General features: G+C 48.5%; 1 protein-coding gene and 1 long non-coding RNA gene across 3 annotated transcripts; both read right to left on the bottom strand.

Annotated features, from left to right (window-relative positions):
- Positions 1 to 11,357: 11,357 nt before the first annotated feature.
- On the bottom strand, positions 11,358 to 36,654 carry LOC141470475 (uncharacterized). Its single transcript, XR_012463485.1, has 4 exons — positions 36,378 to 36,654; positions 16,016 to 16,357; positions 14,015 to 14,342; positions 11,358 to 12,724 (listed from the first exon to the last, which is right to left on the bottom strand). It is a non-coding gene; the product is annotated as an uncharacterized lncRNA (long non-coding RNA).
- Positions 36,655 to 40,567: 3,913 nt separating this feature from the next.
- On the bottom strand, positions 40,568 to 69,785 carry LOC141469797 (organic cation/carnitine transporter 2-like). Of its 2 annotated transcripts, none has more exons than XM_074155514.1 (10): positions 69,181 to 69,785; positions 59,207 to 59,310; positions 56,420 to 56,574; positions 54,916 to 55,087; positions 53,867 to 53,993; positions 49,600 to 49,700; positions 46,093 to 46,307; positions 44,686 to 44,868; positions 44,084 to 44,219; positions 40,568 to 43,330 (listed from the first exon to the last, which is right to left on the bottom strand). In XM_074155514.1, the coding sequence occupies exons 1-10, from the start codon at positions 69,571 to 69,573 to the stop codon at positions 43,243 to 43,245; spliced, it is 1,674 nt and encodes a 557-aa protein (XP_074011615.1). In that variant the 5' UTR covers positions 69,574 to 69,785; the 3' UTR covers positions 40,568 to 43,242. The 2 variants fall into 2 exon arrangements, with proteins under 2 accessions (XP_074011615.1, XP_074011614.1); XM_074155513.1 differs by having other exon boundaries at positions 59,207 to 59,365; positions 69,164 to 69,573.
- Positions 69,786 to 71,230: the final 1,445 nt, after the last annotated feature.

Raw genomic sequence — 71,230 nt, 5'->3', positions numbered from 1 at the left:
ACCACTGCCCTGGGCAGCCTCTTCCAAGGCTTGACAACCCTTTCAGCCTCTTCATCTTCAGGACGATCCACCCTATTCATTTCACTCACGATTCATATAGAAACTTATCATAGAACGGTTTGGGTTGGAAAGGACCTTAAAGCCCATCCAGTGCCACCCCTTGCCCTGGGCAGGGACACCTCCCACCAGACCAGGTTGCTCCAAGCCCCGTCCTAACCTGGCCTTGAACCCCTCCAGGGATGGGGCAGCCACAGCTTCTCTGGGCAACTTCACTCTGAAGCCTTTGAAGAGCCTGACTGTTGGTACCCAGCCAGCATGGGCACGGCTCAGAGCCACCAGTGAGGGACACCAGGCAGGGTTAGGGGCAAGATGCTGTCACAGCCACGCAGCACATCCCTGCCTCTCGCAGCTCCCCGCTGCCGAAAGGCTGCAGGGAGGAGAAGGCTGACCCAGTGGCACGGCAGATTGCTGGTGGCCCATCAGGTTGCCGGTGGCTCTATCCTGGGAAGCGGCACCCAGCTCCTGGGCCAGAAGGACAGCACCAAGCGTTACTTCTACAACACGAGCATCCTGAACGACGGCGGTGCCTGTGCAGAGGATGCTCGGCCGCCACAGACAACCTCATGACCTATTTCGGTAGAGGAAATTTCACACTTCAAATAAGCCCCATTGTGCATTGTTCCCCATCGCACTGACATGCTACGCTGCAGGCACGTGGCCACAGCACCAAAGCCCAGAAGCCCCGGGGCGAGCTGAGCTCCCCCAGCTTCTGGGGATCTTCCAGGGGAATTCAACCTCTCCAGCTCCACACGATCGTCCCAGCAGAAACGGCTGCCTCGCCAGCCACCAGGAGAGGGAAGGACTTTGTTTTCTGTGTTTACATGGAGCAGTGGTTAGAAATACAGAAGGGAGGGAGTGGTTAAAAGGCCAGTTTCACCGGGAGGAGCAGGGGGTAATGGTCTGGGGAGCTCTGGGCAACCGGAAAGTAAAGGGAGGTTTTGCTCCTTTCAAAGCGTGTGGTGTTTTAGCAGCGATGGCACGGAGAGTGAAGGACAGAAAACAGCATCAGGATGCTGGCCCTAATTCAAAATGGATCCAGCAGAAGCATTACGCATATTAGCTGTTTGCAAGCAGGGCTATTAAATAACGAGACGCAGCCTAACCACGGGCATAAACACCGAACGTGCCCGGTTCTAATGTCTGCGCTGCGAGAATACATTTCACTGAGTTTGTGCTGTCACGAGCTAAATACCATAAGGTTTTCACCAGCAGTCTCCAGGCAGAAAAAAAATTTTCATTGAGAAGCCAAGTCCAGACAGGTCCAACTTTGTTTTCACCAACTTTACTGCTGAGGAAAGCAGAGGGAGCAGAGTGGAGCATGGACTGCGCTGGCCTCTTCCCAGCCTCATGGCTGGTAAACTGGATTTTTAGGATATTTTTAAAAAACTGTGGAGGGAGATGACATAGATTACCAGTGGCATTATTTAAAATCAGCCAGTGAACCATGTTAGCACATACACATTTCACACGGAAATACTAATTCAGTAGGATATCCAGCAGCTGCCAGGGCGATCCTTTGCCACCAGCTTTGGAAGATCCTCTCCGGGGTGTCTCCTGCTCCCCATGCTTCTGGAAGCCTGGGGACAGACGTTCCCGGGGGTGTAGCCAGGCAACCTGACTCGGTGTGAGTGACTCACTCCACCATTTGCTCTGCCCCACAGCTCCACGTACCTCCCACCTTCACCCCACGATCCCAGCTCACCCAGTAAGGGCTGGGGCCATGGCAAAGCCGTGCTTCCTTTGCCCAGTGCTCATGTGATGGCTCCATCATCTCTGACCGTGTGCCAAAATCCCAGCACAAGCCGCATCACATCAAGGAATTTCACGTAGTTTGTGTCCACTCATGGGTAACACCCACCAAGCTCACACCAACACCCAACAACCACATCTGAGCCATAGCAAAAGCATCTTAGATGTTGCCTACAAAATATTATCTGAACCACGAGGGCTGCAGAAGTTTTACAACCACCAGCTGCAATCAGAAACATGCTGCTTCCCAGCCGCTCTGCGAAATGCCACCAGGCTGGGCAGGAGGAATGGTCCAAACCAGCACAGCTCTCTGGTGGGACGCAGGCAGCTTCCATGCAGCCTGTCTCATCACGTGGCTTTTTCTCCACGAGGCAGGGAGAGGAAAGCAACCCTTAAGAAGAGGAAGAGGATGTAAAAAAAAAACCCACAGCAATTAATGGGGATGTTCTTGGACCTATTTTTAATTTACATCTTGTGACTGACCAGATTTCGGATTGGTGGTGTCTTTGTCTTCAATTAAGGCACTGTTACTGAAACTGCCCTTTCTTGGCCAATTTAATGTCATCTTCCTGTAGAGCTGAAGACAACAGAAGTTTTTTCCATTGATTTTAAAAGGCTTGGGCCCACCTTGATTATAGCCATGCCCAGCTGTTTGCAGAGCTGACTAATTTTTAGGCCTTAATTCCCGGATTCTGTTTGTTGCTGGGTTCATCCCAACAGTTCAGAACCCGATGTCCCTGTGGCTGAACATCTTCCACGGCTCTGCTCCGAGATGGGACGCACGAAAGCCAAGGTGAAGCTTGAATATATGAACACCAATAACTTACACCCTGAGCCATTTTTAAAGGTGGTGGGGCTCATGCTGCCGCAGAGGCTCCACTGTTAGCACCCAGCAGCTTTTCACTGCCTGGATTCTGCATCCCTGGCCATTCCAGGGTGGCTGGAGGCCACATGTGGAGAACCCCAGCTCAATTCCACCAGGGTTATCAGCGCTTGCCAAACCCACACCAAGCACTTCACAAATCAGAAGGTCTTTTCAACTGCAGAAAAGGTGGGAGCAGCTGTGCCGGGGAGCTGTGCTCCAACCTCCCTGGGGGCCTTGGCTGGAAGGAGCCGCTCCATCATTTCCGTGACCTTCTCACATGGCCCTTGTAAAGGTGAAGAGGAAGACACTGGTCTTCCAGCTTGTTTCTTTTTGCTTTCAGTGCAGGACCTGGTGAGCTGCGAGGTGTTGTCCCTACCATGGCTCTCTCCTGGATGGAGAGGATGGTGCAGGAAACCCACTGCTGCCCTCCCACCCCATGGATGGACACAGCATCCACCTAGCCCTGCGCTTACTCCCTGACTTCTTGGTAAGGGCCTAACTTCACCCCACTTTACAGAATAACAAACAACCCAGGGGTGGCTGCAGCCACCTCGGTGGCACAGTTTCACAATGATCTCGCTGCGGTTCAGCAAACCTCAGGCACCTTGCATCTGAGGAACAGGAACCTCGGCGACCGAGGTCTGCAGGACGCGAGCCCAGCCCTGCAGGAAAACGAACTTGCTATGGTGTCAAAAACCCAACAAAAACACTCGAGAGCTTGGCATTTGGGACGTGTCTCCTGCTGTGGGCACCCCGAGCCTGGATGTGCCACCTGGGGTACACCACCGCCCTCTGTTCAGGGCTCAGTACAGGTTTCTGCCCTGGAAAACAACTCAAAATCAAGAAAACTAAGAAAAAGGCTAATGTTATACTCGATAACAACTTGCTGCCTCCTGCACCTCTGCTGAGCAAACCACGATTTCCTGAATTGAGGTGTCAGGCATGAAATATTTCACATGCTGGAGCAACCGTCACCATCTGCTAAGTGACAAACAGAACTTGAGCCTTTCCCGGTATTTAATGCATAAATCAGGGTGCGTCCTGTGTGGCTGTTTGCGATTCTGTAATTGAAAACTCCCCGACTTGCTTGGGGAGGTGGCAGTATGACTGCTTGTACAGCCAGTGTAGATGGAAACTAACCCACTTTCTATCAAAGCGTTTCCATAGCATGCCCAACTGGGGTGTGGGGTCTGATGCTCCTGCAGCAGGAGGGTCACAGTCCCTGTGGGCATCAGGTAAGGCCATACCTGAAGAACCAAGAACTTTCTTCCTTGGATACTCTCTTTTCCCCACAGCTAATATGGTTTTATCCTTTCCTTCCACTCCACATCTCACCAACCAGGTGAGAAGTGACTTGACCATTACTCGTGGTCTCGAGGGGTCTGGTAGGCTGACCACAAGCATTTAATTTTGCTCTTATCACTCCAGACCCTCGTGGATTACTCTACCAAGCCCATACCCAAGAAGCAGACACTATTGCCTGGGGCCACCAGTCCACGTGCAGTCAAGATCATAGAATCACAGAATGGTTAGAGTTGGAAGGGACTTTAAAAGATCATCCAGTTCCACACCCCTGCCCCGGGCAGGGACACCTCCCACTAGACCAGGTTGCCCAAAGCTCCATCCAGCCCGGTCTTGAACACCTCCAGAGACGGGGCAGCCACAGCTTCTCTGGGCAATCATGATGAGAAGACAGATCTCCATGCTTGGAAAGCATCAGCTTTGCATGGTAACTCCCTACCCACAGGAAGGAGTGGGAGGGGGTTCTCCTCCCAGGAGACCTCCTGGGAGGTCTCTTGTGCTAAAGCCACATTTTATATATTGCCACTTAAAAATACGCTTCACCAACATTATTCACAACGCTTGCAAGTGGCACAGAGGAGAGGCTGATGGCTGGTGTCAATCATCTGCACAGCAGGGTTCGTGCCATGGGGACATGGGGCAGCTCGGGCCCAATCTCCTGTGGTCAGAAGAACACTGAATTCAGCGTGTCTGAGATTCATGCCCCAGTTTAGCACTTCCCCCGCTCTGGTCCCCACCTCCGAGCACCAGGTCACCTCCTGCGCACGCCTCCAGCTCACACGGGCTCCACATCAATATACACCAACAGAAGGTTACCCAGCAGATGGGAGGACGAGATTGTCCCCTCCAGCCAGCACTCAGCAGATCACACCTAGAATCCTGCATCCACTTTTAAGTCCCACCCCAGTTACAAGAAAGACGTTGACAAACTGGAGCAATAAGCCCAAAAAGCTTGAGGCCACCAGCCCAGCCATGGGCACTGAGCCCCGGCTGTGAGAGGAGGAGGTAATGGGGGGCTTGTCCTGCTGGAGGGGAGGTTCTGGGGGGCTCATAGCACCCTCCTGCTGGGGGCTTATTTAGAAAGTGGAAACAGGCTCTTCTGAGGGTGCATGGAAGAACAAGAGACAAGGGGGAAAAGCAGAAATGAGAGGTTCAGGCTGGATATCAGGGGATGTTCTTACCTGCAAGGACAGTCCAGCAGTGGGACAGGTCACCTGGGGGGTTTCCGTCCTTGGAGGTTTCCAGAAATCAAAACAGCCCAGAGCAACTTGGTCTGACCTTGTGACTGATCCTGCCTGAGCAGAAGGTTGGACTAGAGTCCTCCTGAGGTCCCTTCTTGTGTGAATTATCCCTCAAGACTACTCTGCTCTGTTCTTCTAGCAGCGAGCAGACCATCACAGGTGGTGCAGCTCTTTGCTTTCTCCTCCTGCTTAGTGCACTGATTTACCACCTGTTTATCAGCGTTATTCAATCAGCAGCTGGCTTCCAGACCACACTCTCAGAAGAGCTCCTTTCTTGTTAAGTTTCCATTATGTTTCAGATAAGTTCTGGTAGTAAATCTCCTGTTCTTGCAGCCATAGAAATACAGCTATCGTTCCCTCCCTCGTATGATGCTTCCCAGCTGCACAGAAGTCCAGAAGCATAAAGCTCCCAGGTGAAACCACCTGTATCAGCTTCAACAGCAGAGCCAAACGCACTTTACATGGCATTTCCAGCCAAGTCTTTCACACTAGCAACGACACTCTACGCACCGGGTGCTGCCTTAATATTTGCTTTATCAAACTCAAAAAAAAAAAAAAAAAAAAGGACTCTAAACTTACTGGGCGCTGCACACAAGTGCTTTAAATTTCTCAGGAAGCCTCTCAAAATAATCCCGATGCAGAAAATTAAAGCATGAGAAGTACATTGCCCGCTTTACGCTGTGGGAAGCTCCTCTGAAGGCTCTTTTAATGCACATTATTACTAGAATCAGCTACAGGACACAATTCCTCATTTGTTACTGAAGTATATAGGAACAGAGGGCAATGGGCACATTGCCCCCTGTTAGGTTAGGAAGAGGCATTCGGAGCCTTGGAAGTTCTTTCCTTGTTTGCATGAGCTTCCAGCTCACACAGGGGCAGACATGACCTTCCCCCTGGCCCCCATCCAGAGAAGGGTAGGACAGGAGAAATACCCACAGGAGAAATGTCCTGTACAGTGGAAACAAAGGAAAGAAGAGGTGCAGTGAAAGAGAAGAAAACCCAGAAATATTGAGAAAAAAATAGAAAAGGAAAGCCTAGAGCCAGTAGAGTGTGGCTTCTGCCTATGAATGAAAAAAAAAAAAAAAAAGGAATAAACTGTTCCATGGGCAGGGACACCTCCCACCAGACCAGGTTGCTCCAAGCCCCCTCCAACCTGGCCTTGAACCCCTCCAGGGATGGGGCAGCCACAGCTTCTCTGGGCAACCTGGGCCAGGCTCTCACCACCCTCACACCAAAGAACTTCTTCCCCACATCTCAGCTCCATCTCCCCTCTTTCAGTGTCAAACCCTTCCCCCTCCTCCTATGGCTCCCCTCCCTCATCAAGAGTCCCTCCCCATCTTTCCTGGAGGCCCTTGAGGGACTGGAAGGGGCTCGAAGGTCTCCCCGGAGCCTTCTCTTCTCCAGGCTGAACCCCCCAACTCTCTCAGCCTGTCCTCCCAGCAGAGGGGCTCCAGCCCTCCCAGCATCTCCGTGGCCTCCTCTGGCCCTGCTCCAACAGCTCCATGTCCTTCCTGTGCTGAGGACTCCAAAGCTGGACACAGCACTCCAGCTCCAGTGAAGAGCTCCAGCTGCCGATTACAACATCCAAATACCAACGGACACAAAAGCCACTCGCAAGGTAAACAGCAACACGCTGGAGCGTACCAGAACCCAGCAGCAGTACCCAAAAAAAAAGCATTACAGCAGCTCTACTTCCTATTTCCTTTTCCTTACAGGTCTGAAAAGAATATCTGCAAAGGTCAGGGGTTTTGGGGACAGTTGCTGCTGCGGGACCATCTGAGCACCCTCGGGAGCCAGGTCCCAAACCCCCAGCCTCATCTTTCCTACTGATTTCCCACCTAGTTTACCATCGGGGTGACAAGCAGCGTGGTGCAGGAGCTGGTTTATGAGAGGAGCTTTGGTGACGGTGCCCCATCCCTGGTGGTGGGGAGCCGGGATGCCCAGCGTGGATAGGGACCAGCTCGGGGACGCAGCCTTGGGCTCTCGGGGCTGAATCTGCTCCTTTCTGGTAGTCCCTGATGAAAGGCTCTCTTGGAAACAAGCAAATTCTTACTGAATTTTACGTTGAAGCAATACCAAGGCTCCCGGCCAAAATAAACATTGACTTGTGTTATTTCTGTGCAGCTACGAGGAGTGTTCGGTCTGACAGCCTGGGGGAGGGAAAGCACAAGCACCACGGGCGCAAGAATTAACACCCAGAGCCTGGGTGTGCGTTGCACCATCAGAAGAACCGCTTTCCTCCCCGTCCTCACCATCGTGCACCATGAGCCCCAAGTGGCAGCACCGTCCCTGGTGGAAAATGAGGCCCCTGGGCACAACGGTGGAACCAGCACTAATTAAACACACAAAAACTCACCAACTTGCAGCAAAATATCGATGAGATGATGGGAGTGTGACCGCAGGTATCGCTGGGCCAACTCCAGCCTGAGTCACTGCAAGCGTCCGAGCGATTCTCTAATGGTCTGAGACTCACAACTTTTACAGGGTATTTAGGATAGAAGTTGGTGTCTGTTTTGCTTTAATATTAAAGGCCAGGGAAGTGGCACAAGGTTTGATAGAAGAAAAGAGCTGGCAGAAGGGTCTAGCTAAAAGGAAGAGTGGGGAAAAGTTGGGTGTAGGCAAGAGGAGAGGAGGACATGGATTATTTCCATGGCCAGAGGACAGCATGGTATAAATATCTCACTCCAGCTTGTATTGCTTGTAGTCATAAAAGAGGGAAACATTTTATAGCGATGGTGATAAATACCCATTTGAGAAAAAATGCAATAGGACTATCAAAGATTTCATTTAAAATAGCTAAAGTATGTCTTGGTCCGAGGCTCAGAAATCCTTGACAAGCAACTGGTGAAAAGGGCCTGAAGCCGCTGAACGAGGCAGTGTCAGGAAATGGGAACTGAAGCAATATCTACTGATGGGAAAAGAGAAGTGGCTGGGATATTTCTCAGCTGGTTTCACATCCAGGCACCTCCTTTCACGCACAATCACTCCTGCTTTATCATGGAGTGGGGACTGATTCGCAGGGCACCTCTTATTTAAGATACAGTTTTCCTTCTTGTGCAAAAACGGCAATAGGGCAAGTAACCTCTTGGTTGTGAAGCGTGGTTCAGCGCTGCCCAACTTGTTCTATCCAGGAGAGAAAATGCTGAAAACAAAGGGATCTGTAACTTGGCTTAGGTTTTAAGGGCTATTTTGGTTTAGTAAAAGAAAGTGTAATGATAGAAGCAAGACGCAGATTGAAGGGCACTGCGGGTCCAGGTGACATGTGGCAGTTTGGTGCCCAAAGGCAGATCCTAGAATCATAGACTCATAGAATGGTTAGAGTTGGAAGGGACCTTAAAGATCATCGAGTTCCAACCCCCCTGCCCTGGGCAGGGACACCTCCACTAGAGCAGGTTGCTCAAAGCACCATCCAGCCTGGCCTTGAACAATTCCAGGGATGGGGCATCCACAACTTCCCTGGGCAACCTGGGCCACTGCCTCACCACCCTCACAGTGAAGACTTTCCTCCTAATATCTAATCTAAATCTCCCCTCTTCCAATTTAAAACCATTACCCCTTGTCCTGTCACTACACTTCCTGACAGAGCGTCCCTCCTCATCTCTCCTGTAGGCTCCCTTCAGATATTGGAAGGCTGCTCTGAGGTCTCCCCGGAGCCTTCTCCTCTCCAGGCTGAACAACCCCAGCTCTCTCAGCCTGTCTTCATAGGGGAGGTGCTCCAGCCCTCTGATCATCTTCGTGGCCCTTCGCTGGACCCGTTCCAACAGGTCCATGTCCTTCCTGTGTTGAGGACTCCAAAGCTGGAAACAGTATTCCAGGTGGGGTCTCACGAGCACAGAGTAGAGGGGCAGAATCACCTCCCGCGACCTGATGGCCACACTTCTCTTGATGCAGTTGGATGTGGTTGGCTTTCTGGGCTGCCAGCACACACTGCTGACTCATGTTGAGTTTCTCATCCACCAACACCCCCAAGTCCTTCTCCTCAGGGCTGCTCTCCAGCCATTCTCCGCCCAACCTGTATTTGTGCCTGGGATTGACACGTCCCAGGTGCAGGACCCTGCGCTTGGCCGGGTTGAACTTCATGCGGTTTGCACAAGCTGGATGCACCGAACTCGTACCCACAGCGCAGCTCCCTGGCTGAGGGACCTGACCTCTGGCTAAAGCACCAGGAGGTGCTCTGGGATGTGGATGCACATCAGGTTTGCAGGTGAGGACCACAGGGCACCCCCAGAAGAGCATAAGCCCCAGGCCCATACCCGTGGGGACAGCACAAGCCAGCGCAGCAGGGACACTTGCCCTTGTTGTGGTTGTAGCATCTGCGTTACCTCCCTCAAAATACATGGCTGTGTGGGTTTGTATTAGGTTACCCAAGTACATGGGAGGGTTTATGTTTCTGCTTTCTTATATTTACACATAAATAAGACACCTAAATGTACCTCAGCACCACAACAACCAACCACATGCAACACGTGTTCTCACTTATCGGCTGCTCCATCCAAATCTGCTGTGGATTTTGGCAATGAAGTTTAACGCGGTTAAAGGAAAACCCCCCAAAGATTCAGAGGGAAAAAGCTGAATTTCACTGAATTTCACTGAATTTTTTTAGAGTTGGAAGGTACCACATAGATCATCTAGTCCAACTCCCCTGCTGAAGCAGGATTGCTTAGAGAATGCTACTCAGGACTGCATCCAGGCGGGTCTTGAAAATCTCCAAAGAAGGGGACTCCACACCCTCCCTGGGCAGCCTGTTCCAGGGCTCTGGCACCCTCACCGTGAAGAAATTCTTTCTCATATTCGAGTGGAACCTCCTATGTTCCAACTTGTGCCCGTTGCCCCTCGTCCTGTCACTGGGAACCACTGAAAAGAGTCTGGCTCCCTCCTCCTTCAACCCACCCTTGAGATACTTATAGGCATTAATAAGGTCTCCCCTCAGCCTTCTCCAGGCTAAAGAGTCCCAGCTCTCTCAGCCTTTCTTTTAGCTCTTCTTTTAGCTCTCTGTGTTTTGGCAAGAAAGGGGTTCAAAGAGTGATTGCACAGTTCAGGGCAGTGAGAAGGTGAAGGGCTGTTCCAGGCTTTTCTCGGCTCAGACAGGTCTCACACTTGTACCTGATGGGGGTCCCGTGCACAGGGGCGGGGGCTTCCACCCACTGCAGCCGTTGGGCTCGGGGCTTAAGCTTTTCATCTTCCATCAAAGAGAAATCTGGTGCCTTCATCAGCAGCAGCTAACGCAAAATTCATAGAATCATAGAATCACAGAATGGTTTGGATTGGAAGGGACCTTAAAGCCCCCCCCAAGTCCCACCCCCTGCCCTGGGCAGGGACACCTCCCACCAGACCAGGTTGCTCCAAGCCCCCTCCAACCTGGCCTTGAACCCCTCCAGGGATGGGGCAGCCACAGCTTCTCTGGGCAACCTGGGCCAGGCTCTCACCACCCTCACAGCAAAGAAGTTCTTCCCCACATCTCATCTCCGTCTCTCCTCTTTCAGTGTCAAACCCTTCCCCCTCCTCCTATGGCTCCCCTCCCTGATCCAGAGTCCCTCCCCATCTCTCCTGGAGCCCCTTGAGGGACTGGAAGGGGCTCAAAGGTCTCCCCGGAGCCTTCTCTTCTCCAGGCTGAACCCCCCAACTCTCTCAGCCCGTCCTCCCAGCAGAGGGGCTCCAGCCCTCCCAGCATCTCTGTGGCCTCCTCTGGCCCTGCTCCAACAGGTCCATGTCCTGCATTCCCAGTGCAGAAGGAAAGCAGCATGGCTAGAGCCGCACGGTTACACAATTAATTCACAGCAGAATGAGGGGGGTTGCACCCCACCCCGGGCCGGGCTGCAGTGGGGGCTGCGGGAACGGAGGAAGAGAGCGGGGGAAAGGCTGAGCGTGACCCGGACACGCAGCTCACGTTGTGTCCCCATCTTAAAACGCACAAGAAGGATGATGCAATTTGCCACAGGGCCATTTTTCACGATCTTTTATCAGAGTCATTTAGAAACAGCAGCAGAGGCTGGTGAGGCAGCGCTGCGATGACTGAACTCACGCTCACCTCTCTAAGCAGCCTGGGAAATATTAACCACAGACCTGAAGTGAATATATCCAAAGCCGCAGGGTTTTTTTCTATTTTTTTTTCTTTCTTTTCTTTCTTTTTTTTTTTTTTTAATCCCATCTGCCATGATACTTTATAAAGGCATTTGTAATACTGCAGAAAAGAAGAACCGAAAATTCCAGAGGTGCATTTTATGCAGTATGAAATATGGTCTCCTCCAGTTTCGTATCTTCAATTCAGCTGCTGCCGTATTCCACTGTAGTACTCAGCTTGAAAGGAACTGCATGATGGCACAGATGAACAAATATGTTACATGTACAAAGGAGAAATGAATCCTGCCAACACCTTTGAGGAAATTTAAATGTGAAATCTGAACTAAAACAGAGTTTTAAACTAAAACTTCAAAGAATTTTTTTTCCCCCAAAACTTGTTTTCTTTAAACTCCTATTAACCAGCCTTAATTTAATTTTCAGTGCAGCAGTTGTTGCTTACCAAAAACTTCCTAAATAATATATGATTAGTGTTAATACTGTATTTTAGGTGGACAAATGTATATGGCATTACACAGTTAGCTGAGGACCCAGTGCCTCGTGTGAGATCAAACTGGTCCCCGTTTCACACTTTCAAAAAGTCTGGCAACCCCAGAAAACTACATTATGAAGATGCACATTCATTCCACCACGTCCCCACGCGCCTGTGGGAATGAGAACTCTACATTTCTAATACATGCAAAAGCCCAATTCCTAATGAACCAGGTGGTTCCAAGAAAGAGCGGGACCTTCTGAAGAGAGGGACAGGTTGGTCTTTGGTTTGTGCTTTGCAGAGGGAGCCCTTGCTGGGGGCTCCTGCTTTCAAGTGTTTGGCCACTGAAATCCAGAGATGGTCCGACAATGATCTCGGTAGGGTCCGAGTCTGAACATCAGTGAAGATAAATCACACCTTAACAGATGTGTGAGCAAGGTCAAAACTTCCAACAGTGACACGGAAGGTGGAAACCGTCCTCCATCCCCATCACAACATGGCTCAGCGCCCAGGCACGGGCTGGTTCCATCGAAGCAAATCCACTTCTCTGGAAGTGACCTAAAAACACACACCTGGCACGCCAGCCTTCCCACAGCTCCCACGCAGAGCAGAAACAGGCCGAGCTCTGGCTCCAGAACGCACAAGAAACGCCAAAATGAAGATCTTAATCTTTACCAGTTGCAAAGCATGTGGCTGTGAACCTGAATTCAGATTCAGGAGTAACTCAACCGTCTGTCTTCCACTTTCCCCTGCGGTGTCTCCGTGTCATGTTGGACACCCAATAGCCGCCGGACAGTGAGGGCTTTCCCTTGGCTGTTGCCCAGTTGCCGGTGGGAGCCCTGGAGCTGCTGGGTGTGTGGACCATCAACCGCTGCTCCACCAGAAACCACCACCACGGGAGAGGTTTCCCACGGCTTCACGCCCTGCCTCTTCTGGGTATAAATCACGTATCAAGCGCTGAAAGGCAAGGGAAGATGTTAATATATTGAATATTACTTTATTTCTAGTTCAGCTTATAAAAAGTACTCCTTCTTTGCCAAAGTGTGTTCATTTCTTCACATGCTGATACCTATCCTCCCTGCAAGTGGATATATATATATATATATCTGTTTTTACAACCCTGGCATCGTGACAGCTGGCAGCATGTTACCTTTGGTATATTCTACAAAGCTCTTCTCCAAACACAGTCACTGAAGGAGCCACTGGCAGGTCTGGCTACCCCCTGCCAACCGCCCTCCCGTCTCCCAACCGTATTCTGGCCGTATTCCCTTACAGCGGGAAAGCGCCGTCGCCTCCCGCACAGCAGGACCCATCCCACGTGAGGTGGACAGCGGGGTCTGCCTGGGAAAAAGCTTCAGCACGGCAAGACGTGACGATGGAGAACTATTTTTCTAATGTTCCTACCCCGCAGTCATTTCCAAGATGAAAATTCTCTCCTTGCGGTCCAACTGGAGGATGAAAATTTGTATCAGTGAGCCTAAAACTTCTGTAACCCTCCACCAACACCTGCGGGAGTCCTTGCCACAGTCCTTGCTTGCCAAAAGTTTATCCATTCCAGCCTACCCAGCTCACCACGAAAAAGAATTTCCCATATTCCTCACCTCCTGAACTGTCTTGAGGTGCTTTAACTGTCTGAGATCTGCTTTCCCCATGACCCGAGATGATGTTTAAACGCCTGGAGGACACACCTCGACCACCGTCCAGCTTGTAACGAGAACCAGCTGGAGGTGGCCAGCCGTGCTGGGACTCGCAGGTGGCCCACAACTTGACCTCGGCGATGGCTCGGGGCATCACAAAGTGACTAATGCAGGGCTCGCTGCTGGCTGGAAACAGTGAGGAGGTATCTGAAGCTCTAGAGTTTATGGCTACCGAAGCAATAAAATTCAGGCAAGTTGTGTATAACGAGAAATATGAAGCAAGCCGGGGAGTTCTGTGCCGGTGAAGATCTGAGAGACCGACATGGGGACGAGCTCAAGCCTCTGGCTGATTATTTCCCAGATACACTACTGAACAGGGTGCAGCACCTAGATATGGTTTTAAATAAAAGCGAGGGTCAGGGTGCCAGAGATGGGGGCACAGAGAAGGTGGCTCCCAAACCCCGAGTCCCTCCCAGGAGCTGCATCCCCAGCAGCATCGCTCCCAGGTGCCCATCTGCACAGCGAGTTCCATCTCAGGAACTCCCCTCCTCAGCTTGCTCAGAGCCCACGGCAGCTTTTTCGAAGCACCACTTATTTCTCCGGCTCGTACCTCTCCCACAAGCTGCTTCCCCTCGCGTGGCACAGCCCAGCTCCGCTTCGACGTGCGAATCCACCACCGAAACTTGAAGTTCCCCTACCAGCACCCAGTGACCAAGGAAGCTGTGATTCCCCCGGAGGAGGACGGCTGGGGACCGAGTGATTTGCTTGAAAGTCGCAGAGGATGCTGAGGTAGGGCAGAAGAGAAGCAGACGCAGCATCTCCTGAGAGCACAGCGAGTTTCTGCTCTTCACACTTCACCCCCGAGCCGGTAACGGTCCACGCAGCCAAGAGACGATAAAGGTCCACGGGGAAAACCCACCGAGCCCAGGAACGCAGATCTACCGTGGGAAAACACAAAAGCAGCAGACCCTCCTGAGCAATAATTCACATTTTCTCCCCAAAAAAACAGATCTAAGTTATCCTGGGATGATTCTGTCCCCTAACGCAGGAGGGGCTGTAAAAGGGCTCAGAAAAAGGAGGGCGCTTGCGGAGGAAAAATCGCAGATTCGAAAGAAATTTTCACTTTGCCTCCAAAGGAAAAAAAAACAACAAACCACACACAAATGATACCTGGCTTTCTTCAGCAGAAAACTGGGAAATCTTGTCTGAAAAGTGCAGAAAAAATTGTTTGGATCAGAAGAGGAGCAAAGCAGTTTTCCACAAATCACAAAAACATGGACACTTTCTGTGGAAAGCAGATAATTTCTGCAAGCATTTTTGTTGCCGAGGTCTCTGCCGCTTCGCCTCCCCTCGCTGCTGCGGGTGGCTGCGCTGGGCTCCCTTCCTGCTGGTGGGAGCTGATGGGGCCTCCTGACCTAACCCTTAGTCAAGCTGAAGGTGGGCTCCAGGATCTCGTCGCCAGCCAGCAGAAAACAAACACGCTCTAAATTGAAAGGAGCCAGAAGCACCCGTGTGGCAAGGGATGACCTGATCTCTTGGTGGTTTCCGTCTTGGACCTACCACTGGCATTGTCCAAGCTCAGGACCAAATCTGACCTTTCCCTTCTGAGCTCTTGAAGCGTGCAACATCTCCACATGAGCCAAGTCTAGCGTGGGAAGCAGAACTAGAGAAGAGCCTGACATTTCACGGCAGAAGTCACCGCTGCCTCCACAGCATCTGCGGAGAGAGGGCTTGGCCTCCAAACAACCCTTCTAGTACAGGCATCAAACGGCTCTGTGTCACATCAGATGGACTAACCTTCATGACCACAAGATGAGATTAATCACATTTATCATACTCTTGCAAAAGGAGATAAATCTGTGTTACCCTGAGACTCCTTGCTGACTGGATAAACCATTCTGTCAATCTGGATAAAAATGAAACGGGCCCAACGCTGTCCTATTTTTTTCTCATGTGAGTGAGAATTAAATGAAGTGGTGTAATTAAGGCTATACACCAGTGCTAAGAGCGTAAAAAATAACATCAGAGTCCAAAAGTCTGTCCTTATTTCATGACAAATACCGTGACGATGGATGGCCACTTGAAAATACCGCTTATTTGTGATAAATTTCTAAATTCTGTTGTATGAAGCCATGAAGTTCAGCACTAGCATGATGGAAAACTCAAACTTTGAAGAACAGCTGCATGAAGTAGAAGGCACATGATACCCAGCTACAGATATAAAACTGAACAAATAAATCAACAGACTTAAAATAAAAATCACGTATTACAGCCATAAGTCACCCCAAGTCTTTATGTCCTGTTATCTTGCACATTAAAAAAAAAAACAAATACATTTTTTCTCTTGCTCATGTGTGACTTTGGAGGAGCAGGCTGGAAGAAGTCCAACAGCTGATACATCTACAGTGTTTCCATGGGGCCCCAATCCAAAATGCAACATGACAGAACAAGAGGAATGGTACAGAAACTCTCCCCATCACCTCCAAGACAGCTTAACGAGAGTCTCTCAGCACCTGTAATCAGATATTTTTCTTTTCTTTTTTTTTTTAAACTATGCACAGAACTTGATTTAAAGTGTTTTATTTGATGGGGGAAAAGCCCAGTTTCATACCTGCATCCTCTCCAGCACACGGGACCGCTGACAGGACCGGGCAGACGGACCAGCTCCTGGCTGACAGACAGACACTACTCAGGATGGTCCACATGGCCACACAAGCATCTTCCAAAACTTATGGATTGGAGTCTCACGTCTTGAACCAAAGTCCTGGTGAGCCACCAGATCACGAATGCTTCGGGAACTGGTTCCAGTTTTGGCCTCCCCCTGTGACACCAGGTGGATGGAGGAATTCCCAGCTTCGCCAGCGGCCCCTTCCCAGGGCAAATTTCTACAAATTTGAAATTTCAGAAATTCTGCAAAGTAGCTCCTCTCCTTTATTTCCAGCATTTTCAATCCCTGGAAAAGGAAACGTAAATAACAAGCAGTAAGTCAGATTGTTCTGGTCCTCTAAATACTTTGTATTTCAGATTATTCTCTTTAACAGTGGTGAAGGCACTGCTTAATGGTATCCTGTCAACACTCAGCTGGATGTTCCCCTCCAACGCAAAACGCGCCCTTTGCATGATGCAAAACTCCTTGAACAATATTAATAAGCAACAACCGTCAGGCAGAATAATACTGGAAAAACGGAAGAACAAATTCTTGCGAAGCCTCTAGTTGGTGATGTTTGACAAGTGGCATAAAAAGGCAACCCCTTCTTTAAGGTCTCTTTTCTCATCAGTATTTTTCATGCAGCCACAATCAGGTGCATCCACCACCTGCTTAAACAAGGTCTTTAAATCCAAAGTGATGGTACCATTTTCAGGACATTTTAATGTGTATCTTTCACGCATGAACGCAGAGGTCCTACAGCACATGAACATTCTTTGGGTTCCTCAGCCCAGCTCCTCCTCTTGTTGTCATCTCCTTCACAATTGCCCGTATTCCTATTTTGCAACTTATTTACCTACACAAACTGTTTAGAGAAGGAAGCCAGCATGCCTGCCATTTAAAGGACAGCCTCCAAGGCTTTGAGCTGTATTACCTGTGAAGCTGGCTCACAACAGCAGATGGACTTTCCTCAGTCACAGGGTAAACAGTTTCAAAGGCCATATTTATATATTATTTTTTTTTTTTTAGCTAGTTGGAGTAGTTACTCTGCCAGTAACAAAAGGCACAGCCACTAAAGAGAATGGTGGGGAAAGCTGATGTAAACTCCAGGTCAAGCCTTTGGAGAAGCTTGATGGCTTCTCAGCTGCTTCCGTTCAGCTGGGACTGACTCATGCATCGTCCTGGGAAGCAGCTGCATTTCTACCCTGTATTTACAGGGCTTCAGGCCATGTTTAAGCTGAATTTCCCTGCACAATAGTAGTGGCTGGTGACAGTCCTATTTGTTTATACAGCTAATGGGAAGTCATATAAACTGGCACCGCTCTCATGGCATCTGTCACCTGCACCTCGCACCCAGCCACCACCATTTACTGGCAATAATGAGCATATGGAGACACAGGGATCACTCACTCACATCACGAAACAAGACGAAATCCAACACTTCAATGTGCAGAGCATCGTTTGTCTCGAATAACTAACACTAAAGTTGAAACCTGAGCTGTTTGGCACTTTGTCATCACAGCGCTTTTGTCTCAGGAAACGTGATTTAGATCAGAGGGGAATTTCCCACAAGCAGATTTGAATTTTGCTTAAATCACCACAAATAAATATAAAATAAAAAGAAGATGTATCAGTTGTGTTTATTTAAAAAAAAAAAAACACAACCCAACAAAACACAAAAGAACATCTGTCTTGTTGAAATGAACTGAAATATTTAATTTTTGCTCAGCCGGACTGGGACCCGTGTCCACCTGAGCTACCATCCAGCCATGAAGCTTCTAAGTAATTTAGAAATAATTTCTAAATAATCACCTGACTCCACTTCTGCGGTCAGAGTCCTCAGCCAGACTACATTGCTTATAACACAATCTATTTAACCTTTAATTACAACCTGGTGCTACCCCATGGATGTTCATCACCGCTAACGAGACGGTTCCCAAGGGATGAAACCCTGCTTCCCGGTGCACCCTGTCCTGTTCTGGCATTAAGGAGCACCACGGTGGGTAACTGTCCCGAGTGTGGGGTTCAGTGGAGACCCTTCTTACGCTGTATAGTGAAAGGGTGAGAGAAAAACCTGAAAATTTGGATTTTCAGCTTCATACCTGACATTTTTCTATCTCTGTTAACGCCCAGTAGTGCTCTCACAAGACCAGAAGAAAGTGTCGAGACCAACAGTTATGTAACACAGCTAATATTAATCAGTTGAGTCACAGCAATTATGTCAAAATTTCCTGCAGAGAACGTGTTTCGTTTGCTTACAGTGTTGTTTTGTTTTGCTTTACTTCCCAAAGTCCCTGCAAATACCTTTTGAGCCCTTGTCTAAGAACAAGCCAACAAATGCAAGTTGACCTTCAAACACGCAAGGTGCTCGAGCAGGTGAGCTCTTGGGGACAGAGCGAGCCTTCCCCGGGAGATGTGGCATCACCCCCCTCCCGTGTCCATCACCCCCCTTGCTCCTCACGCTGCAGCAGAAGCCGCAGCTCTCTCAAGCTTCGCTCACCACGAGGCAGCTCGGCTTTTTGCAGCTATTTTCGGCACCCGCCGCTGCACAGCGGCCAAGTTCACAGGCGTATTTGTGTGATTTTTTTGGGTTGGTTTTTTTTTTTCATAACTTCCTCCAAGAAGGTCTTTTTTTTTTTTTTTTTCCTCCATGCTAAGCCCAACGTTTTGACTCTTCCTAGGTCAACCAAAAGGCATCTTGTCTTGGCATCGTGCCTATCTGCCTGGGCCAGTCGCAGCGTTTCTTATGAACGTGCCAGCTCCTTGGGTGGGGAGAGCAGGCTGGGAGGGGGGAACCCAACTTATTTACCAAGATCCCATCAAAAACTGTCTCCGTAGAGCAGGCTCAGCATCTTCAGGGCTAAAAGGGTAAGGATTTGGGTGTTTCCCCATGGGAAGGCAGTTCCCAGGTGGCTTCCCGCTGGGTACATGCTTTGGGGAGCGAAAGCAATGCTATTTTTCTTCCGTTTGTTGAGCCTGCATTGGGTTCCCCGTCCTCCTGGGGACTTCACCGAGCCCCTGGTACGTGCCAAGGCTGTGAGCTACTGCACTGCTTGAGAGCAGAGGGGAAGGCGGAGGAAACGACACCGGCAGGGTGTTAGTGCACGAGGAGACACACACTCCGGACGCACGATAACAACATCCTGCCAAGAGCAGAGCGCTCCGTTTGCCAGCAGCCCTACAGGTCTCCAGCTCGAACCCTGTGGTGCCCGAGGTCTGTGCAAGAGTCTTGGATGTACACGGAACAACCTCAAGTTGTTCCTCCCCACCAGGCGAGGTTTAGGATAGATACTGGGAAAAATTTCTTCACCAAAAGGGCTGTCAAGCCTTGGAAGAGGCTGCCCAGGGAAGTGGTGGAGTCACCATCCCTGGAGGTATTTAAAAGCCAGGCAGAGGTGGTGCTGAGGGACATGGGTCAGTGGTGGGTTTGGCAGTGTTGGGTTGATGGTTGGACTCGATGTCCTGAAAGGTCTTTTCCAACTGTAATGATTCTATGATCAAGCAAGTGCTGATATGCTTACACTTGCTCGTTTACAACAGCAGAGGATTGACCTCTAATCCTCCTCTCTCACACATCAATAAAGCTCTAGGCATAAGTTCGGAGCAGGTTGGAAGTGCTCGGAATTGCTGGGAACGCTGCGGCTGAACTGGGGCTCTGGAACCAGCTCTGGGTCCCGATGGCTGCAGACAAGGAGCTGCTCCTGGGGGTTTTTCCCAGGTACTAATTCACCCCATGGGGTCCAGACCTGCTCTGAGTCCCGGCCAGGGCTGCAGCTCCCTGCCCCGGAGAGCTCACCATGTCATGCAGATTCAGAGGTTACTAATAAACCACACAAGGGAAGGGCGGAGGGTGAGCACACTTGTGCTCAGAGCATCAAACATGAGCTGGCATTTGATGTACTCAAGCGTTTTTCTTCTCTTTTTCAATTGCTGCTTTCATTCTTTGACCTTTTTTTTTTTTTCCTTTTAATGTGCAAACGTTACTTTCAAGCTCTTCTTGTTCTCACATCAAGGTGCATGCAGTCAGCTTTCTCACAGCAAAATCGCCCAAAAGCTTTAAAACCTAAAAGATGGGGGGATTACCGAGGAGAGACTTCATTTACACCCTCATGTGACACCTTCCGCTCTAGAAAAGCTCCCTGGAGGCTCCCAAACCAGTCCGGCCCAGTGTCCAGCCAACAGCCCCTTTCCAGAGATGTGGATGAGGTGTCTACTTTGAGGATGGACCAGGAGAGCCTGGTTCTCAGCTGATCCCCCAACACTCGCTTCCTCATCCACGTTAACCAGCTCCAAAACCCAAGTCTGCTCTCTTGGACGTACACCACTCAGCCACCAAGACCCAACAAACCCCAGAGCTTTCCAGTTCAATGACACTGAAACCATTGTGTAACACTGGTCCCAGTCCCAGCTCCTCAGGACTGCTGCAACCCCCCGGTATGTGCAATCCCACCCACGCATCCTTCCCATGCAAAGAAAACAGCGGCGAAATCACAGGGGTACGAACGCCACCATGAGAAATTCACTGTGATGCTACTGGAAACACACTGTGGTTACCCTGCTACCAAAAAAACCCCCAAAAGACCAAAAAATTGAAAGGCGGAAATGGGTGTTGGGGTTTGTGGAGCCCACAATACTCGGGGTAGTTGGTCGATGGATCAAAAAAGCCTCCACCAGGTTCGTGGCTTTCGCTCCCTTGTCTGTAGTCCTTTGCCATATGGGCCTGACCCAGCACACAGACACGTTCTCCTGATTCCCCAGCAGGTTTGTTTCTATTCGAGGATGTAAAAGGCTTGCAATCCCTCTGCGTGGATTGATGTTGATAATGATGGATGAGGTCCATGTCCTCAACGTGGACCAAACCCCTGACTCCGGAGAAACCCCTACCCAGGTGCTTCCCACCCTCCTCTAGGCGTGCTCAGCATCAGCTCCTGGTAGATATTTCATAGAATCATGGAATTGTTTGGGTAGGAAGGAACCTTAAAGATGATCCAGTGCCACCTCCTGCCCTGGGCAGGGACACCTCCCACCAGACCAGGTTGCTCCAAGCCCCCTCCAACCTGGCCTTGAACCCCTCCAGGGATGGGGCAGCCACAGCTTCTCTGGGCAGCCTGGGCCAGGCTCTCACCACCCTCACACCAAAGAAGTTCTTCCCCACATCTCATCTCCATCTCCCCTCTTTCAGGGTCAAACCCTTCCCCCTCCTCCTATGGCTCCCCTCCCTGATCCAGAGTCCCTCCCCAGCTTTCCTGAAGCCCCTTTAGGGACTGGAAGGGGCTCTAAGGTCTCCCCGGAGCCTTCTCTTCTCCAGGCTGAATCCCCCCAACTCAGCCTATCCTCCAACAGCTCCCAGAAGCTGCCCAGCTTGTTGCCACTTCTGCAGGCTACAGGGGATGACGGGCAACAGCTCGTTCTGTGGGGCCACTTGGCAACCCATCAGCGGTGCACGTGCACGTCCGCACACCCAACAGCATCCAGCTCCCATTCTTCCCATGCAACATACCATTTATTTTCCAGTTGCCTGAGAATTTCTGTGCTTCAGAACAGTGCTTCATCTCAGGAACACCTCAATATCTAATTATCACCTTAATTGAGGCTTGATTTGTTCTAGCAATTAAATTAAGGCAACAAAGCAAAACCAAGAGTATGGAAACATCTAGGCTGCCTGACTGTCCAGCTAAGTAACTCCCAATAATTTCATTCATCTAAGTCACTCGAATCAACAATAAAATGAAGGTCATCGGGGAAACTGCTCTGCATCAACAGGAAGCGCGATGGAATGCTTCAAGCAGAAGACTCGGATCAGGAAACGTGCCACTATTTGCTTTTCCTCTCTATTCTGCACTTTCATCCTCTACGAAACAGGAATGCTGACATTTTTCCTAGCCTGTAGGTGCATATTAAACCACTTCATGAACATTTATGGGGCAATCAAAGAGGTTCAGATGAAAAGGGATGAAGATGTGGAACCTTGGGAGGTTGTGAGTGACTCAGAAGAGCTGAGAAGAGAAGAGCTCCGGGAAGCGCGGAGGCAGGATTCCTCTGCAGGGAACGCAGTGGGCACAGCGGGTGCAAGACAAGCACCAAACCAGGGGAAGGAAATGCCCTGGAAACAAATGAGACCAGGCAAAAAGCCATGGAAAGCACCTTGGAAGCTGTCCCCAACTGAATATCCTTTTTCAAATTATAATATTACTATATATCATTTTTTATATATCAATATATCAAATAATAATGTTAATATATCATAATAATGTTACATAACAACACTGTTAGATATACCTAACGAGAAGACTTTATTTCCCCCTCACTGCCCAAAAGTTGGACTGACTTAGGCCACTTCTTCCTATCCCTGGATCCTGGGACAGGAAAAGATGTTCCACATGGCAGCTGGAAGGGTTATTGCAGGGTTAAAATAATAAGACTAAAATAAAACTAAATTATATAAATAAGGCTAGGAAATACTGGCTGTAGCTCAACTCCAAAACCAAAGCACCAGCTGGATTTGTTAAATAGTCATCATTAAATCAAATACATCTCCATCAGCAACTTATTATGCTGCTAATTTAGCAAGATGGTTCAATTTTTTTTTTTTTTTATGAGTGCATTTTATAGTACCTGGACATTGGAGCAGTCTTCTATGTACAGAGTCCAGCAGTCAAAATTACGACTGCTATTAGGCTGCAATTAGCTGGGTAGGGAACACTGCCCACCTCACTGCAGCAGCTTGAGGATGAGCCAAAACTTTTCTGTCAATCTGCTTTTTTCCCTATTTTTTTTTTTTTAAGCAGAAAACTGAGTTTCTGACGAAACGGTTTCCCAGCAGCTGTTATTTGCTTTCCAAGGAAGCCCCTCTGTGATGTTTTTAATTTTCAGTGGGTTAAACGTTGCCAGAACTTTTTTTCTGGGGGGGATGGGGGCGGGAATTAAACTAGTTTTGTTTTGCCAGTTTTCTGGCAAACGGGAATGTGCTCGTACCCCAGTTTGGGGTTAGTTGCTTGCCTTCTCCAGACCTGCCCGGCAAAGCCCCCATCAGCCCGTTGGCCGCGTCCTTCTGCTGCTTCTCCCTGATTTATGGGAAGCGTTATTTTCCACCCTGCTGACTCAAGGTTCGCACAGCCCATCCTAACGTCTTATTTACGGCCGGGTGACCCTGAACCCGGCTCGGGCGATACCGCGGCACCTTCCGCCCACGCAGGTTTGAAGGCACCACGGGTGCTCCTCGCCGCGGTAACCCTCATCATCATGGTTGGGTTTGTTCCTTCCAAACCACGGGATTTACTCCCAGGGTGTTTAACTCCTGATTAATTCAGGTTTTCCCCTCCCCGTGGCCAGGTTTGCGCAGCAGAGCCAAGGTGAGGGTGGCAAGGCGAGGGTTCTCCCCACCCGCCCTGGTACCCACACACATCAAGGGACTTCTAATCCCTTATTGCCACCAGCCTGCGCCTTCCAACTAATACAGAAGCTGGCCAGGATTTGATTACGTACTTCATCAGTGTTAACGACCAGATCATGGCAGCAGCAATCAATGACCCAGCAGCGGTTACCCCAGGTCCATCACCTCGCCTGCCTCCTGCCAGCTCTTCGTGCTTTTGCGGGAGATTTGCTGACCAGCTTCAAACCAAACTGAAAGCCAATGCAGACAACTGCTTCATCCCTTTTTTCCCCCCCCCTTTTTTTTTTTTAATTTCCTTGTCAGGGTGTTTTTCCCCAGATCGCAAGAGCCGCAAAGGAAAGCTTCTGCCAACGCAGACCAGCCATGGGGGCTGTCTCCGCACTGCAACGCAATCCCTTCTCAGAAACGGCAGCGCCAAGAGGAAACCAGACACTGTCACAAGTCCATGTCCAAGTCAAACATGTCAACGTTACAAGCCCTCACAAACAAAAATAACCCTCACTTGGAAGCTACAGTCCCTCCTGCTCAAGGCCATAATACAGTCATGTTCTGGGGCTCAAAACAGCCCAAAAGTCCCCAGCTCCCCAGCGCCCAGCCTGGCTCCCGTGGTGGGACCATTCGGCACATCAGGAAGGCAAAACTCATCCCGGGGCACCCACGGGATCAGAAACACGGACACAAGATCTGCAAATCAGCCAGCCCTCGCGGCTGAATCGAGAAGGTGACCTGGCAAGCCTGGCTCCGCTTCTCCAGCTGTCTCCGTTGGGATGGGGACCTGGGCACCCCAGTCCAGCCCAAATGCCCTCTAATGGAAAGCAGTGCATGAGGAGAAGGGGGGACAGGGCAATGGTGCACCCTCTGCCTGGACGTGAAGGAGAGCCAGGACCAGGACTCTTACAGCCCAGAGTGTCCAGTCAGCAGCACCTACAGACACAATTCCCAATCCAAAAGCTCGCCCGTATTCCAGCTGCATGACTTAAATAAAATACAGTCTTAGCCACCAGAGATATTGTCTTCTTTCTCCCACCATGTCTCCAAGGCAAAAACCCCCCAGATATTACCACGGAGATTTCCCGACTGTAGCAGAGAAAAATCGTATTATTAAAACACTCACACAGGCTTTTTTGTCCTTTGTTTTGTGTATGCTCTTGGTTCTAAACAAGGGAGAACAGACAAGATAAATTAGGGGAGAAGATGTACTTCAACAAATAAATACACTTTTTGTTTTGTTTTGTTGGGTTTTTTTCCTAAAACTGTCTCGATTCTGTTTATACTGGCTAGGAGACTGCATCCTCTCTTCTTCTCCAACATCCCAAACAAAACCCGAGCTAATGACGTGATTCCCCTACTCAAGGTCACAGGCCTGATTTTGCGGGAGCGTGCAGCTGAGTGCTGTACCCGGGACGGAACTCAAAACTCCATTTAAAATGGGCCAAGTACCAAAAACTTAAACAATTTGCTTCACAGGAGGAAAAGCACTTAGGGAATGCTTTTCTCTCAGAAGAAAGGAGGCGAGCTGGAAAGCTCCTGGGTCACCGTGAGGGCTTCACCCAGAGGAAGCTGCAGGGCAAGCTGCGACGCTGCCGAAGGCAACGGCAAAGCTCCTCTCCGCCGGGGTGGAACCGGGATTCTGCTCCATCTCCTGTGGGCTACACCCAAGGAGGAAGGAGGGGAGTTCAAAGAGAGAAAGGATGGCTCGCTGCTCAAACCTGCCTGCAGAAAAAAAATAAAATAAAAGAAAAATAAATAAATAAGGTCATTTCCCAGCTGAGAAACTCACCTGGGGCGTCAGTGCCTTAAAATAGCAGCCGTGGCTCTGCCCAGCCGCTCCCTGCGCACGCCGCGCACGAGGGATGCACGGGGCGGCCGGCGGGCAATCTCTCCCCAAACAAGGAAATCACCAGGAGAGGAGGAGGGTTGTTGACACAAGAAAACCTGCCTCAGCTCCCAAGGCCCCAGTTCGCTTGCCGAGAGAAGAAAACAGATCGGGTTTGAATCACCAGCGGGTGGGAGATCTCGGGGTGCGGATGGAGGGGGTGCGGTACCTGGGGCTTTGCAGCGTGGCTGGTGGAGACCACACGAGCACGAGTCCATCCCTCCTCTCCTGCCACCGCCTCTGCCAGCTGGAGAGGGATGCCCGGGGCTGGCAGGAGCCCTCGGGGAGGAGAGAGGAGAACGGCTTTTCTGCGGGTGATTCCAGCTTCGAGTGTTTGTGAAACGCTCTGTCTTGGCACCAGGCAGAGGTCTTTCTCGAGGTGAGCTTGCATGAATCACACAAGGAAGTAGAGCCATATAAAACCGGGGAAGCTGAAATGACTACGGAGAGGGCAGCTTCTTCAGAGATGGGGATCTGTTCTTCAGCTCCTAGACCCACATTCAGATGTGGGAGTGACAGCGGAGGGACAGTCCCCCCCCCGGCACTCTGCTGAGGACCCCAGAGGCACCGGAGAGCTCGTTGCCTCCGATGAGCAAGGCTGAGCTCGTTTAGATGATGAGTGTGCTGCTGACTCTCCCCTCCAAGGCAAGAGGGAAGGGACACTTGCTCTGCTCTCCCCAGTAGACTTTGGTCGTGAGGAATAATGAGGGATTTGAGTCATCGCCACTGATCCATCATTCAGGGGAAAAAAACCAACAGCTTTCTTTTCATTGCTGTATTGTGGCAGAAAAGATAAGCAGAGGGAAAAAAAAAGCCACAGGGAATCCCTCACAAGTTTCTGTACTTCATCTGTCGGGACTAATAAAAGCAGTTACAACTGCAGGGCTCATACTCACACAGCTGGATATAAAGTGACACAGTCACTGCGAGGAAATACCTCATCAGCACTATTAGAACAGGCTGCCCTTCACTTTCAGACCAGCTTCTGGCCCTCCATCCATCCGGAGGGAGGTGCAGGAGCATCCCCCGAAGCAGCTCCCGTGGCCTGTCCCCTCGTGAGAGCGGGTGCGTGCACCACCTGCGCCCGCCACGCTTCCTGCGCAGCGCTTTTATTCACACTGTATTCGATAATAAACTCAAGCTCTTTTAGCGACAGCTCTTCCACAGCACCTTCGTGCGCTGAGGGACCTCCCGTATGCACGCTGGCTGTCGCCGGCCTCTCACACGCTACGGTTTTATCAACCACAATACTTGTTCGGCGGAAGATGATGCAAGGGCTGCATGGGAAGTGTCAGCTATTTTGTACAAAGCTGTTTATTGTTTCAGAAAAGAGAGTCTCAGAATGGAAGGGAGGCTGCCATGTTTACCGACCTCCTCAAGGAGGAGGCTTTTTGGCCATGCCTTTTCTTTCCTGAGAGGGAGGGGGAAATAGCAGGGTGCAGAAATCGGTGCGTGCCAGTGAAGGGGTGAAACGGAGCAGCGCCGTCCCTGACCCATGGTCCCCCTGTGCTGCACCCGCTCGGCTTCCTCCTGGGGACTGAACTCCAAGGGTTCAGTGGATAAGACAATCCTTTTTCTATCTAATCTCTCCTCTGCTGCGTTAATTATCTTGGCATGAACACATATTGGTTCTTCTACCGCTCAGTTCCTCGCCCTGGCTGGGAGCAGCGGCCACGGTGCTGCTGGGGCTGGGGGAGCTGGTCCATGCTCCATCCCGCGCTGCTGCCAAGGAGCGGAGGTGGCATCGCCCTCCCCAGGAAAGGGGGTCTATGACCCATGCAAATAACGCACGTGGAATTAAAATATCTGCCTGCTGTCTTTCACGCAGCTTGCAGTTACCCTTCTCTCCTAAGGGGCACAAAATCAGCTCAGCTTCATCAGTTCCAGCCGTCTCCATCACCACTAACCTCACCGGAGCCTGCTGCATCCAGGCATAGCACAGCATACGTGGACAAAGGAAGAATTTAAACCACTGCATATTGATAAAAACAGACGTAGGTGATAAGTAGCAACTTCTGAACGTGCATTAAAAGCAGGTGGGTACAGTAACGAATCACTAGAAGCAGAGTTGTTCTGATTACACAAGAAGGCAGGGCTGGACCTGCCGTCCCTGCCCAGGGCAAGGGGGGTTGGAACAAGATGGTCTGTCTTTAAGGTCCCTTCCAACCCAAACCATTCTGTGATTCTATGACCACCTGGTCAGTGCCAGTGGTGACCTGACCCCCTCTGCTCTGCAAAGCCCCTTCCCTGGCGGTGGAGCCCCGCGTGGCAAGCACCGAGCAGAAAGCAGTGGCCACAGCGGCGTGCGGGGCAGAGCACCTCAGTGCCATGCTGCTGCTCCAGTGACATTAATTAGAGCTGGCAACGTAACCTTTCCACCCTATGGCCTGTCTGGGAGCCATTAGCTTTTATTGCCCTCTGGAAATCATTAACCCTACATCCAAATGTCTGTCACAGACAGGAGCAGGACAAACCGGGACTGATAAACTTCAACTTTCTCCAGATTAAAACCAAATTCAGTTTTCAGACTTCTAGTGTACTCTTGCTCTCAAAAGCGGAATTGTGTGGTCGCCCTTCCCCCGGCAGGTGCTTAATAACCCCTAATATATGCAAAAATCACCATTAGCATAAGCAGCCACGGAGACCCGGCTGCAGGTGCACGTTGCCTGCAGGACCTGCTGGCAGCCCCCACGGGACATGGGCTCCTGTGGACAAACATTCCTGCAGCACCTCACCAGGCTTGGGTCCAGAGACGCAAGGATGGCTCCGGTCACATTAATTAAAGCACATTGACAATGCTTTAAAACCAATTTCACACTTCTAGAAAGCAACGTCAGGCCAGTTCAGGGCTTCCCATCAGCAGGCATCACGGCCTCTGTAATGACACCAGGGTAATTAGCAGGTTGGCAGGACCACGCCGCCTGTCCCCCAGCCTGGGCAGCCCCCCAGCATCACGGCTCGGTGAAACCCAAGACCTGAGCACCTTTAATTTCCAAGGCTCATAACATACATTCCCCAGGAAGGAAAAATGCTGTTTTTTAAGCTTGCAGAAACGCTGCACGTTGCGGGACGCGGGGGTTACCATCTTTCGGTAACCCTGTGGGCAAGTGATTTCAGTGGACAGAACACAATTAATGCTTTTCAACAGTCATTATGGGAACGGCAGAGGAAAAAAAAGAAGAGGCTCAACGTTTGACACCTCTGGATTTCCCCACTCTGCACCTTCCACCACCAGATGAGGCAAAGGCAGAAGCTGTTTCATCTGGGGAGCCAAGAGCAGACGAAGCTGCTGTGTCACGTCCAGGCAACAGCAGACACCCCGGGTTCACACCACCCTGCCTGGTGAGAATCTGCTGTTCAAGACCATCCCTTTCCCGTAAAAGAGGTGGCAGAACTGGTTCTGCAGCCCTTGGGTGACACGACAACCTGCTGGTGGAAAACAAGGTGCTTATAAGGGAGAGTGAGCAAGGAAGTGAGCTTTATCCAGCTTAATCACTGGGTTAATTACTTGTACACCCAATGAACACCATCTAAGTTGTACGACTAGTGTAAAACCTCCTTAAGTAGGGTTCACTTACAACCAGAGTCTCTCACCCATGAAACCATAGCCCTCACTCCAGCAGCAGTGACATGGATCGCTCCCAAGTGCCGGTCCAGGTGAAGAATAGAGGGAGAAGCAGCTGCCCTGAGGTTTTTCACCAGGACAACTGAGGTCAACAAGTCACACAAGGTGTTCCCCTTTCTCCAGCGACACAGTCTCAGCGGGGAGAGGCTTATTTGGGCTGTTAAACTCAGCAGCATAAGGATATATTATGGGGGTATCTTGCTAAAATAAATGCAAAGGCTCCATAAGGCAAAGGGGACTGACCCAAACCCCTCCAAAGTCACTGAGCGCTTTTACCAGCAGCTTAATTGCCCCCCAGGCCAGGAAATCTCCCCTCTCCCTGCAGATTTGCAAAGGAAACAGCTCCAGGCATTTCGATGAACAAATGTACAGGCTCCCGATGGGGGAAAACCAAAACGCAACCCATACTGGGGGCTTAATGGGACCTTGCACACAGAAAATAATCCTCAAAAGCAAATTAGCAAAGAAAATTGGTGCAGACCCTGCTCTGCTGAAGATTTCTCAGCCGTTTTCCCAGTGCAGTGCACAGACTCCTCCGTGGCCACGCGAGAATGGCTGCACTGGAGGAGGAAGGGATGATGCATCGATGGATTAGTGGGGATTGGTGGGCTCATTAGCAGAGTAATTTGATGTGCCCATGAATGCAGCTTCCGCGCTGCAGAACGGGCAGCGAAACGGGGGTTACAGGAGTTCTGCATCGGGATGAATCCATCTGGAAGCGGCGGCTGGATCCCACCGCTGCCAATGGAGCTTCCTTCCTGTGGCCTCGGACACCGATCCCACGGGAGGGGATGGAGAGGAGGAGCCCACAGAGGTGGGGATGGCTCCGTTCCGCTGGACCTCTGGCAACCACCTCCTTGACAGCCAGGGCCTGGCCAGGAGTAACTGGAGCAATTTTTATTAATCCACTGAGGAACGACTGCACAGTGAGCGTATCTTGCTGGAGAGGGAAGAACCTGCTCGTCCCTTCCGCAGCCACGGCGTGCCACCAAGGGCGTCCAGCGCTTGACATCTCCTTTGCCTGTTTCCTCAATCAAACCCACCTGGATTTTCTCCACCAGCCCCAGCCCCTTCCATCTCTCTTCTACAAATAATCCCCCTCCCGGGTCTCCCCCCGCCTCCCCGGCAGCAGAGCTCTGCCTACATTCCTCCCCCACAACGCTTCATAGCAGGTATATTGAAAAGCCTGGAGCATTTATTTTTTAAAAAAAGAAGACTGTATTTGGGGTTTTTTTAAGCTATTGTAGCTGAGCTGGCTCCAGGATGGGGCTGTGCTTGGCAGATGTCCATGGCTGCTGCGAAGCGATAAGTGCGGCTGCCGCAGCCGCCCGCGATGAGACAGGAAAGGGTGGGATGGGTGTCAGCCCGAGAACAAGCTGTGACAAACACCGGGCAGGAGACTGTCTGAAACTCCTGAGATGCTGAAGGGGCGACCGCAGACCTCCCGGGCCCACGGAGGAAAAGAAGCCCCACAGACCCACGTTATGGGTCCCAGATCCAAATCCAGTTGTGTTTTCCATGCTTTTCTACACCTTTCTCTCCAGCCCTGCGTCAGGCGACGTAAAAGCTCTTTGCTGTCGCCCCACAGACCTGAACTTGACCTCCAGCCCTGGGGACAAACTCAATGTGGGAGTGAAGCCAAGGGTTTCTGTGCAAAAGTCCCAGCACAATGAGGAGATGTGGCTCCCACGCTACAGCTCAAAGCCTGACTTTGGCTTCCAGAGGAAAAAAAAAACAAATGGGCAAAACCCAAGATGAAACCATACCCAGGCTTTCCAGACTGGGGGCTGGCAGCTGGAGGGTCGGGCCCCGAGGGTGAGAAAGTCATTTGTGGGCACAAGGTTGGCAAGGGCTTAGGGAGGACGCCAGGGCCTCCTTTGTGCCTGTCAAACAGAGTGACTACTGTGTACAGCAATTACTGGGGTTAAATAAGAACAGAGAAACACTCTGCTGAGGAAGAGTGACTCCACCAAGCTGCACTTCCAGCAGGGGAGAGAAAAGGAGATGGTGATAATCAAGTGCAGAGAAGGGCAAGAAGACGGGCAGTAAAACCACACGCTCTTCCAGGTGCTCAAGGCAAAGCTCTGGCACAGGATTTTGATCACAGATGGGGTAAAACTGGACTCAGTGCATTCATTTCTTCCTGACAGCTCTGACAGGACCACAGGTCTCTACCCTCAACCTGAGATCTTCCTCTAAGACCTGTCAGAGCCGCTGATCTTCTCCCAGGACCCCTCAGATCTGGAAGCTCTTCAGAGTGTCCAAGTCCCTCAAAAGAAGCAAGTGTTGGGGTCTCCAAGCCGAGCCCCTCCTTCAAACCCTTCCTCCAGATGCAGATGTGGAGGCTACCACGAAGTGTCAGACCATGGTGGGTGTCTCCAATGTCTGAGCCCACACGGACTGCATGACTGCGCTCCCCCCGGTTGCCCTTTGAGCATCTTCCAGTCTCTCTTCCTCTGAACCTCACCCCAGATATCTCCACACGCTGGTGCTCCACAGGCTCCACGTCCTCACCCTCACACCCTGGCCCAGGCAGAAGGTACCTGCTGCTCCCCTCGTTATTTCCGCATGAGCAATTAGCACCTGCAGAGAGAGCCTGAGAGACTGCCAGCCTCCTCCTCTCTGGGGAAAATGGGCTCTACATGTTCTCTGCAACTGTTTTAACCCGTGTCTTGCTCCAGGCACTTGGAGACTCCTTCCCATGGGAGCTGGCTCCGGCAATAACACTAGGGGAAGGAGAGAGAAGGCAGGAGGGAAGAGCCCTTGGTTCACATGGCTTTTTGAGCAGTGCTGATCTTGACCCTGGCTGTTTCTCATTCCTGTGGACAACTGAACCTGTTTGCCATCAGGGCAGCGTAAGGGAAGCATCACAGAGGTGGAAACTTGTGTCTTGCCTTGAGAGGACGTTCCTCGCTGCCTTGGCCAGGAGGGATGGCAGCCCAAAGGCTGGGACACCAGGACAGCCCCCGGCAGCCCCCAGCAAACCACCAGCACAAGCAGAAAGATGGAGCCCAGCGAGGGATGCGGCGACCCGCACTGCTGCCCATGGACCCCCCCAGGGCTCCCACCCAGCCTGCCAGGACCTCCTCCAGCCGGCACCCAGGGCCACCCGCGCTTCTCGTGGGTGCCACTGCCCTCTGCAGTCCCCAGAGGAACACGCAGCTTGCACCCACGCAGCCGGGACATCCCTCCGGCGTCCTCTCCTTCCAGCCTCACCTCACACGGGCTTCCCTACAAAGTCCCAGCCCAGAGGATAATTCATCCATAGAAATGCATTTACCTGCGGTGGGAGCGATGGACACGGCGCTGGGGGGAAGGCAAAGCCCCTGACCCCCCCACCCCGCGCATCGCCCCGATGGGAACCCCCCAACCCAGCCGCGGGTCCTGCAGAAGGTGCCGAGGAATGGCCGAAAGCCCGGTTACCCACACCAATCCCTCCACCCCGACCGTTTGCAGGAAACCTTCCCTCTTCCAGCCAGAAACCTGCCCCGCGCACCCGAGAGCGGGGCCGTGGCCACCCCCTGCCTTCGGTCACACAGTCTGGGACGTGCCTGGCTCGACACGGGTGTCTCAGCCTCCGCCAGCTGCTTTAGGCTGCGTTCAAAATCAGTAAAGGCTCAGCCTGTGGAGTGTAACACGAAAGTGGAAGTCGGAGCGGTCGAGGTGAGGAGGCAGAAGAGCAGCACCGGGGGGGAACACGCTGCAGAGGACAACAGCTTTGGCAACTCACGTAAAGGTCCTTCTTGAAGCTTTCTAGATGGCTGAGACCTGGCTGGGTCTGGGTCAGGGCAGGACAGAGGGCTGGGCAGTGGCAGCTCAGAGGGAGCCACCACATCTTCAGATATCCATGGAGATGCATCGCTCCAGAGGCAGGGAGCCATCAGAACACCTTCACTGTCCCTCTGGCTGGCTGCTGAGGGAAGGGACAGCAGCCAGGAGCTCCCAGGGAGCTGCAAGGGATGGTGATCCTTCACCAGCACCGGGTTTTCCCCTTTTCCAGGCATTGGGATCATGAGGTCCCAACCAAAAGCATCTCCTGGGCCCTGCGAGGACTTGGGGAGTGTGGCATCAGGCAGATGCCTTGCCCCGTCCTGCCCCAGCTCTGGGATGGGGGATGCTGCCCCTTCACAAGTCCTGCTCCTTCTGCCCGGGGCTGGTGGACCTTCTGCAAACTAAACCCAATCCCACCCAATCCCGTATTCCTGCTCCACAGAGCAGAGTTCTGCATGTCCAGTGAGATTCCCTGCTTTCTCCTCGTCCTGCAGCTGAGAAGACCACACTCCCTGCCATCTGACAGCGAGGACCGGCCTCGGGAGAACCCCACTGAACCCCTGCTCTGCATGGAGATACCAGGAGAAGTCCCCAGGAAGTCCTCTGCCGGCAGGGGACTGGTTTTTGGAGGTGTCCTGGGAAGCCTGGCAGGCTGCCGGCCAGCACGGACCTTGCTCTGCGCACGCTGGCCAAGCCGGTGGGCGAGCAGCTAGGGTTTGGGATAAACAGTTCTGCTTTGAAGGCTTTTCTCGGTAAACCCGTCAGATTATTACATGTAAAATCTATCCCTTCGTGCAAGAAGTGGGCACAGAGCCCCTTGGTTTCTGTGGGGTGTTGGCACAAGCGCTGAGCAGTATTTGCTCTGCAGCAGCAAAGTTAATCATAGAAGCCGTCTGGTCTGCGGCTTGTTTGCGAAACAGAAAGCAGAAGATAAGAAAGGGCATGGGTGCTGAGGGCGCGGGCACTGGGCGCCTTCACCACAGCTCAAACAGGGGCTCCCACGGCCCCCGCGCCACCCCGACCTCCTGCCATGCCTCCCCGCTCCAGTTTTAAAAGCGCTGATACGGGTAAGAAGGACGGCGAGGCTGGGCTGATTGCCGGGGGGAGAAGTGGAAGAAGGATCATAGAATCATAGAACGGTTAGAGATGGAAGGGACCTTAAAGATTCATAGATTGGTCCAGGCCGGAAGGGACCTCCAAAGGTCATCTAGTCCGACCTCCCCGCAGTCAGCAGGGACACCCCCAACTAGACGACGAGTTCCAACCCCCCTGCCATGGGCAGGGACACCTCCACTAGAGCAGGTTGCTCCAAGCCCCATCCAGCCTGGCCGTAAACACCTCCAGGGATGGGGCAGCCACATCTGTTCCCCGCAGAGCTGGAGGCTCAGATATCCACAGGTACCCACCACCTTATCCCAGTGCGGCACACTCAGCTTCCAGTACCATGAGCTGGTACCGGTTTTCAAGACCCCATAAGCTGAACAAGAGCCTGTGGGACAAATCCATCCAACGTTTAGTTCTGCCAGAGCTTATACAAATTAATTGCTGGTAAAACTGCATCTGTAGATACAGAATCCCAAGTGCTCTGGGAGCAACATCTCGATGGAGAAACAACACGACACCACCACGAACTCAGACCCTGAATGCCGAAACCCCCCAACTCACACCGTTACAAGACACTCGGGCAACACAAATGCATCTCCGTTGTCCCTGCCCCATTCCTTGCCGCAGATGCTCACTTGCTGCATGAGGTTTCTCTGCTCTGCTCCAGCCTGGAATTTTCTCTCTGTGCTGGTAAAACCCTGCTCCGAGGAGAAACCCCATCATCTCACCAGCTCCTCCAAGGTACTCTCTGCTAGAATATTTATTGTGTGATCCCAGGGCTTGGCCTCAGCCTCACAGTCTCGTTTCTTGGGCTGAGAGAAAGCAGTGACAATAACGCTGCTGTTTTAGTGACCGGCCTAAACCACTTAATTTTCAAATGAAAATTCACTTTACATATCCAAAGCTCAGCTCTGTGACTGCTCCCAGCGCTCAGCACTTCCCAAGAGCATCTCCTCGGCTGCTGCTCCTGCCTGCACCGTCGCCACCAACCACCCTGTTATTGGGCTCCGGAGACATCCGCCTCCTCCAGCCACTGCTCCCACAGCTCCCTCCATCCCTGCTCCTAGCCACAGCTCCCTCCATCCCTGCTCCTGGGCCTGGGACGGGGATGTCAGAGCAACCTTCAATCCGCCACTGCCTGGAGAGTGTCCACGACCCTGCCCCTTTGCAGGGGAAGCAGAAGGGTGTTACTTGCTCCTCACTAAGCTACAGCTGGGCTGGGGGAAAGGCAAGCCCCGAGGGTGGCTGAACTGTTCGATGTGTGAAGGACTCTGTTCTCAAGGGGAGAACACGCAGAGACCACAGCTGGTGCTGTGAACAGAGGAACAAACTGAATTTCATCTGCCAAAGGGAAGGGTAAAGCCTGGGGCGCTTGGCTCCGGCAGCGGGGACCCTGTCCCCATGGGTCTCCATCCTCAGCAGCTCTCAGTCCAGCCTTGGTCCAGCCTCAGCCTCAGCCCCTTGTCCCAGCCCCCCGGCTCACACACTCCCACCGGTCTCCTCTAAATCCACAGCTATTTCTCATCCTTTTCAGGTTCACTGAATTTCTCCTGGCCTTGACATGTTCTTCCTGCTGTAGCACCACCAGTGTGTACCAGAGCTACGATTAATACTTGACCTGACATAGAACAGATGGAAAATAAGCTTTTATTTTATTCTAATGTCTTTCAATCAGCTTATATTTGTGCAACGGATCTTTACACAATCCCTTCTCCCTTCCCAAATGCAAATTCCCTGCTGGGAGCAGGGAGGGAGGCTGGGCGGGCAGCGCTGTTCCCAGGAAAGGTCACCAGAACTACGGCCAGCCGAGAGACAGGGGTCAAGCCTTGCCTCCCTCTTGGCTGGAATAAAATAAATAACTACAGAAACAAAAGCCAAGCCGAGGCGGACATCCAGGACAGGACGTTTTCAGCTCAGACAATTAAAGTTAGCAGAGTTCTAAGCAACTGGAAACTCGAAAACAGGAACTTGCAGTGGGATAAACTGAACAAAACCAGAGCGAGGGGCAGCAGAGCCCGGCTCCTGGGCAGCCTGGGGGAACCTGCCGTCTCCGAGAGCGCACGCACGAAAGAAAATGCCCAAATTGTACTTTAAAAGTCAGACTTTCACAGGTGCCAGCTCCCAGCAGTCTGACAGCCCGGCCCTTGGGATGCAGGGAGCTTGTGGGATCCCCGGGAGCAGCCGGACGGAGGCAGTGGGGAAGGGGGGACGAAGGGGACTTTATCGCTATCTTATTTGCCAAAAGGGCTGTTATTCCACCCAAACTCGCACCTGCCCGCGACAGAGGAGGAGAGCACCGAAGAGCCAAGAAGCGAACGGGAGGCAACAGCTCCCCTCCACCCCCCGCAGCGACACCCCCCGCCCCGGCACCCACCGGCTGCGGGCAGGTACCTATAGATCCATATGCGCTGTCTCCCGCCGGGCTCGGCCCCGCTCCCCGACCGTACGCAGCCCCCTCCCAGCGCATCCTGACCCTCCGTCCCCCCCATTCCCCTCGGCTTCCCCCTCCCTGGAACCCGCGGGGGGTGCCCGGGGACCCGCGAGAGGACCCGCTTACCTCCGGGTGCCGTGGGGCAGGCGAGGGATGCTCCGGGGTGGGTACCCCGGGTGGGATGATGCTCCGGGGTGGGTATCCCGGGGGGATGCTCCGGCAGAGGATGCTCCGGGGGGGTTGCTCGAGAGGTGATGTTCCGGCCGGGATGCTCCAGGCGGGGATGCTCGGGGAAGGATACTTCGGGGGGGATACGATGCCGACCGATCGCCCGCCGCCCCCAGCCCCGCCGCGGCCCCGCTCCGCAGTGACACCGCGCTTCGCTTTCGCTTTCCCTTTCCCTGCGAAGAAGGGGCGGCCCCGGCTGCCGGCCGCCCTCCGGGGAAGGGGCTGGGGGGGGGGGGGGCACGGCTCGGCCCCCGCACCCCTAGGGGCTGGGCTGGGCGAGCCCGGGGCTGGGGGTGCTCGGGGTGGACCTGAGCCGGGGCCGCGGGTACCCAAAATCGGTGGGCAAAGCGACTCCTCGCTAGCGTTACACGTGAATTTATTTCTTCCCGAGCTACCTAAATGCAATGGTCCCCACGACTCGCAGCACAGGGGGCAAAGAGGAACCTTAGCTCTTCACCACAGAGACCGGAGTCCCTGTAGATGTGACACAGCTGGTCCCCACCAGGTGATTCACCATGTGGGACTTGGAAGTGGAGGCACTTGGGATGTAGGGAGCGACTTCCCCCAAGAAAAAGCAGTTTCGTACCACAGGAGAGCTCCTTCCGACCAGCAGGAGCTACATGAATGCTCACAGCTTGGAAAAAACCTCTCAGAGCCATGAGATTTCTGATGGCCAAAGACAATTAACGAACAAATCAAAAGGAAATTAACTTGGTTCACCCCAAGGTCAAAGAATGCTCCAGATGGTCACAATTAAGATGCCTCGAGAAGCCTCACTTCCAGCTGGGAGTCAACAAAGTAAGAGTTTCCTCTCACCGAGGGGAGAATCACAGAATCGCCTAGGTTGGAAGAGACCTTTAAGATCATCTAGTCCAACCTTAAAAAAAAAACAAAACCAAAAAACCCACCACCAACACTAAACCATATTCCTGAGCACCATGTCAACTCATCTTTTGAATATCTCCAGGGATGGTGCCTCAATCACTTCCCTGGGCAGCCCATTCCAAGGCTTGATAACCCTTTCAGTGAAGAAATTGTTCCTAATATCCAACCTGAACCTCCCCTGGTGCAACAACAGAAGAGCTGGGGCTCTCACCAGCAATTAGCAATAATGCTGCACCTCCTCATCAGCTGCTGAGCTTTAGTCCTCCTCCTGCACGGCTGCAGCTCCAGGAGGGAAACTGCTGCTAACAGGGAGCGCTCACTCAACGAGTGCATGGTATATAGCTATTTTCTTCAGGAATTTAATCACTTGCCTGGTTTTCTTGGGTAATTTAATGCTTATCGCTCTTATTATTTACCTTGCCTCAAAGTAAAGGTGATACAGGAGCGAGCAGAGGTACAACTGCAGTTTTTCAAAAGGCAGGCAAAGAGGCAAAGGTGGAGGCCGGGTCTGTTAGCGCCAGAGGGCAGAGATGCACGGTGCCAGCGAGGCAGAAGAGCTGCCCCCCTCAGCCATGGACATCCATCCCCAGAAAATCCCTGGCTCGGCAGAAGCCGAGCCGAACCACTCTCTGGTTTTGAGGTTGGTGGTTTTTTTTCCCCTCTCTTCTCAGAAACACTTGCTTCTGTACAGAGATTTGGAGAACACAGAATGATACGGGGTTGGAAGGGACCTCTGGAGATCATCTAGTCCAACCCCCTGCCAAAGCACCTCCACTTTTTTTTTTAACAGATAGACCAGATCCGCGTGCACCATGTACAACACAGGCCAAACGCTAATTATTAAGTCAGGAAAACCAGTCAGTCTCAAAATTGTTAAACCTCCCGGTATATGAAACTCAGCTGACCTTGCCGGTGGTAATTCTGCTTATCTACAAGCACACAGCTTAATGCAGCGCGTGTGGGGGAACCCCCAAAAAACCCCACAGGCTGAATCTAGCCACGATGTTCGCACGGCTCCTTGTCTCAGACCACGCGGAGACTCCCATACAGCTTTGCGACAAACATTTAAGGAGCACCTCAGAGAAACTCCTGGCAATTTTTCAATAACCTCTCATTTCTAAACGAACGTTGAATTAGTGGTTCTCTGTTGCTGACAGTTTGGGAAACGCTCCAGGAGAACAGGACCCTCAAGACGACCCTTCGGCAGATCGCTCTCCGCAGGGAGGAGAGGAAGCCAGTGCCCACAAGCCCTGCAAAGCCTACAAGATCACAAAAAAAAAATAATAATGAAGCAGCTCTGTTACACAAAACACCTTAAAACATGAAGATGATAAAAAAATTATGAGAATACTTCATTTTAAAGATAATTCCAGATATGATTTTATTCCGAATTTTACAAATAACAAGCATTTTTCTATAAAAAAGGTCAGAACCAGTTCAGTTACAGCCAGGAATATTTACATTCTTAGAAGACAGTTCTCTATCTTTCCATCGACAAGGCTGTGGCCGTTACTAGTTTAAAGTACCCCCCGAGGCATTTGTACGTAAGGCGTTACGGTGCCCGTGCCGATCCCACGCTCTGAGAAAACCGCTCACAACTGCCAAGATTAAGGTTCTTATTCCACAAATACTGAAATACAAACTTCTCCGCGGAGACAGCCCCATCAGATTCCTCACGTGTGCTCTCGTGCACAGGCCCCTGGAGAGCGTTAAAAGAGAAGCCCCTCTGGGTGAGACTGAAACGGAGCAGAGTGTAAGGCAGAGATGGGTTACACCCACAATAATAACAACGATAATCTCAAATTCCAGCAGATCAGCAATACAGAGTTAGCATCATCCCATCTCAAACTGAAAGGCCTCTGAAAAGAGCAGTATTTTAAGAGCAGTAGTTTGGTGCACAGTGAAAATATCCAGGAACACCTCACAGGCAGCAGGCAGCTTTGCGTAGAAATATGAAGGTGTTGTGCAATTAAAAGGATATAATTAAGCATTCAAAATCCTTGCTTGACTTACTGCAGCCCAGGTCCCTGGGCAATGCACCACCTCCCCGTGCTTTCTGCTTCCAAACGGTAACCTGGAATCTGGGGAGGATGCGTTCACACCTCCTACCAAAACTAGCGTCACAAGTCACCCAAAGTTTCCCGTTTCTGAAGGCTGAAACACTAAGTGATGCTCAGCTGAGCGTTACGCTCAGCGCCAGGAGAGTCAAACGGAGAATCGAACCAATACGGTTCCGTGGGGCGCGAACATCACAAGAAACTGTGGTGCCTTTTGAGTCAACGGTATTTCCACCGGCAAGAAAAGAACCTGAAGTCACAGGACTACGCGACATGGCCAAGGTAATGAAAGGAGCCGGTCTGAGAGCTGGGAAGGAAGGGATCCCAGTTCCCAGCTCGAGGCCACAAGCTGCTCTCCTTGCTGAAGACGCTGCGCTGTGCATTGCTCTCTAGCAGCAGAGAATTTTGCCTAACCAGATAATTCTATTACCTGCTTTTGCTGCTGGAATACAGGTTATGGGCACCAAAACCACTCAGGATTTCCCAGGTTAGGGTTAGCCTGAACATCAAAGTCTATAAATCTTCCTCCACAGAACAAGGAGCTCACAGGTTTATCACAACTCTTTTTTCAAAGGCAAATTTTGTCCCTTTCTCCCTACGAAGTGTCACTTACTACTTCTTTGAGGATAACAGGAGCAAAAGCCCTGGTTTTGCCAGAGCGCAGCAGAGCAGGTTTTTCACCACGAGAAGGTCTCCCCTCAGCCTCCTTTTCTCCAGGCTGAACACCCCCAGCTCCCTCAGCCGCTCCTCACAAGACTTGTGCTCCAGACCCCTCACCAGCTCCGTTGCCCTTCTCTGGACACGCTCCAGCACCTCAATGTCTGTCTTATAGTGAGGGGCCCAAAACTGGACACAACCCTCGAGGTGGGACCTCCCCAGTGCCCAGTCCAGGGAGACCATCACTACCCTGGTCCTTTCATCTGCATCTTCTCTGCACAGATAGGATCACCTACCTATATTTAAAACATTCCTCCAATTTCTTTTGGAAATACCTATTAGCTGGATTCTGCCTACCCACTAGGACAAGCTCCTTGGTTTAGAGATAAACTTGCGAAGAGCAGGATAAAAAAAGTAAATAGCAAATAATCCAGGATGCTATATTAAATATAGGCTACAGACTCATACTTTTTTTTTTTTTTTTTTTTTAAAAGATGAGCAAGGGAAAAAAAAAAAAGTATTTTTTTGACACAAAGAGATTGCCGTTGTGTTTTGTAGTATTAGTCATAATCAAAAAATTCCCCAATTTGGCTGGATTAGAAAAAAAACGACAACAAACCACCAACAAAAAACCCCCACAAAAAACTTTAGTAAACATTAGAACATTTAAACATTCACGAACAAACATCTCACTGTCCAGGCACATACCTGGATAAAACACGGGATAAGAAATTACAGCTAAATCAGACGTTAAGAGGTCTCTGCACTTCAGGACAGGAATTTCCCCGCTAAACCATGTATCGGGCAAGCACGTATCTTACATTTCAGCATATTTTCTGAAAGAGTTTACAGGAAGAGACTTATGGGACAGGGTTGTTTACACTGGCAAACGGATTACAGGGAAGTTGCAGTTAAATGTGTTTTGTCTCAGATTCCTGTGGTTATCAGATAATTCTTCTGCAACACACAGAAAAAGAAGCTGCTCCTAAACGCTCCAGTTCCTAGAAATAAGGCTTACAAAGAAAAATGGCTGTACCAAGTTTTAGAATGTATTCTTAAGCTTGCAATGAATATTTAAAAAAAAAAAAAGGTGGGAAGGCTGACGGATCGTGTCATGCCCTTTGGGCGAGGGAGACGGGCTGTTACATGCGCTCTCCTGACAGGTATTTACTCGTGTCAAGGCTATTGTAAAACATGCAGCGAGGCTTGCAAAATCCAGATTCTCAATTTTTTGCACAAGCTTCAAATCCCACACCGCATTTGAAACCTGCCTGCCAACGCCCCGTCGACCTGTGGAACAGGAGTGACACCAAACCTGCCCAAAGGCTGGAATTTCTCTCCTCAGAAGAGCTGATGGGATGACAAAACTGTGTTTTTGGGTATCATTCTCTGAGCCAGTAACGCTGGATAACTTCCTGCTGCATCCAGAAATTAAAATACTAAACGAGTAGGTAAGAAATTTGGACTAGATGATCTCTATGGTCCCTTCCATCTCTAAAAAAAAATATTCAGTGAAACTGCAGGGAAAACGGAGCAAACCGTAAAGCTCAAGACACTGGTAGGAAGAGTTTAAAAAAACCAAATCACTTTAGTCTATACAGTTTTTTCTACTTTCTTGTTTTGTTTTTTTTTTTTGTTTTTAAGACAAGCAGCGTGGAGGGCACACACCAGCGCACCAGTCCCGCTACTGGAGCTGGTTCCCAAGGACAGGATCTGGGGGATTAGTTAGGGAAAGACTGGAATCAGCCGATGCCACCTATTTAAATACCGTCGGAAAAGGCAAAACTTCCACTCCCAGCTGCCGCAGCAGAGAGTAAGGCCCCTAAGCTTTGGCTACAAAGGTTTAGTTTCTGTTTATTAAGCTTCTACAAGACAGAACAAAACACAAACAGATGCCACCAGACAGAAACCTTTCACCACTCACATCTGTCAAAGTACAATCCCAATAGTACAAACGAGACTGGGTGTAGGTATACATTGTATATATTTAAAGAAACACAGGTAATGCCAAGGGTGCTTCCACGACCTGAGGAACAATTTCTTGGCAGATTGTCAAAAAGATTATTTTTTTTTTTCCCCCAACAATCTGAAAACAATTTACTGATTATATAAGTTAAGTGAAATAACAGACCTCATGGCAATCGTACAGTTGGCACTTGGGAATTGAGAACCAGTGGTCTGAAACATATTCTGAATTTTGTTCTCAGGACATTCCACCGTAAGGTCACCGCAGTAACAGAGATTAACACAAAAATTTATCCCTAAATACATTAATTGTGTGCGTGTGTATGTGCACATGTGTGAAAGCGCAGAACAAAGACCGGAGGATTGTTTCCGTCATCCAAATTGCACAGAAGACGTTAAAACGATTTAGACATATTTCCCCCACACATCAAAAGGGAAGAACCCCAAACGAACACCGCTCCCTCCGCACACAGATTAAACCTTTTGCATCAGTTAAAATAAATACGGTCCGGGGTCAGATGTAAACAGCTTCACCATACGGGTACGGTTGAAAACCAGCATTGGAATCAAGTGAGTTTTATAAGGAAAGCTTCAGTGCTACAAATCCTTTGTGCAAGACAACCCTACCTTGAGTTAAAACGTAACAAGTTAGAATTAATTCTCAAAATCTTTCTTTGCATCTTTCTGAATTCGGTACCAAATTCAGCACGTGCAAAGTCATTTGAGTAAGATCACAGGGAGGCACCTTCTCATAACCTTCACTATAATAAATAAGTTTCCTGTCCAGAGACAGAAGTCAAAGGAGTCAAAACCAATTAGCAGCTTTTTCTGGAATTTTTTTACTTGTTGATATCCGTTAGCTCTGGAGAAGGTTCACCGAGGAATCCAGGTACCCTGCCAGCCCTTGAACTCATTTTCAAGTATCTTTCAGCTGAACTATACATTTAAAGTTACAAAGGATTTATCAGATACTGTCCCATGGTACTACTGCATTAACACAACTGTGGCTGAAAAATCTCATTAAAGGCTATACAGTATTTATCTTCATATAAAAAGAGAATGTACGGAACAGTGTTTAAATTAATAAATAAGGTTAAAATTACAGGAAACAAAGTGTTGCCACTAGCCCTTTCTAGAATGAATTTTAGAAGTAAAGTCCATTTAACTTTCAGTCCACCAGGAAGTACACAGGAGTTCCATCAAAAAGCTGTGCTTTTAAAAATCTCTGGGTTTTCTTCTTCCTCCTTGGAAGCCCTGGTGCTACTAGATGCAGGCCTGTATTCTAATCTAGGAGAAAAAGAAAAAAAAAAAAAAAGAAAAGAAAAAAGAGAGAAAATAACTTAAAAAAAAAATAGATGAGAGAACAGAGTAAAAAAATCTTGGATATCTTGAGCCCTGTTTGACATTATAGAATCATAGAATGGTTTGGATTGGAAGAGACCTTAAAGCCCATCCAGTTCTAAGTCTTGCCCTGGGCAGGGACATCTCCCACCAGACCAGGTTGCTCAAAGCCCCGTCCAACCAGGTCTTGAACCCCTCCAGGGATGGGGCATAATGACATTACAGCTTCCTAATTTTAATATCCTGATGATTTCCATTGGACAGGTCCCTTTCTTACACCAGGTGTATGGTTATGTGCCATCTTCAGTCAGAGCTGGGGCAAAGGGTCAAATGCTCTCAATGCCTTTGAAGAGCTCAGCACTTCACCAGGACTTAGATGACTTTCAGAACCTAGAAAGATAGATTATAACCTACGGAGTGTCCCTATACTTTTATAAAGCAATACGCTTTTGCAAATGCATTCCTCGTATGTATTTCTATTCAGGCCTCAGAGTAAAATGTTAAATTTGGAGCTAAGATGTGCATACAAACACACGCACTTGGAAAGAGGGACCAAGATCCCAGCCAAGCTCTTATATTTTCAACAGAGCACCAACTACACTCCCCAAACCAGCCCCTTCATCTGCCAACACCTAGGAAAATCTATTCCTCTTCTCAGGGCAGAGAATATATGTGTAAAGATCAGAAGGTGACACTTACCCTTTCACCAACAGCATTTGCTCGATTGTGTCTGGAAGAGGCATACCGTAGCTTTCTGGCAGAAATAAAGTCAGAATTCCTGACAGCACAGTCAGGCTCCCCATCAGGATGTAAGGCAGGAATCGATCGTAGGCACCTAGCAGAACACAATACATAAAGCCAGCATCAGCTCTAAGTCTCTGATAATGTTTTCACCTTGGCACAGGGCTTTACCTGTGCAAGATTTATGCTTTCAGTAAAAAAACCAACGAACCCACCCCCTTCACAGTCTAGCACTCAAAGCGTGTTGTGATAAATGTGGTTTTAAGAACTCGAGCAACTGGAAAACAATAGCTTTTAGAGCTGTCCCCAAGGAGTCACTAAGATTGTGAGTCTTTAGAGCATCTCTTCAATAGGACACAAACCCCAGTTTCTCTACGTTAAGCCCATTCCTCAGAGACGTTGACACCCCACTGTCACCTGCACTTTCCACAAGACACCCGGAAACAGAGACCAGTAGAAAAGCCCAAGGACCCCCCAAGGCAGGACACTGCTCTGGGCAAAAGTCCTCACTTTCCAACCACCGGCATCCCCCCTGCACACACAGAGGCTCGTTAACTTACCGAGATAAACGAAGTAAGGCGAGAGGATGCTGCCCAGCCTAGAGGCCATGGAACTGGCTCCAACTCCCATGTTTCTCACCACAGTCGGGTAGAGCTCAGCCGTGTAAACATAAACAGTTGAAAAGGCAGACGTGATCCCAAATTTCCCCAACATCACCAGCATAATAGATAGCGTACGAAGATCTGAAATCAAAACACAGTAAGGACTTCAATAAAGCTCTGACAATTCATGGTATCTCTTAATTCCATTGTGTTCGTGTAACTCCTGCCTAATTAATTCCAGTATCTGGTGTCCTTTTCCCCTGTACACCTCTACAAGTGTGGGCAACATTTGAAATTTTGTTTCTTTTAAAATTACAAGGACCCAATGTTTTCATTTCCTCTTGAGGATGGGGCTTCCTGCAAGCAAAAAATAAGGAGAAGAGAGCAAGAACTGGAGAGGTCCTCTGGCATTTCAGAGGCCAGAACTCTGCTATGGCAAACAATGCCATATATCCCTTTTGATATAAGTGAACAAAATCAAACATTTGAAACAAGTACTTTTCGTTTCCTGCTCTGGTTTCTCATTAACATTCCTAGCTATAAGTCAATAATTTAATTATAGGAAGCTGGGTTGACTGTAACCGGGACAGGCAGATATGAAAATCAAAACAGATCGTACCAGCGCCAATTGACTCAAAGGACAGGAGGGGAAAAAAAAAAAAAAAAAGAGAAGGTACCACATGTACTACCTGCATAAAATAAGCATGGCAGTTCTCGTGCATTCTCTTTTATTCTTTGATTTGTAAATATGTGATAATCAACAACACCCCTCCATCATATTCATTATCAGTAATGAGTCCATAACCCTATTAATCTAACTGCCCTAAAGACACATATGGTTTGATATCCAATAAATGCTATTTTGTCCTCCTTTCCATGTGCAAAACATTATTTTAAGTATTTTATTATTTATTATTTTAACTATCAACACTAATTCAATACAAGCATCTTTGTTTATCAAAAATGCCTCCACAATGACTCCCTTAAATACAACTGTTTAAACAAGCCATAAAGAGAGAGTCATTGAGAGCTGTTTGGGAAGCGAGTCCTGCAGCCTCTTGGGAACCTCTGCTCATCAAATTCTGGTTGGTCTCAGGCTAGTTTTACGCTTGGACCTTGCCAGGGATGTAGGTTAAGGCAAAGCTGGATTACAGAGCTGATCCCAACAGACCGCAAAGCCAATGACCCACCTTTAAAAATATATTGAATTGACATGTTTATGTCAGCACTGAGAACCATGGAAGAGGGGCAAAGATAGGGAACAAATATCTGTATTTGGCCCCCTCGGGACACTTTTCCTCCCGTGGGACATGGCACTGCACTTCACCTATCGTACATATTTGAGATCAACTAACGATTCCATACGTGAAGGCACCAGCTGAATGAAGAGAAGAACACAGCCTCCCAAGAATAACGCAGCAGCCATTGAGTACCGTCGGGGGAGATTTCGAAGCAGCAGCCAGGAAATAATGTAGGCTGGAACTTCAATCACCGCCGAGAGGAAGCAGTTCAAATAGACGTCTCCGTGCAAGTTAGGTGTGTCAAGAGAAAGTCCAAAATAACCAACAGAGATTATCATCCTGAAAGAAGCAGAATAACAGGATCAGATGAATTTCTCTTCCTCCTGAGGTTACCACGAACCTCTTTTAGATCTCAAGCACAGAAATCACTACGTAAGGCCAATTCAGCGTATCAATTTGTTCACCTCTGAAGCATCTTAAGTGCTGACTTCAGAAAGAGCAAAATAACAATTACACAGTGCTGATACGTTTTATCTTTCTAGTTCCCCTTGAGTTCAAGGAATAAAATATATTAAAAAATAATCCTATTCAGCATTAATGTAATTAAGTAACTCCAGAACTGTTGCTCACCTTGGTGAGGCCCAGACCTATGAGCCCACCACTGCTGGATGGTCCTGCAGCTATAGAGGTCATACTTCTCTCCTGATGCCATCACATGACTTTATCACTGTCCATCCCACTCTCACTCAGACCTCACAAGGAAGCTTTGGGTTATTGGTCACTTTTAGACATGGCATTTGTCTCTGCGAGTCATGCTGCTGGAGAGGAGCTGACTATTTCTAATGCCTTTGTATTTCAGGTCAACCCTAGGAGGTAAGTGATGATGAATGGCAGTTCCTATTACTAGTAGAAGCCTTAGCCTGAAAGTTTGAACCACTGAATTTTACCACTGCTGAGGTCTACAGTAGCTTTTAATTATGTTTACAAGGGAGTTCTGAGTGGATAACGTTGTTTCTGGGTCATTACCCTCCATGCTCTGTGTATAAAGTCAGAGAGGAGGAGTATGGCATCCTGGCAGACCCAAACAATCTGGGATTTTCTCTGCTGTGCCCCAGGCTGGCTGGGCAGCATCCAAGTCACGTTTGCGTGGCTTGGTGCCCGGGTTGGTCAGTGCGATGGGACAGAGCTTGGTGGCCGGGAATGCTGCCACCTGAATTGTGCCGCTGCCAGATGAGAGCTGGCTTCCACATGATTGAGGGAAACACACAACTGGCCCTGGAGACAAATCCTGTCATATCTTGGGAGGTGCTGGGAAGAGAAGGTTATGCTTCTCCAATGAGTAACACGTGGTAAACAAAGGAACAACAGGCATTGGATCATAAAGTCATAGAACTGTCTGGGTTGGAAGGGACCTTTCAGATCATTGAGTCCAACCATCAACCCAACACTGACGAAAACCATCACTAAACCATCTCTCTAAGCACTATGCCTATGGACGAGGAGGTGTGAGATGCACCAGTGAGGCACAGAGCGCTCAGCACTTCATCTCCTCCAGCACCTGTGTCGTAACAAAACCTGGAGAAAAAAAAATCACTGCACTGCACAAAGCAGGTCACCCACCAAAGATTAGCTCTTCCTCCTCCTCACTTCACACGGGAAGAGCCTTTCATGGTCCAATTGCTTAAAATAACCTGCCTGGCGTACCTGGGAAGGTATGAAGTCATGTATTGGAGGGTGACCCCCCCCGCTGAGGTGTCTGCCCTGCCAGCTAAGGCTATTCTTCTCAGCAGGAGTGTCCTGGTGTTTTCCACGATGCAATACGCCCAGCCAGGTGCTCCCAGGAGTTATTTTTATATATACAATAAACTGCTTGCTGGAACTCACTTTCAGTAGCAGTTTGCCTTGGCTTATCACACTGGCAAACTTTGACACAGTTATACATTTTCTGGGAAAACTACTGGGGTATTTACACATCCCAGGGTGACAAGAAGCCAAACTTTCTCCTCCCCGATGCAAACCCAGCAAAGGGATTAGTTTAAAGGCCTGTTCCTTACTCAAAATTAACAAAACTCAGCAATATGTAAAGTTGATATACCCCTATCTGCAACCATCCTCTTCTACAGAGCTTCTTATATGAGATCTTTCAGTTCATAATGCAGAATATACCGTGGCTGTACTACAGGTTGGAAAACATTGCTGTGAATCAGCACAGGATGCTTTATAGTTTGGGAAATTAATTAAGAGGAGGTTAGACAACTGACACGCAAGGTAAAAATAGTAGAAAAATTGCCCAAATCAACTGAATACTTTCCTGCAAGAGGAGGTGAGATTGGGTAAGTCAGTTGCACATGTTTGACTCTTCCTCCCTATCATAAAACCTCATTTATCACGTGGTAAAAAGCCCTCCAGCATATGGAATGAATTACATACTGCCACATCACGCTGTTTCTCTCAGATCCTTTGTCTGATCAGAAACGCTGTTCCAACAGGTTCTGCATTTGATTTCTCCAACCATACATGCCAAATCGGCTGTGCCTAGAACTTGCTACTGATCTCCACGTAGATTAGAAGTAGGGCAGTCTCAATTCTCTAGCTAACTTCCAATTAAAGGTGAGAGTCAGCAATTGACTTGGAGGTAAGACAACAGTACATGGAAACTGTATTGACATTGAAAGAACCAGCATTACTTTTCTTTTTTTGAGCTGTTTACTGCTCGAGCTCCTTTCTCAGTGTGTTTGCAGCACTGTCTGGCTTAAACATTGACCAAGTCATCCTTTGAACCCAAAAGCCACATCAGCCTGTATGCACCGGCAGCTCAGTGGACTGAATTCCAAGCTTTGCCTCACCAAAGCACAGGAATGTTGTTCATTAAGGCAGCAAACAGACCTAGTTGGCTCCAAAGCACTTGAAGGACCTTCTTGGTGAGGACACTGTAGGTACACACCCTAATTAAACCCCAATTTTATACTTAGCTATAAATTACCCTCTCCATTTTCTCCTCTGAGCAATTACAGCTTCATTGAGGTTTCCAGTAAAAGAAAATGACAAGTGTATAATCAAATTGAGCATAAAGCACGGCTTTAGCTAGTGCAACACCAAGCTGTGAAGAGGGCAGGCAGACAGAATAGCTAGCAGGAAAAGCCTAGGGAAATCTCAGATTAGAACTTCACAGGCAGCTTTATCCCTTTAAGAGACAATACAAAAGATATGGGGAGGTTCTCTCCATAAGTCAGGCATCCATCCATGGCTGTGTTGGGACCCCTGGGCAGCATTCTCTAACTGGAGGACAGGGCATGACTCACTCCTCTTAAAAGACTTTGTTACAGTCAGATGAGGATTCCCCAAGGCCCAGCATCAGGCAGGATTCCCATGCATCACTGCCAGCTGAGCTGATCCCTGCCCAGCTCAGGCTATGTCTGACTGCTTCAGAAAGAAATAACAATCCAGATGTTCTTCTAGACTGTTACTAAAACGAAGAACCTACGTCACCAGAATGTGGCTGCTTCAGGCAGCAGGTTGTTGGGTTTTGAGCTGGTTTTGTCCATATCTCTTCAGAATGCCTTAGCGTTCAAAGAACAGGTGTTTTTTTGCTGCTTTTGTGCTTACATACTCCCGAACCGCTGTTGCTTACCAAATCACCACCGACATAATTGTGATAGTTAGGATATTCCGGGTTCTCATTAGATCCAAAATGGTGTACGTCTGTTGTTTCTGGGAATTCGTATCTTGCAGCTGCAAACAAACCAACCATGGGAACATTAACCTCCTGCAAGCAGAATTTGTGTGAAAATAAGCCCCCTCCAACTTATACACGAGTATTTTATATGCTGCAGAGCTGAAACAGGTGCCTCAGTTTTAACCAAAAATGTTTAAGTTGTGAGAGCCAACTACCCGTGAAAGTAGTTGCTCCTCCCTAATCTAAAGTCACTTAAAATTCAGGCTGAAATTTGTAAGCATTTTCTCTGCCTCAGGCTCCGCAAAGCAACTGCTTATTGTTACTTTTATACTTGAATTACAAAGTGACAGCGTTAATTCATTATTTATATGTTACTGCTGGCAGAGTTAGGTGCAGTTTTGAGCAGGGCACCCCGAGGATCCTGGAAGTCAAGACAGAAGACAAGAGAGCACCCAGGATGACGAGATATTTGAAAAACATGATCTGTAAACGTAGAGGGTTTATTTAGCCCAAGGACCAGAATGAGGGAGTCTTAAAAGGCCAAGAATGGCCTTCAAGGACCAGCAAAAAAAGTGATAAACTCTCCTCTATGTCCACTGCAGACAAAGCAAGAAATAATGAGATTAAACTGCAGCAGGACAGATTTAGTAAATGACTCCTCATGCTGGACCTAAGAGTAATGTATTTAAACTGAGACAAACTGGCTAACGAGCTGAAGAGTCCCCATTATCATCCAGCCTGGTTTTCAGATCATCTTCTAAGAATATAAACAAAAAGACAACAAACTTCTCCTTCCCCCATGAAACTTTCCAGCTCCTCAAAATAAAACCACGTCCACATAAACAATGTGAAGACATTCATCCATGAAGCTTGCAAACAAGTTTTGTGCTCCATAAGATTGTAGAAAAGGAAAGAATGTAAGCATATTTTTTTTTAAATTTAGGACTTTAATTTAGACCCCAACGAGAAATTACTAGGGAGATATTTTTAAAAATATGTAAAAGGTGATTTAAGAGGAGACGTTCCGTTATTAAAACTATCAACTCTGATCAAGCAACACTCAGAACTGAAGAACGACAGTTTTCTAGACATGTCATATTTTTGTTATTGCAAAAGACGGTATGTTTTCAGGATTTATCCCAGACTACTTATACATCAAGTTAATGCTATTTTGAACAGTCTTACAGTAAGAATATCAACAAGATTTTGATCTTGTAATCTTCCACAGAGATTCTTTTTTTTGTGTTATTTGAGGACTTCTCCTTCCTCAACCAGAAGAACCACCCTTGCCTGGCAGACCTTGATTATGTGCAAACACAATAAACTGTATACAAAGATTACCTCCCTCCCTTGATTTTTCAAGTCAGCATGACCTGAGAATGTAAAATTTGATTTTAACATGTTTAAAGACTGAATGCCTTTTGTTGGCACTGTGTACTCCTTCATGGCATGTGCAAATGGTTATCAATAAAAGTAAACTATGATTGTAGTTTCAAAACAGAGCAATTACTCACTACTTGTAACTTTTCTGAACTCTTTCCACCTTGTCTAATACACCATCCATTACTCTGTATTAGTTCAATTTACAGTACTTTTTTCCCTTAAAACATCAGGCTGGTCCAGCAGAAGTAGCTGGATGTATTGCAGGACACAACACACCAATAAAGAGACAAAAGCAAGCATTAGTTGAACTTAATTCCTCATCAATCTCCCTTGAGTAGTCAGTTAGTGATGTTTCTTTTGGCAAGTTAGTTGCTGGACACCGATTTGGGACCCTTAACTCTTGCCCCTCAACTCAAAATACATATTATCTCTTTAATATCTTGTAGACCGCATCTGAGCTAATGGGAACATGAAGTTTATGTAAATTCAGGTGAAATATTTTTCTGAATGATATCTTGTTCTTAAGACCTGGATAAAATAGCAGCCTGATGCTCGTGCAGGCCGAACATCAGTGTATTTGATTTTATAAATCTGCATTTTCTAGCAAATGCAAACAGTTCTTTCCATTTGATAGCTTCATCCTGCCTGAAGCTAAAGCTCCCAGCACAGAGACTGCAGGCAGCTCCACAGCTCCCAGCCCCTTCTCATAAATCACATGATCTTTCCTAAGCACTCTCCAGTTTTGCCACTATTTGTTGCCAAGAAACTAGCAAACAGGAAACAAAAAAAAAAAAAAAAAAAAAAGGAGAAAACCCAAACAAACCACAAAACAAAACCAGGAACATACAGTTGATGAGAAAAAAGGATCCTGCCTTTTAGGAGCTGGGTAAGTAGACAACAGAATCCTTACCAGGACAAGCTGGAACAAGAAGCTATGAGGAGTGCAGGGAGGGGAAAGCCATGATTTGAAATTAAACCTATTGCCCAAACATTTTTATCCCCCACATATGGGATAATTAAGCCAACCAGGCCCTATTTGTGCTCCACAGCTTGTCACCTGTTGGATCCTAACTGGTTTTGAAATCTCTGGAGGCTAAACATTGCAGGTGCTGCTCTCCAGCTGCATGGGTTCGAGGAACACTCACAAACACAAGCTTGGGGGGACTCCTCCATCCAGAACTCACCATCCAGCTGCAGGAGGGCCATGAGCCAGCTGGATTTCTGAGAACCTCTCTGCAGTGTAAACGTGCTTCCTTAAAACTCACGAGAGGCTGCAAACCTTCTGCTTTACAGCTCTCCAGAAAGCAGACAGGAGACCAGCGCGAACAGACCACTGACGAAGAAAAGTTTTGCACAAATTTTTTGGTCACACCGTTACTTTTACCTTAAAAAAGTAAAAAGATGGACAGGAGTTCGGCGTTTAACCAGTGCCTGCTCATCAAGCTCATTTTCCTTTCAGTGTCAGAATGTGAATCTGTTTCTGACGGTTGACATGCAAGGATTTATCCGTAAATAAGCACCGTGTGCTCCAGAAATCAGCATTTCCCCTTGTCCAGTGTTCCCCGGAGCAACATCCCTCCTCTTGCCCCTGCCTTCTGCAAGAAGATGCCAGACATGGCAAACAGACCAATATTTCATTCTAAGAACAGGAGATAGAGAATTCCAGGGACAGTGACCTTTAGCAGATGTTGGAGCCAGAGCTTATTTTCCCATCTCTTGCTGTGGTGCTGGCAATGGGTGAGTTTTCATGCCAACAGCATAATAAGGAAGAAGAAAAAAAGGAAAAAAAAAAACATGTTCTAATGAAAATCCAGGGCAAAAGCTCTCATAAGAAGGTCTGGGTTTTCCTGCATTCTCACTCAGTTCCAGCAAGACCAGGATGTCTGTCCTACTATCTAGAAATAAGTATGGACAAACAGCTTTGTTTGCACCTCAGGTAACTTCACCCCAAGCGATGCTGCTTCAATCCCAATAGCAAACACACAGTTTAATGGCTCACCATTTTCCTTAGTCTGACACAGAGGCCTTGTAAAGCCAGTGAATATAGTGAATATACAAAGCATTTTCATGTAAATGACAAGACAATGTCAACTGTCAAGCAGAACACAACTAGGCCACTTATCAGAGAGACTCCACAGATCTGCCTGGGGGTGCCCATTCTCCTGGATTATGCAAACAGTTTGTCTGTCTGCCATTTGGAGGTCAGGTTTGGGCGAGTGTGGAACTGCTTCTACGTCTTAAGGTCACCAAGAGCTCAGACAAATAGGGGGATACCTGGAGGAAACAAGAAAGCGTTGGAAGAAAGGGATGGGGAAGAAAAGATACCGCTTGCCACTGCCCCCGAGAGGAGCTCAAGTTTTGCTCTCCTTAACATGGAGCAGAAATTGGGAGTTGAGCATGGAATTGAACTAGAATGACATTCTTTACACTGCCAGTAGCCAGGATTAGTCCTGCATTAGACTTTTATAGAACTAATATAATTAGGCTGTGCAAGCATAAGATCTGTTCAGTGCAAGTATTTAAATCCCAAAGCAATAAGTACCTCCAATTTGTTACCTTCCCTCAAAACCTAGAGTTTAAAAGGAAAAAGGTGGCTGTAAACTGGATCACAAAGATGGTTGCATTAGAACACGTTAGCATTCCCATGGGAATGGAACAGCAAGGGCTTTGCAAATCTTCATGAATTGGGGAAAGAGTATTCTGCTTTTCAGGAAAAGGTGGACCTTTTGCCCATTTGAGAAGTACATAATACGCTGCAGGCATAACTCAATTCATAGTCTGGGAATTAATCATTTTACATGTCATGAATAGGTCCAGCAAACAATGGAATGACTCTTACCTCACTAGGGTCAAATATAACATCTGGGGCTGTAATGCCGTTAGTTTTTGCAGCCTTTCGGATGATGTCTTCCGCCTCTTGAAACCTTCCCTGGGAGATCAGCCACCGCGGAGATTCCGGAATGACCCTGAAAAAACAGAAGTTCAGAATAAGGAGGCTGCATTTCCCCAGCAAGCACTGCTGCAGGCACCAATACACACCGTTCCGGGCACGAGGAGCTCAAAACTTGCCATGTCTAACAGACATTAAAGCAATGACAACAAATCAGATTGACAAGAGCAGACTACCTGCTGAACAAGAACAGGCTAAAATGGGTTTGTGGATTTTAGAAATATTCAAGAGACAAGCAACGACTCAGACAAAAAGAGCAACTAAAACCTTCAAAGTGTGGGAAAACAGTTTAAATAAAGAAATTCAGAAATGCGAATACACAAGCAGCACCCTGTGCATTAAGAGGCATATCCTTAGAGAATAACACTTATAGAATCACTAACTGTACATACTGTCATATAAAGGCAATCAGAAAGTAGAATTCTCCAGAGTCATGCAACTTTGTAAGAAGCTGGATGGAATCACAAACATAAATGCTGGTTTAAGTGAAGAAACACCACCACCCTGTGGACTGTTTAAACTTTACATGCCACCTAAAAGTACTATGTCATTAACTATAGAAGAAAACACGGAAGTTCCCAAAACAACTGGTTACTTCTTCAGCTCTTACTTCAGGGCTCCTCTTAAACAGTTCAGGGATTTCAGTTGGTGCAGAAGGATGAGTTTTATTGACTTGATTTTTTTTCTTTGCATATGCATCACTTAATTTTACAGAAGCCTACAGAAAACGAAGAATAGGCTTTTCAGGCTGGAAAAAAAATAAATCTATGGACTTGCAGCTAACCGGTGGGAAGAGTAAAGGACACAACATCTATTCCTCACCTGCTGATGCCTGAATTTCCTTGGTAAAGGCCGGTTGGCTTGGAGCCTGGATCTTAAAAATCTGCAGACAGGACCTTCTGAAGACTAATTTTTTTTAAAAAATGAGTTATACTCACCACCAGAGCGGGATGCAGAGCAGCCCAGGTAACGTGAGCGCCAGCAGCAGCATGCGCCAGTCTCTGATGAAGTAAGCAAACAGCGGCAGCAACATGTAGCCAAACGCGTAAAATATGCAGACGCCCAGCGTGCAGAACAGCACACGGATTGATTTGCCAAGAATTTCTGTGCCTGTTCAAAACAACAGAGTGAAGGTTAGTATTTTAACTCAATAGCAACCCAGTAACATCAAAAAAACCCTCTAATGATTGGCTTTGAAATATGCTACACTGGGTAATTACATTATCTAGCACGTTCTGTCATCCAATTTTAGAGGCACCACATCTGCTTCATGCAGTGATCCTGCATCAACCCAGGCAAGTGTAAAAGGAAGAGAATCAGGCCATACAGTATTTCTGTAGCTCAAAGTAGCTAAAACTTCTATAATTCTATTTTTTTTTGGAATCTCCCGTTTTACCTGAGGAGCTAAAACTACCTAACAAAACACAAAACGTTCACCACACCTAACCTCAGCCTGATCTCCACAGGGTCCTCTCCAGCTCACAGAGAGAGACCGGCTTCTTTAAAGGATAATTCAGAGATGCCTAAATTAGGTTCCTAACCTCTATCACCTTCTAAAGGACGATTTTGCTATTAGCCAAAAATCTTGCCCTTTTTTTTGGTGTATACACATCACTAACAAGAGCCACCGATAGCGGAATTAGCGTGGAATTCCACTAACAGTGGAATTAATGCACTAACCCGAGCCAGCGCTTCCCTTTGAAATGCTTTGGGACCCACAAATCAAGAGATACTGTGAGAGATATAAACTTCCTTATTTCCACTGAAATGGAAGATGATGACAGAAGTCGCAGCAGGACGTCAGCTAAACACTGTTTTCACAGCTCAACTGCTCCTCTTTGGCCCCAAAAGAATTTCTTGCCAACGTTTGGTACTTGGGAGGCCACTGCAAATCACATTAATTAAAAAAAACCTCCAATTTAAAAAAAAATAATCTCAAATTCATAAGGTAATTCACATTCCCATCTGATCAAACATGGTCTCAGTTAAACTGAAAATATACCAAGCAGGAATCATTATGCCATTTAATTTTTTACTACAGGCTGTTTTAAGGAGACTTTATAACACTTGATTATTTTTTTTCTTTTACAAGTTTTTATATCAAATAGGCATTTAGGCCCCAAAATGGACAACACAAAAAGCCTGAAAATGTCTTAAACATCTTATGTTTCCATCTGGAAGACAAATTTTGTTTTCAATAATCAATTTCTGGGTTTGTTTTTTTTTTTTTTTCTTTTTTAGGATGGTAACCCACAGACTTAATTCAGATTGCACTTGTATCAACTGGAAGCTTCCGAGGAGAGCATGAGTTATCCATGCGTGGTGAGGACACACTCTTGACCGTTGCTTGGCAAAACAAATCAACCCTAAGCCAGTACTGAAAAGGAGCAGGAAAAGCATAAGACTAAAGACCGCATGGTGTGCCCAGCAGGACTTTCATACCGAGAACAAACGCTGCCACATAGTTGGAGATCTGTCCCATGCCCACCAGCAAAAAGAACACCGAAAACATCTCCCAGCTGGTGGAGAAGACCTGTATGAAACTGAAGCCAGTCTGCATCGCCAGAGTCGCAAACAGCACACTCTTCCTGCCAAACCTTCCGTGGACAGATTAAAAAAGAAAAAAAAAAATAAAAATTACAAAACAGCATGGATGAAACCTTCAGAAACAGAAAAGTAAGATTACTTGTATGTATACTTAGGGAGATACAAAACATCTGCAAAAAGCAGAGATTCAGGAAGCATAACACAGGCACAACTATTCTAAATACATTAAAAAAACCCACTGGCCAAGGGAAAATAATATTCCAAATGCTGCTAGCAAAGTTGCCTTTAAGTATGTGCTGGCACACTGTTCCTTCCTTACTGACAGGATGAGCAGGGAGACAAATCATCAGGAGCAAATTATTCAAAATGCAGGAGTATGAGATGCTCAGAGCTCATGACAGAGGTATGTTAAAAAACAGAAAAAGAAGGAAAACTTCTGAAAGAGAGGTAAAACTCAGGTTCGTAAGACGCTATTATCAGTAAGTGACCCCATGCTGCAATCTTCATTCCACTTGGTTAAATAAAGAATGAATTTAATGGATTCTAGCAATTCTAGTGATGAAGTATTAAAAAAAATAAAAGAAACTAAACTAATCCCAACTCATCAAACTGCTCCAGAAGCCAGCGCTGATGTCCTGGCCTGGGCAGCCCCACACCACAGGCAGACTTTGTGGCCCATGACAGGACACAGGCCCGTGACAGTTCTGAGCACAGGTTGTCACAACCCCACTCTCAAGTTAGGCTTGAGCAAGAGGTCTACAGTTGGGTGGCACAAGCCTTGAGGGGATCACAACACGTTAAGAACAGAACTTGAATCTGTGAAATATTTTGTCAATCTCACTGTTTTGCCTGGCTCAGGCTCGGTGGAGGACCTTCTGTAGCAGATGGCAGCAGTAAAGCACCATGCGTGGCCTTGCTGGAGCAGTGTCCTTCTGGGGCTGCTGGATGGTCTCTTGACCATGAGCTAACTGCAGGTCAGTGGCTACCAGAGGAACTGGCTGAGCTGTGCTGATGGCCTCCTCAACTGGGAGGATCTGGTGACCATGTGAAGAAGGAGCTGCAGGAGAAGACTCCTGTGATGGTGAAGATGGGAAACTCGTGGCTTCTGGCACCAGGAGAACAGCTTCACCTGGTTAGCCACCATGGAAGACACTCGGTGTCCTCATAGCAGATGAGGAGGTGGTAGCTCTTGAATGAAGCACCCGAGCCCTGTAGCAGCACCAGCATGAAGTGGTGGGAGACTCCCTGCAGCAAACAGCGGACATCACCCTGCCATGAGAGAGCAGCTGCAAGGCAAGGAGCTCTGCCTGGGGATGGATGACGAGCCAGCTGAAAACTTACGGATCAGGACTAGCAAGGAGACCAATGCTGGCACTGCTGTGGGTGCTGCAGACCACCTGATCAGAAAGAACTAATGGAGGCCTTCTTCAGACAACCAGAGGAAGAAGGCATGTTCATGGCATGTTCAAAGGCACTGGAGATTGTAAGGGACTTCAACCACTCCAATACCTCCTGGAGGGACAAGACCCTGGCATTTTCTGAAGTTCATCAATAACAACTTCCTAACACTGATGTGTGAGGAGGTGACAAGGGGAGACACTGCTGGACCCCATGGTTGCAAACAAGGGCGAAGTGTTTGGGGATGGAAAGGTCAGCAGCAGTCGAAGGGAAGAACAAGGCAGAAAAGGCAGGATCACGGGGAGAGCGAACACTGGCCTGATCAGAGATCTACTTGGAAAAATCCCATGGCACAGGGCTGTGGAGAGAAGTCCAAGGGAACTGGCTGATCTTCAAGGATCATTGTCTCCAAGCTCAAAATTGGTCCAAACTGCTGAGCAGGAAACCACCCAAAGGACCTGAACGGATGCTACAAGGATTATGTTTTGAAGAAATATAAAGTCTACAAGTGAATCAGCAAATTAGGGGACCACATATTGTTCTCTGGGAATCACAGCAGAGCAAATTTCAGGGAGATAATCACAAAAACTGAGCTTTAAAAGAAAAAAAAAAAACCACAACAAAACAAAACCCCAAATTCAACAACCTGTCAACATCACAAAAAATGATGGTGTCTTCCAATTTTTCATGTTTGTACTGATAAAAAAAAGAAAGCCAGTGTACTCTGGGATGAGAAATACACAGAAATAAAGTCCCCAAAGAAGAAAGCCTTGCTTCTCTGAAGTACAGCTGAACAGCATTCATGCTTTGCAGCTGCCACAAACACAGGTCATTGGGCTTAAATGTTGAATTTGATGAGGAGGAAAAGAAGCTACGGGTGTTTATAAAAAGAGAATTTTAAATTTGACCTCAAAAAAAGGAAAACAAGCCTCAGGGAACTCTTTGAACACAGGCCAAAGTAATTAGAAGAGAATGTCATTGTTCTGATTTTTTTTTTATCTCCTACACCTGTTTTCTGGCATAAAAACAGTTTGCTCCAGAAGAGATTTCACTGAAAAAATAAACAGATAAAGGTAACACTCACTAACAATCTTTGTAACATTCTGTTCTACTGCAGGACATTTCTTCTATACACTCTGTGCACGTTCAGATTAGACAGTGACAGAACAAAGACATGTTAGTAGTTGCAGAAAGACACTTAGAGCAAGAATTGCAATATATACAAGAATTTCTTACAAAACAGCATCAAACAAGGAGCCAGCAGCTCTGGGGTATATACTTTACTTGTCTGAGAGCTGTCCCGAGACGAAAGATCCAAGCAGGACGCCCACGAAGAACAGAGAGGTGCTGAGGGGTCCCTTCCAGTCGTTGTCACAGACGAGGTTCCACTGCGGGGACAGAGAAGATGAAAGTCTTTCTGATAAACAGGATTTCCCCTCCCTCCTCCTGAACGCCTTGGCTGAGCCCAGATGAAAGCGTACCCCTTCTTTACACCGTCGATGGCTGAGGTGTTTCCCCTACACGTATATATGAGTGATGGTAGCTAATAATTTTGTAACACACTTGGTTCAGCTCCTTTTCGAAGGCTCTGCAGCCCCTCAAACCGCTACAGTTCTGCTGGGTTTGAAAAGAGTGAGAATAGACCCCAACCTTGATTTCCCTGCATATGGGTAAGTTTGTCATTAAAAATTCACATTCCTAATTTAAAAGAAATTGAAGCAAGAATATAGAAAAAACCCCAACCTTCTCCTTTATTACATTTTAATATGATTTTGGGAGACTGGAAACTGTCCACTGCTCACTGGGAACCCACCTAACATCAATTATAATCTTTGGAATACAAAGTGAAATACACACCAAACAAACCAAGGTTTCCAAAAGGAAAACAAAAAAGACGACCAAGATATTTATTAAATGAAGACTGCAACAGTTCCCAATCTCCTACCCGCTTCGGTCTGATGTTTTTGAAACAGCACTCGTGTTATTTTTGTATCTATACCAACAGCTATTTCTGAAAGAGTCTTAATTTTATTTTGGTTATCTGGGGGGAAAAAAAGTACATAAATATTAGAAGAAAGGACAAAACCCAGCCCGTCCTGCCAGGCTCACCCACAGCCTGCTGGCGGAGGGCAGGAGGTGCCGCAACCTCACAGGAGAGGAATTTGGAGGCAACCAGTTCTTCTGATGCGAGGCCAAAACCTCCTGAGCTTAGTTATTCAAACAGCTCCCACAGGGCCCCCCTGATGTTTTAGGGATGGAAACTTTTAAGTTTTAATCACTATTAAAGAAGTTGAAATGAAAATATTCGCCCTGACCCCAATAATTAATCCCCCTTGCTCCCTAATTGCAAATAATTAAGTATAGTGTGTTTTTTCTCTTAGTGTTTTTTTTTTTTTTTTTAATTTGTAGTGGGACACCCCGTAAGATCTGTCCCTGTGTGTCCCAGCTCCACCATCCACCATCCCACACGTGGGGTCACCAGCGTTTGGCTTTGTCTGCCATCGCTGCCCCCTTAAGTTAAAATTGAGCCTTTAACTCCAGGAATCTCACGGCCCCCAGTCTATTAACAGTTCAGGCTACAACTACGCCCCAGTGTGTGTTTTAAGGTCGGGGCAAGGGGCTTCCACTGCCAGATCCCTGTGGCAAAACTCAAGTGAAGCACCACTTCTTTGATGGAAGAGCATCTGGTTTTGAATTAGAACTGGAAGTTTTTCTGGAGGGGAATGATGCTCATTCATCCGGGCTGCCCTCTCATCGGTGTTTGTGTAACTTCAGCTGCCAACCCTTAGACTGTCTTATGAATTCATCTCAACATTATTATTTTTTGAAGGTCATGAGAGCAAACAAACACACCTTTTTCCAATTTCTAACTGTATTCAAGTCATTTCTTAACCTCTCCTTGTTAACCCTTAATTTGTGTCTGAAGCACCTCTCCTTGTATCAGATTTCATAGTCCTCAACGTTATTCTTCCACTTATTCCCCAAACCTCTCCAGCCTCATACCACCAATAAATCCTACCTATGCCATGAATTATGCATCATGATGGATGCAGATTTCAGAATCGTGGCTTTCTAATGTGCTAACAAGTTTACAGCACTCCTGTAAAGGATTTAATTTATCACAGTTATCAATATCATTTGGATTAAAAACTGAAATTAACATTTATAATTCAATTTGTATTTATTCAACACAAGCTGTACTTCATTATAGATTAAGGAAAGCTTGAGCAATTCTGTGACAACCACAGAGGCTAACCCAGACAGAAAGCTGCCGCAAAACCTATCTGTCACCTTGGAAATACGCAGCAAATGATGGTTATCCAATTTATATAGGCCAAGGGTTTGAGTGGTTATCATACGCTTCATACGATGACACTTACCAGAAAAACAAATACCACTCCCAGTACAAATCCTGCATTAATAAAGACTTGCCCACTCACAAAGAACCGTCTCTGTATCAACTACCGGCGCCAGACATTTTCAATAACAGAACTAAAAATCTAACTAACCAAACATCCAGCTCGGTGATTCATAGTCCCTTGTTTTCCAGCCGATCACCTCGTTAGTCAATTAACCGTCCCCTCTCAGCCACCTCACGCTGTACTTTGGCACAAGGCTGTGCAACACGTGGATTTCCAAACATTCACTCCTTGTGCCCAGAAACAAACATTTTCTTCAGACCACTGAGGTACAGCCATTACTTGGAAAAGTTCGTGGCATTAACATGTTTTGCGCTGTTCTGCCAAAAGCTTCTTGCGTTGGCAGGTGGAAAAATATTGGGCCTTAAAACGTGGCAATGATTACCAGCTTGTTTTTCTGTCTACTTTTTAATAAAGCAATGTTAGGAGCTCTTATGTTGAAAAATCACTCGAATCAGGCACCAAAGTGAACTTCAATATCGAATTTCCAAGGGAAAACTACCTTGGTTGTGCAATACCAGTTATTTACAGACTCCACAGATGGGCAACAATCAGAACAAAGGGATTTTCAGGTCTGTTACTCCTTGCCCCAGTAAACGAATGCTGAAGTCGGCAACTTTTTAACGACTCACCAACCCAGTCTACTATAGTGCTTGTGAGTGATGGTGGCATCGCTCTTCCAGAACCATCCTGCAACCATACTCCCCCCCCTCAACTGTACATTGCCCAAGAAGAAGCCACCGAAGCGTCACCGTTGGAAGCCCAGCACTGCAAAGCGCCAGGAGTAGTTACTGATTGAATCCTGCTGCTGGCAGCGCTGTTTGGACACAGCATGCCCTGACCCAGTGCTCTAAAATCATGTGCTATTTTCACTTCTTGGTATCCTTTGAGTTCGCCTGCCAGCTCCAGTGGCCTTTGCCCCAGTGAGTGAGATAAGATTAACCTCAGCAAGGTATTGATTGCGGCTTCAAACAGGAGAAAAAACTTCCAGCTTTGTTTCCCGCAGCAGCTCCTGATGTTGTGAAGCATTGAGCTCCTAAACATCGGTACCCAATGCTTGAGGCACGGCACAGAGCATTCTCACTCGGTTTTAACACAGCTTTAGAAGAAGACATCCTTCTGTTGCAGTTTATCTCCTTACTCAAACAGCTTGCAGATGCTTTGAGCTGTAGCTACTTCCCAAACAATTCGTCAGGTCAAGGTGATGTCCTCATCAGCAGCCTGACACCAAACAGTAATAATCACTTGTATGTCAGAGCCAAGATGAGATCCACACCTCCGTGAAGAATTCCTGGCTGATACCAGCCGCTGGTGAGGACAGGTGGGAAGAGGGGATGGGGAAAGAAGGACAGGCTATGGAGGTGGCCAGAAGATATCAACAGCTTGGGGGAGAAGACAGAGGGGCACCACAAGGGAAAGGGACTGAAGCACAGGTTTGGGGCCAGAACATGAAACAGTCCTAGGTTTTTACAGTCATCACTCAAGCATCTCTTTAGGAGAGCACCTTCCAAGTTCTGCTTCATCTCTTCCCCCCTACTCTGCCCTGGTGAGGCCCCATCTGGAGTTCTGCGTCCAGTTCTGGGCTCCCCAGTTCCAGAAGGACAGGGAACTGCTGGAGAGGGTACAGCAGAGGGGCCTGGAGCATCCCTCTTACAAGGAAAGGCTGAGGGACTTGGGTCTTTTTAGTCTGGAGAAGAGCAGACTGAGGGGGGATCTGATCAACGCCTATAAATACTTAAAGGGTGGGTGTCAGGAGGATGGGGCCAGTCTTTTTTCAGTGGTGCCCAGTGACACGACAAGAGGGAACAGGCACAAACTGGAACATAAGAAGTTCCACCTAAACATGAACAGGAACTTCTTTCCTGTGAGGGTGGCAGAGCCCTGGAAGAGGCTGCCCAGGGAGGTGGTGGAGTCTCCTTCTCTGGAGACATTCAAACCCCAAAAAACCTCAACTACTCCCTCAGACCTCCTTCCTCCCCAACCACATTTTATTAGCTTCCAGCCTTTTATTGTAACACAACCCGAACAAGAAGCATTACTGCAGGTTTAGCTAGAATTACACTAAGCAGCATAGGGAGAAGTACCTGCTCAGTGTCAGGGCAAGTGTCAGGCTGGATGGACTGGTAATTCCTGCGCTCTGTCTTACGCCTTCCCAATATTAAACTGAACTTTTAATATAACACACCTCTATCAAAAATGAAAACTAGCTCGCAATTTTCACACGAGCCACAATCACAATGAAATTCAGACCCAAGATGAAATATCTGAATTCTTTAAACTGCAAAGCATAGAACAACATCCAAAGCATAAAGTTATGGTATCAAGCTGAAACTGCAAGGGAAGTTTAGGCAGAGGGGATGCCACGGGCCCAGCTGAAGATACTGCCATACCCCAAGTGAAAAGCATCGTTCCTCTAAGCTCTCCAGGCGCTTCAAAACCTTAAGGTTTAAAGTCTAATTTCCACGTAGAGGCTCTGCACCCACTGCCCTCGCAGAACACCGCTTGCCTCAAAAGGGGAGCTGGCACTTCATGAATTACTAAAAATTAAAAAAATTAAATCCCGCAGCGGCTCTCATCCAGACCCCTCATCCTGCTTCGCTTCCACTGCTATTTTGCCATCTCTTCCAAGATGGTATAACCAAAATTCTAGCTGCTAATAATGAGATGCCTATCATATTGGAGCATAATATTTTCCCAGTATTTTTAATGCATCACAACATGGAAATTGCAAATCTAATTATAGGGGAGCTCTTCAATACGTCAGAAGTTCTTGCAATACAGCATCAGAGCAAACAAATATATCCAACACCAAATACATTTGGAAAGTTACAAACGTAGCTGCAAGGCCACCAACAATGTAATTTAGGACCTCACTTGAGAAAATGATGTTTCTCAGATTATAAAGAACTGTTCCACCGCAGGAGCACTCGCGCTTCCCTAATGCCATTACTAGAACCTGAAACAACCATCAACTACGACAAGCGCTGAACACTTCCAGAGCCTTACTCAGTTACGCCCCTGTGGTACAATGAAGAGCCTTATAGTAAAAGGAATTTTTACAGCTATAATATATCGTGCCCTCCCACTCCTGTTATCTCTTTTTTTAAAGAAACTGTTTTCTTCTCTTGCTAAGAAAAATACCCACAACTGAAAAATGAAGTGGGATAGTCCCACGTGATAATATTTTTTTTAAAATCAACGTGTTCGCAAGACTTTTTGAAGCTAATCCAATATACTGTACTCTCTCCTATCACTTGCTTCCCTCTGCAAGTGGAGGCAGGTTCTTCAAAAAATCTCGCGGTCTCACAGCTGAGTACTTACAACCTTACATTCAGAATCTGGTCTTGTTTATACCCAAATAAATATTCTCTGCTTACTTGAGAGCTACGAGTGTTAGTAAACACCCTTTCCACTGAAAATACATTTGTATATTCCAAATACTTAATAAGCCTTAATGTAACATCTAGAACTTCTATCTAAACATAAACAGAAAGCCTGTAGCTACAAAATATACATTCTGCTCAATTTCTCCCCTTGTAGTTGTTTTAAATGCTTACAGAGGTAAAACTTGCATAAAACAGGAAGGAAAGTGCCAAATATTTAATAATTTCAGTGCAGAAACTTAACTCTCCCCCATACATCACATCTTTGAGACAGCTGGAGAAAAAGGAGACAGGGCACTGACATCAGAAACTGAGAAACATGAGATGAGTTTTAATCTAAAAGTGAAGACAGGATAATGGGATCATTACCCTAATTGCCCACCGTACCTCTAAAAGAGCATTGTTTCCATTTTGACAATATTAACTGAAGGCCTATCATTCTTTAATAATAATAACAACCCTATTTTATGTTGCAAGGTCAGAAGTATCTGAATTCTGAAGTGTCCTGCATTATGTGCTTCTTAAATCACACCTGGAAACCCTCAGCATTTCAGAAGTACTTCTGTACATGTCAGCCATTCATATTTACTTATTCAATGAAAACGAGACTTTTTTCCCTTCTTTGGACAAGACTATTAATACTAAAATTTTGTATCTTCAAATCAACTGAAGGTCTTTCCATAGCTTTCTTTTCAGCTCCTGGAGCTGAGAAGCTGTCAATATGAACTTCAGCCAGAAAAATAAGCAGAGGGTAACCTACAGCAAGAAAGAGGATGCACTGATTTTAAAGGATGAAAAATAACGGAGGTGACTTCTCGTCTATGAGGTCACTGCACTGACACGAATGAAGAGATCGAGAGCTGGACCTGGATGACATGGGCTTGATTTGCACTTCAGCTGCTGGCTCCGCTCTTAGAAAAGCCTGTGGAAATGACAATGCTCATTTGGGTCATTCCAGATGTCACCACTGCAGTCTCCACTTGTTTCCTGAAGGTCTGGAATAACCCACCGGTAGAATCACAGAATTGTCTGGGTTGGAAGGGACCTTTAAGGTCATCGAGTCCAACCATCAACCCAACACTGACAAAACCACCACATCTACCCAGTTTTTAAATACCTCCAGCAATGGTGATTCCACCCCTTTCCTAGGCAGCCTGTTCCAATGCTTGATAACCTTTTTGGTGAAGAAATGTTTCCTAATATCCATCCTAAGCCTCCCCTCAGGGACAGGGGTCTGAGAGGACAGCGGGGCACTTGAATCCCTGGTGTAAAGGGAATGGAAGCCTCAGGGCACTAATATTGGCCCAGAAATCTCTCTCCCTGCACATCGTACAGGACAGAGTGCTAGCCCTGTGCCAAGCCTCAGGACACTCTGCAATTCCCACCACGTGCATCCCTCCTCCGCAAAAGTCAAACAGTCCCTGAAGGTTGTTAAGAGCACAACAGGCATAAAACACAGCTCTGGAGCACACCACCTGCACTGAACTGATGTTAAATGGATGAACAATGCAACACGTTTTTACAAGTTGAGGATGAACATGCGAATACAAAATTCAGTGTCTACTTATGTTTCGGTATGTAAGAATTACTCCCCTACGGACTAAAACATTTTGAATGCTGTATCATCTACCATCTACTCATTATATCGCATTTCATGCTCTTAATAACTCCACTGCTCAATTCTATTCCCAGTTATTCAGTATAGCCCCATAACAGATACGACTGGCAGAAGTTAGCCTTTTCCCTTCATTACCCCTGGTTTTATTCCTTTTACTACCACACATGAACTTTTATTGCTCCTACATTCTTTTTTTTTATGGGACTTACGGAGGAAAGGAATGACACAGATGGCTTCTTGAGCCAAAGCAAAGCTTTTCTTATTCCCTGAGCTACAGCATTTCCAAAAAGTAAAAGCCAGAAAGGGATTTTGTCACACGGGAGCTGGTTAAATACTGCAGACTGGCTAATAACAACCGTCTGTTGTTAGTCTGTGTGAGAAAAGGAAGTCTCTCTTCAAATGAGAGGGAACTGAATGTTTTAAGTCTCCCCTGAAAAGCAGAACCGTAACCGAGGACTTTCTCTAGAGTCATGAGAGATTCAGCAAAAAGCTTTCTTTAAAAAAAAAAAAAAAAAAAAAAAAGAAAGAATCCCCCCTTCCCCCTCCCAGTGCCGGCTACGGAAATCTGGGACAAAGGTCCTCATGACTATTCAACAAGTTAGAGATATGCAACCAAACACAAGATTAGTGAATCATAAAAGCAGCAGCGCCAAGCCAAGAAATTAAACCAGTTTAACACTGAAAACCTGCAAGTATGTGAAAGGGCACAGGCTCTTGCAAAACTGGCTCAGAAACATTAATATTACAGGAGAAAAAAAAATATTAAAATACTGCCTCGGTGCATGATGTCTGAGCAGACACACATTACCTCCCACAGACACAGAACATCTGCCAAACCATACAGACAACAGGCCAGAGCTGCTGCCGAGTCTCAGCAAAACGTTAACGGCTCCTGGTTCTTAAAGATAATAAAACTCCTCGATGATACTCTGGTAGCTCAACGCATTTTAATTTGCACCTAGACAAACCTCGGTGAAAAAGGTCCAGAGACAAAGCACTGGCTGAAACCATGTCTAAGCCAGGTCGACCATTATATTAAGGCACTGGGAACAAAACCCATACGTTCACCCAAGAAGATGCCAACGGCCTTACGCTGCCCTGAGAGCGGCTCAGCCTTTCACAACAGCACATTTCAGCAACAACTGGGGTCTGGAAATTCAGAGCAGCTTTCCTCTCCAGGAAGCCGGCAGTTCTTCAGAAGTAGGTGAGGCAATGCCTTGTGCCACTTGTCAGAATCACTCACGGCCCTGCTGCTCTGCCTGTTCAAGGGAAGTTTCCAACAAGGCCAGTGTCACCATTTCCATGCCTCCCTGTGCTGGCCTGGGTCCCCTCCTGTGCTCCCTTCCTCACCCCAGTCCTCCCGAGGAAGATTTCTGTGCTCAGATCAGCTTACGGTCATGAAGTACTCACACCCATCGCTATCCAAAACCCATCACAACCTGTTTTGCAAAACAAGGAATAAAGCCAAATATAAGTTCCAGCTCTGTAAAACCTGTCCACAGGCACAATCAGGCAATGGGACTGTAGAAATGGTTTGTAAGCATGCTGAAAAAAACTTATACAGGCCTTGAAATTCAAGTATTGCTCAAAACACATTTCCTTGTATCTTAAGTCAAACAGCACCTGTGGGTCTGCATGGACAGTTTCCACCTGAAACCGGAGGGACGATCAGCACAGCTTCACCTTCCTTTGGTTGCCCTGACCACGAACTTGACTTGAGGGGTGGATTTGAGCAGATGAGAACCTGACTTGTCCGAGCAGGTGAGAGGGGAGACCAAAGCAGTGGTCATGACCAAAGCAGAGGCATCGTGGGGACACAGCAAAGTTCAGGGTCCCTTTGGACAGAGCATCAAACCAGGGCTCCCTGACGGCTGCACCTTGCACAACTCGGGGTGACTTCACTTGCCTTTTGTGTTTTTTTTTTTTTTTTTTAATAAGAGAAAGAAAAAACAAATCCTTTTGATCTCCCGAGTTCAAAGAAACATCTCTGAACCACCGGGCGAGCTGAACCCATTGCCCCTGGCTGACCCTTACTTCAAGGCACTTGTACTGATACCAGATGAAACCCATTAAGCAGTTCCCGTACACATGCTGCACCAGTTCAGGAAAGGCACTGTGTTTGGAGATTACTTTTGCAACTGAAATCGAACAAAAGGTTTCAAAATAAATTTAGCGTGGCAGATTTAACAGCAGGGTGATGCCCAGGCAGGGACTGTAGGCCATAGGAAAACTGCGATAACCCCGAACTTAGAATCATCATAGAATCACAGAATGGTTTGGGTTGGAAGGGACCTTAAAGCCCCCCCCAAGTCCCACCCCCTGCCCTGGGCAGGGATACCTCCCACCAGACCAGGTTGATCAAAGCCCCCTCCAACCTGGCCTTGAACCCCTCCAGGGATGGGGCAGCCACAGCTTCTCTGGGCAACCTGGGCCAGGCTCTCACCACCCTCACACCAAAGAAGTTCTTCCCCACATCTCATCTCCATCTCCCCTCTTTCAGTGTCAAACCCTTCCCCCTCCTCCTATGGCTCCCCTCCCTGATCCAGAGTCCCTCCCCAGCTTTCCTGGAGCCCCTTTAGGGACTGGAAGGGGCTCAAAGGTCTCCCCGGAGCCTTCTCTTCTCCAGGCTGAACCCCCCCAACTCTCTCAGCCTGTCCTCACAGCAGAGGGGCTCCAGCCCTCCCAGCATCTCCGTGGCCTCCTCCTGACCCCCTCCAACAGGTCCCTGTCCTTCTCATGTCCCCAGAGCTGGAGGCAGCACTGCAGGGGGGTCTCCCCAGAGCAGAAGGGCAGAACCCCCTCCCTCGAGCACCCCCCTCACCCCCCGCCGCCCCGCACCTGGGTGACGATGGTGGAGTGATAGATGTCGCGGCTGTACTCCCACCCGTCCAGGCACGGCTCCTGCTCCAGCGACTCCAGCTCCACATCGAAGCCGGGCCGCAGCCCCAGCGCCGAGAAATTGGCCAGGGCGGCCAGGCGGTACCGGCGGCAGCGGCTCGGCTCCGCCCGCCCGCCCCGCAGCTCCAGCGGGATGCTGGCGTTGCGCCACTCGCTGCTCAGGTTGGCCCCGCGGGGCACGGCGCAGCGGTGCTCGGGGGTACCGGCCAGGAAGACGATGGAGAGGCCGTTGAAGCCGTTGGGGACGATGCTGGCGCTGAGGAGAAAGAAGACGAGGCGCTGGAAGCGGCCCCATTCGCCCAGGAAGGCGGTCACCTCCTCGTAGTCCCGCATGGCGCGGCCGAGCTGCGGCCGCCGCTACCTGCGGGGCCCGTCTGGCGCGGGCAGGAAGCGGCCGCCCCGAGCCGCCGCGCAGCCCGCAGAGCGCCGGGCCATGGGCCGGGCCTGGCCGGCGGGGGAGCGGCCGGGGGTGGGGTTTGCAGGCGGAGGGCGCCTCAGGTGGGGCCGGCCGCCGCTGAGGAACCGCCGCAGCCCTGCCCCGGCCCGGCCCGGCCCGGCCCGGCCGCCTGGGCCCGGCGCCGGCAGCTCCCGGCATGCCCTTCGCCCGCCGGCCGGGAGGCGCGGCGGGGGCTCGGCTGCTGAGGGGAGGCCCGGTCCGGCGCCGGCTCCAGCGCTCCGAGCGCTGCCATGGCCACGATGGGGCGGCCCTGTGAGGCCGGAGGGAGGGCCCAGGCCCGGCGTTGTGTTGCCGGCGGCGGCTGGAGGAGGCGCAGCCGGGCGTGCCGGTAGGTGCCGGGCAGAGGCCTGCGGGCAGGGGCTCTGCCTCCTGAGGGCTCGGCTGTGGGCTCCGGGCGAGCAGCTGGGACTGGAGCATCTCTCTGCTGAGGAAAGGCTGAGAGCCCTGGGGCTGTTCAGCTGGAGAAGAGCAGACGGAGAGGGGATCTCATGGATGCTGAGCAATAGCTGAAGGGCGGGTGGCAAGAGGATGGGGCCAGCCTCTTCTCGGTGGCGCCTGGTGACAGGAGAAGGGGCAACAGACACAAACTGCGACATGGGAAATTCCATCTCAACGTGAGGAAAAACTTCTTCGCTTTGAGGGTGGCAGAGCCCTGGAACAGGCTGCCCAGAGAGGTTGTGGAGTCTCCTTCTCTGGAGAAGGGTCCAAACCAACCCGGATGTGTTCCTGTCCGACCTGCTCTGGGTGACCCTGCTCTGGGTGACCCTGCTCTGGCAGGGGGCTGGACTGGATGATCTCTGAGGGTCCTTTCCAACCCCTGCCAGCCTGTGATTCTGTCATCACCCTGGCCTGACGCCACTTTCCAGCTCCCCCCGGGGCCCATAAGGCTCATACACGTTTCCAACTTGCTTTCTCATGTCTGATATTGTCTTCACCTCTAATTGCTAAAAGCCAAATGTATACCTTTTAAGGCATTTTTGAATGCTTGTATTTTAAAAGAGCTTTCGTTCCCTGTTGGAACTGCACAGCTGTGAAAAATCTCAAAGGTGGGAAATGAAATGGAGAAAATAGAAGTTTAACCTCAAAATCATCCTTGAGCCTGCCCAGGGTCTGTGTCGGGGCTTTGTAGGATCCCAGAGTCAGGATTGAACCATATGAAAGCCAGGAAAACTACTATTATAACAGCCTTCCTGTGTGGAAGAGCTGATTTTTGGAAGAGCTTATTTTAGGGGTTTGTTTTCATACTTCATCCATGCTAAATACATTTTAAATTACTTCTTTGCACACAGTGTTAAAGTTAGGAGACTTTATTCTTCAGTTACAATCCACAAAGAAAGCAGGTTATACAATGCCAGCACACAGCTTTATTACAATGAAGACAGAAGTTAACAAGTGACAATTACTAGAGTTTCTTGTGTGCTTTAGCAGATCCCATAAGCCAGCTGAGGAGCAAAGGCTGCACAGAGAGACCCAAGTGAATGTGACAGAGGAGGCCCGGTGACACGTCCCCTGCGGTCAGTGGGAGCGATCCCA

The sequence above is a fragment of the Numenius arquata genome, chromosome 11 (genome assembly GCF_964106895.1).
Source record: "Numenius arquata chromosome 11, bNumArq3.hap1.1, whole genome shotgun sequence".
NCBI lineage: Eukaryota > Metazoa > Chordata > Aves > Charadriiformes > Scolopacidae > Numenius > Numenius arquata.
The sequence above is the reverse complement of the archived record's forward strand: the minus strand, read 5'-3'. Positions and strand labels throughout refer to the sequence as shown.

Excerpts from the sequence above, each read along its gene's own strand:
- LOC141469797 (XM_074155513.1), bottom strand. The coding sequence starts at position 69,573 with ATGCGGGACTACGAGGAGGTGACCGCCTTCCTGGGCGAATGGGGCCGC. Across the intron at positions 53,994-54,915 it reads CTCTGCATCCCGCTCTGGTG|GGTCATTCCGGAATCTCCGC; the intron begins GTGAGTATAACT and ends CTGTTTTTTCAG. Across the intron at positions 43,331-44,083 it reads CAAATGCTGTTGGTGAAAGG|ATTAGAATACAGGCCTGCAT; the intron begins GTAAGTGTCACC and ends TTTTTCTCCTAG.